Source organism: Anastrepha ludens, chromosome 3, assembly GCF_028408465.1.
Source record: "Anastrepha ludens isolate Willacy chromosome 3, idAnaLude1.1, whole genome shotgun sequence".
NCBI lineage: Eukaryota > Metazoa > Arthropoda > Insecta > Diptera > Tephritidae > Anastrepha > Anastrepha ludens.
Window position 1 is genome coordinate 72,250,616 of NC_071499.1, and position 72,089 is coordinate 72,322,704.

At 37.4% G+C, this 72,089-nt stretch overlaps 1 protein-coding gene across 1 annotated transcript; it reads right to left on the bottom strand.

Moving 5' to 3' along the window:
- Positions 1-25,547: 25,547 nt before the first annotated feature.
- Positions 25,548-56,464, bottom strand: LOC128858197 (transcription factor btd). The gene is made up of 4 exons (XM_054094254.1): positions 56,360-56,464; positions 47,615-47,869; positions 28,045-30,525; positions 25,548-27,879 (listed from the first exon to the last, which is right to left on the bottom strand). The coding sequence occupies exons 3-4, from the start codon at positions 28,701-28,703 to the stop codon at positions 26,265-26,267; spliced, it is 2,274 nt and encodes a 757-aa protein (XP_053950229.1). The 5' UTR covers positions 28,704-30,525; positions 47,615-47,869; positions 56,360-56,464; the 3' UTR covers positions 25,548-26,264.
- Between the last annotated feature and the right edge of the window lie 15,625 nt (positions 56,465-72,089).

The window sequence follows — 72,089 nt, forward strand, 5'->3', positions numbered from 1 at the left end:
CAGGCTTTGGCAAACTTAGTCATGGAGCGATACTCAGTTTAAGAACGCATAAAATAGACTATATAAAAATGATCGCCCAGCATGAAGTGTATCGGCAAATGTTTACCTAAACGGTTTTGTTAACAAGCAAAACACATTTGTGGTACTGAAACTTCGAATATCATTCAGAAAGGAACTATGCACCCACAACGAGTGTGACGTGTGATGTGAATTTTGGCTGGCACGGTCATCGGAGCGTAATACTTTGAAAATGACCGGTGAACGGGGATGGTATTAAATGGCATGAGCTGGGACTTTATATACTTTCAATAGGAAGTTGGCACTTGCAACACAGCGCTTTGAGAGATGTTGCGATTCGACCCCATTGGACTTCTTCCTCTGGGGCTACGAGACGATCTCAGAACTGAAGAAGGAATATAAACATAATAAATGAACTATGCCAAAAAGTCATAGAAAATTTTAACATGCGCATCCTATGTTGCCAGAGGAGTCACGATGAGCATTCAACGGATATTGTGTTCCATACATAAATGACTTAGACTACGAAGTGATAGGGTTAAAAAAAATCATTTCGACAAATGTTTTTGTGTTTTATTTATGAAAGAGAATCTGCGATCTTATTGAATCACTTTTTACTTGCAACACAACAAAACTCTTATCACTTTTCTCCCTAAGTAAATTACATATCTCTTCGTAATTAAATGAAAATTATCTATAGCCGTCGGATTGCGTATACCGACTAGTTATCCCTCATAATAATTTCTACTCCACCTGCTATAGCAACCGCGCTGTTAAATCTGCCTTTTCCAAACTGAATAAAAAAGCAAAGCGAATGTGTCGGGTGATAAACGAGAACAAATCGAAGTACCTCCTATCATTGTTGACAGTTGCAATATTGAAGTAGTAAAAGACTTCGTTGATTAAGGAACCGGCATTAGTGACTATAATAATCAGAAAACCTTGAAACCCAAGGAAAATCTCTTATGGAGAATCTTTCTTGCCAACAAGTGCTACTTTGAACTAATCAGGCAAATGAGTAGTAAGCTCCGCTTTCGGTGAACAAAACTAACACTTTATAATGTTCTCATCATGTCCGTCCTATTATTTGGTGCAGAAGTTTGGACGATGGCAATAACCGATGAGGCGTCCTTTGGAGTGTTTGAGAGAAAGATTCTGCGGAAGGTTTTCGGACAGTTGCACCTTGGCGATGGCGAGAATCGCAGGAGCTGGAACAATAAACTGTATGACGTTAACGGCGACATAGATATGTATATATTATATGTATGTACATATATACTCGTATTGGCGCTTACAACCTTTTTGGCTGTTTGGCCGAGCTCCTCCTCCTATTTGTGGCATGCGTCTTGATACTTTTCACAAATGGAGGGACCTACAGTTTCCAGCCGACTCCGAACAGCACATATTTTTTTTATGAGAAGCTTTTTCTGGCAGAAATACGCCGCTATTTTAAACAACTTTTTCTTCATTTTGGTGTTTCACGAAGATTCGAACCTACGTTCTCCGAATTCCGAATGGTAGTCAAGCACCAGCCCATTCGGTTACGGCGGTCACCTAGACATAGACATAGTGCAACGAACAAAGATCCAGCGGCTCCACTGGTCATGGCGACTGAATGGATAAAAAACGCTCCGGTTCTATTCGATGCGGTACCAGCGAAGTGGAAAGCGTTCTCTGTGTTGGACCTGGTGGAAAAAGACTTGGCCTCACTTGGGGACTTGTCCAATTGGCGGAATTTGTTGAGCCCGGCCAAATCGCTCAAGCGCTTATCGCACCAATCACAAAGAAGAAGTATGCAATGCGAAAAGTTAGTGCATTCAAAGGTAATATAAGAATCAAGTTTATCCCATCTGTCTGGAGTTTATTGAAAATATTGTACTTAAATATTTAAAGATCTTATCAATTATTCTAATTACATTGCAACATTTTTAACATGACCAACATTTAATCCCCCTTAACGCTATCAATACACGCTTTGTAACAAAGAAAATTTTGTGTACAATCATTTTACTCACTCATTCAATTTACTCATTAAATGGCGCTACTGACGAGTCAAAACTACCAGAGCATACTGACCGCAAAACTAATTCTATTCAAACACAATTACGTTCAGAATCGAGCATAAAGCCCAGATTTCTCAACTCATACACCCCCATCGTTCAAGTGCTTGTTTCCTTTTTCTAGTTTTTTTTTTTGTTTTTTTTTTTTTTTGTGGACTCTTTCTTCACATAAATGTGCGAAACAAATCGATTTTTAACCAAAAATCATAATCAATTTGTTACGCTTTTTTTGTGGTCAAACTGTTGGTATTATTTCGAAACAATACTTTACATACCTATGTATGTACATATAAGCATTTAAATACATTTTAATTTTCGATAGTCAAACAGTCGCTTGAAAAAAGGACATTTGCACCCTCAGCAGTGAACGAGCGTAACAGAGGATATGCACGCATGTGTAGATAAATATGTAAGTGTGTGCACTGCGGGGGCGAACACATTCCCAACCATGCATAAATACATATACATATATGCATACTTATATCAAACGTGAATAAGCATTAATCCTGCCTTATTTATACATATAAGAATGTGTGTGTATGTGTGTGCTAGCTACTCAATGCCGTAAACAAATGTCGGGGAAATTTCGGCTTTGACTCACTTCTACACGCATATGTGAGTATGTAGGTATGTACTTGTATAGTACATGAAACCCGAAAAAAATCGAATGAATAATAAAATTTGTGTCCACCACCGCCACCACTACCACTACCGCCACGAACAGCTTAACCGCCATCGAGAAAGTGTCGACAATAAATAACATAGTAAAAATGAAGGTGAAAGAATAAACATTTTTTGTGCGCGGTCATTGTGGAGCCATTAGCAGTGGCACCAGCCGGAGCACGTGTCGCAATGTGGCTACAACTTTTCAATACAACATATGAATAAATACTTATGCGCTGATGGCGTCAGTGGTAATAAGCGACATGCGGTGCCGTGAAAATGAAAATTTCAAGCCTTACATATGTCGCAGTCCTTTCTTCGCATCAACGGCATTACAACAAACAATACATACATTACGAATGGTATCAGCCTCGTGCCTTCCCCCTTTAACTTCCCCTTTTCCATTCATCTATGAAACACTGATTGCTGTTACTGTGATGCATATTTGTGAGTATTTGTTTATTGGTGGAAAATCGAAAATTAGAATCGTTCTACAACATTCGAATATCCTTAGGGCGTTGTAAACTGATAAGCTTATCGTTGGGAATGTCACGCCAACGAGTGATGTTTTTATTAGGAAAATTTATGATGCATATGTAGAAATGTGGTACGCTATGCATATATAAGTATAGTACACATCTGCATACATGTATGTACATATATTTTGAATTCAAGTTTGTCAAGGATGGAGGGATAACTACTGAGTCAGTAATATCAGAAGTGTTTTTTTGCAAACAGATTAGTATCATTGATTGATTTATTTTCCAGTCTTTTTCTATTTAATAAGCAGGCATGAATATTTGAGCTCAAATTTCACATACGAGTGGTGTCGAGCCTATCCATGAGCCATACAGAGCCAAAGCATGTATCTCGCCAATTGTCCACGCACGATAACCACTGGTTTTATTTTAGGAAAGCCATAGCAGTTCTGTTCTAATCGGTCAATCGATTTTTGCATTTAATTTCATAAATCGATTTTTTATTTATCAATTTGTCAACATTACACATATTATCATATGTTTATAAAATAAAGCTTTCAATTTTGTTCATATTTTAGAACAGCCTGGGCAAATAAGTATAGGGTACTTGAACAAGTGTTCGGAGCTCATTACGAGAAAATGTTCGAGCATGAGCTCGGGTATATCGAGCTTTTTCGAGTAACTCGAATAATACTTTTGATTATTTTGACATTTTTACCAGCACTCTCTTTTTAGTTTTGAAAATTATTTAGACAAAATGCTTACCTCGTTGGTAAGCTAAATGGAAACGCTGATAAATAAAGTTGATAATTTTTTTTAGCCGCACTGGTTTTTCAAAAGCTCGAGAATTTCGAACAAACATTTGAGCAGCTGAGCAATAATACTCGCCCTGCTCGATACCTCAGTATTTAGAGCTATAGTATAAAAGTATATTTTTACCATTCCGATTTTTTACGAAAATACTCTTAACCCTTTCGGTACGGCTGGTACCTATGTGTACCACCAAAGTTTAAACGTCGGTAAAATGTTTAATTTACATTCAATCAAGTTTGGAAATGTACCGTGCCGTCTGTTGAGATTTTCGCAATCCGCACGTGCCTTTAGAGTACAGTTTTACATTCCCATTATGCTCAGATTCATGTTTTTTCTATTGAGAGTAGTTGAAAAGTGCAGCGCGTGGACTTTTGTGAAAGATATCTGTGCATACATAGAGATTTATTGGCAGATAATAACATATTTTAGAGAACTAAGGTTTATACCACATAGTTGAAGTAAATCTGGTAAGAAAATGTAAATAAAAGTATATTTGTGCAAATTCTACAGGTGGTATGTATATGTACCAGTAGTCTTCTTAAGTAGAACATATTAGTACCAGTAGTCCAGTGAATAAAACTTATTTTTCAATATATTCCACACAGGATTTAGTCAGTAATATGAACCAGGACGATATACGTAAGTTGTTGGAGGGGGAAGATGAAAGTTGCAGCGATATGGAAGACTTTTCATCCGGAAGCTCTGATAACTTTGTTCCAAGCGAAAACTATAAGTCAAGCTCTTCCAGTGCGGAAGACTTAGATAATGACAACATAAACGAGGATATAGGGGATATAAATGAATTTGATACAAACACATGAGACTGTGACCAACCACACGATGAAAATTTTGACTGGAAGTCTCCGGAAGATTTTGTTCCTAAGCGAACTGCAAGCACTTCCCGTAATTGCAAAATTTCATCAGATATACCTCGCATAGCTAGTATTGGTGACATTTTTCAAAAACTTATACCGAAATCCGTTTATATGTACTATACATAGCTCAGTGCACGAATGAGCGTATACAGATACTAGAAAGTGAGCAATCAGCAAGAAAAAAACAAAAACTGACTAGAACTAATGCTGGGGAAATAAAAGTAATTGTTGGATGTATGTTCATTATGTGCTATAATCGACTTCCTTGCGTGAAAGATTATTGGTCCCTTCATAAATCTCTGGGTAATAAATCTATTCAAGAAGCAATTGCTAGGGATTGATTCCTATTTATCACATCTAAGATGTATTTCGCATGCCCGGAAAAACTATTACACTGTAGTAAGACTTATTACCTAGGCGATTTAGTAGAATGTCTAAAAAAACCTTCCAAAAGTGTAGACAAGACAGCAGCTTCCAAAGTATAGACGAGTCGGTGACAAAATTCAAGAGCCGCAGCTCACTGAAGCAATACATGCCCCTAAAACCGGTCAAAATAGGTATAAAAATGTGGCTTAGGTGTGACACTGTTACAGGTTACACGATCGATTTCAATATTTATTGTGGAAAAGACTTTGAAGAACCCTTGGAGAAAGAGTAGTAACTAAACTCATCAGCTCAGTCGCAGAAAATGATGTTACTTTGTGTTTCGATCGCTTTTTCACATCAGTTAATCTGTTAAATACTTTACCTTATCCAGCCGTTGGTACTACAATGCGTAACAGAAAAAACGTTCCCGAGTTTACAAGTAAGAAACTTGAGCGAGGAGAAGCAGAATTCAAAAGAACACGATCGGGTCTTTTATGCGTAAAATGGCCGGACACGAAGGAGGTTTTGGTAAGAAGTAATTGCCACGAACCAGGCATGACGTTTGTTACAAAAACTTTAAAAACAGGGGAAAAAATCCAAGTGCCATATCCAAACGCAATTCAATTTTATCGTTAAATTATGGGAGGCATCGATTTAGCCGATCAAATGAGTGGACTTTACGAATATGATCGGAAGTCGGATAAATGGTGGAAGAAGGTTTTTTACCGCTTTCTTATGATAGCAGCCATAAACGCTTGGATCATTTATAATGAACTTAGAAGGGAAAAAATGCCTCGCAAATCGTTTTTGGTGACCTTGGCAGAGACACTCATAGATGAGGACTCCAAAGTCACAGCTGTTCCTTGGTCGGTAGGGCCAGGACCAGTCCGTCGGGTTACAGGACAGAAACATCTACCTATTGAAGGCGATACACGACGGTGTTGTATTAGTTGCAGCAACCAAAAAAAATAGACACCTACAAAAACAATATGTCAGGAGTGCCAAGTTCCCTTGTGCAAGTTTTGCTTTGCATCATTTCATACATAATTTTATTTAAAATTATTACATTGCTTTGAATTACTATCTATGTATGTATTTGATTACTAATTGTTTGATTCTTTATAAAATTACTAATTTTGTGTATTATTTACATGCAAAATAAATTAATTATTTCGTTTTATTATTGTAAGAAAAAATATGGTATAGTATGTTTTGTAGGACGGTTGGTACACATATGTATGTACCACATAACATCCCGGATGGTACAATGGTTTACCACCGACACAATTTCGATAGGTAGTATTCTACTTTAGAAAATTGTAAAAAATAGAAATTCGATTAAAAAACAAAATGGCTTTATTTGCTTAATGTTTTCTTCGTTTAAAGAAATCTTAACTATTCTCCTTCAGTTAAAGCCAAATATCTCCGTAAGTTTTGCTCCGGTTTGTTTGAAATTTTTTCACAACATACAGCAAGTATTCTACTTTAAAACAATCAGTCACACGTATTTAATTAATATTTTTCTAGTACAAAGTTTCCTCAACTATACTCCAACGACCAACTACATATTTTGAGACGGGTGACATTGCAAATGCCTGATGTCGATTTGGAGGTATATTCTTTGTGTAAAATTTGCTTTTAAGGAACTCTTTTTTTTTTTACGCGTACACCCTTTTTGGGTGTTTGAACGGCAGATATTTTTTTATGAGGAGCTTTTTCATGGAAGAAATACACTCGGAAGTTTGCCATTGAATGCCGAGGGGCGACCGCTATTAGAAAAAAACTTTTTCTTCATTTTGGTGCTTCACCGAGATTCGAACCAACGTTATCTCTGGGAATTCCGAATGGTGGTCACGCACCAACCAATCTGGCTACGGCGGCAACCACTCTTGCATAGTTAAAAAATACATTATGAAAACGCCAGCTGCAACATAAGACTACTCCTTTAGATTTTACTGTGCGACACCCTTTTTGGGGGGGGGGTGAGAAATTCCTTCGCAGAATGGTGTATATCAACACTGCCAAAAGGGTTTAACCCATAGAGGTGATTATTTTGTTTTTGGTGTCAAATTAAGTTTTAATATTTTTTTATCAAGGTTGCTTTGAAAAATTAAAAATAATTTCAATATTTCAAATTTATCAATCTAACCTAAATGAAAATTAAAATTTCAAGTGCAATTTTTTCGTTATACATTTTAAGCATTATTTAAAAAGGTTCTAAAATGTCCTATTAAGGAAAGAGTTAGAGGATTAAAAGATTCTACACATATGTATACATATGTATATGTTGAAAAATTTCGGGTGGATCTTCTGTCAAAACAACTTCTTACGATTAATAAAAACCACCAAAAAGTTCAAATTCCTGCTGGGTCAAGCCTTTTGGGTGTTTTGATACACTCATCCGACGCCGTCATTCTGTACAGAAAGTTCTTACCCCTGTTATCAATTTATTGCTGAAATTTTAATTCTTTATATTGTTAATTTATTATCAATAATGTTTTTTCATTTAAACAAAAGTTGAAAACGAAACGATGGTAGAAAAATGTGGTGGGCTAACGTCTAAGAACTCCTATTGAATTTTGTGCCGGCCTCCCAGTTCGTTGCGTGCCGTATAGAAAACCTTATACGCATTTTTCCCAAATATACAGAATCTAATATATACATTTTAATTTAGTGTATTTACAATTACATTCTGCATAGAACTCTAGATAGATTTTTTTCGATATATTAAATTAATTTTTTTCATAAACAAATTTTCTACGTTTTGTTCGGGGAAATTTCAATTTAAAGATTATGAAAATCCATAGCTTCCATAGCTATTCTCTTCTGCCTTATTGACGAGATAACCGCTTACGGTTTCGGCCGAGTTTAACAAAGCGCGCCAGTCGTTTCTTTCTCGTGCTAACCGGCGCCAGTTGGAAACACCAAGTGGAGCCAAGTCTTTCTCCGCCTGATCTTTCCAACGTAGAGGAGATCTTCCTCTTCCTCTGCTTCCACCAGCTGGTACCGCATCGAATACTTTCAGAGCCGGCGCATTTGTATCCATTCGCACGATATGACTCAGCCAACGCAGCCGCTGGAACTTTAAAGCTCATACAGCTCATCGATCCATCGTCTGCGAGAACAACTTTTCTTGACGACCAAATGTTTATAAAGGGCGGATTTCAAGGGCCGATGTTGAATATGAACCACACCTAAACATCAATTTTTTTTCTGCATTTCATTTGACATTTTTCTATTTCAGACTAACTCAATTTGAACCATGGAAAGACACACAATCGAGCAACGCGTTAAAGTTATTCAGGCTTATTATGAAAACGGGCGTTCAAATCAAATTGCATATCGCGCACTTCGTGATTTTTTCGGTCAATTTAATCGTCCAATTGTGCGTACAATCGGAAAAGTTGTGCAAAAGTTTGAGCAAACCGGGTCTGTAGGAGATGTGGAAACACCAGTGCATATGCTCGTACAGCTCGTACTGCAGAAAATATTGCTGCTGTTCGCGATAGTGTGGTTGAAGAGCCGTCCACCTCAACTCGTCGTCGTGCCCAACAATTGCACCTCTCACGCTCGTCGTTGATGAACATTGCAATTCACTCAAGAACTAAAGCCTCTTGACCATTTCAAGCGTCGTCAATGGTCAGAATGGTGGCAGGAAATGGCAACAGTGAATGACCAATTTTCGAAGAAAGTCATCTTCAGTGATGAGGCACATTTTCACCTCAATGAATTCGTCAATAAGCAGAATTGCCGCATTTGGGCGGATGATAATCCAAGAGTGATTGCCGAAAATCCAGTGCCCCACAAAGAGTGACTGTTTGGTGCGGTTTATGAAGCCGGTCAGGCAGTTACTGCGAATAGTGTTCGGTATCGAGAGATGATAACGAACTTTTTATGGCCCGAATTGGAAGATATGGATGTGCACGATATGCCGTTTCAACAGGACGGTGCCACTTGTCACACAGCTAACGAAACAATGGCTCTTTTGGGCGAAAATTTTGATGGCCGAATAATCTCACGTCGCGGCGATGTCAATTGGCCGCCAATATCATGTGATTTGACACCGTTGGACTTCTTTCTTTGGAGTTATTTGAAAGAAAAGGTGTACATCGATAAGCCAGCAACAATTGAAGAGCTAAAGAATGAGATAATTCGGCACATTAACAGCATAGAACCTCAATTATGCCTCAGCGTAATCGAAAATTTGGACCCTCGGATGGAGGTATGCCGCCGAGGCCGCGGCGGCCATGTGGCCAATATTTTGTTCCATACGTAATTGAATTATACCAATATTATCATAATAAAGAGAAATGACAATAACATCCTAAAAAAATTGTGTTTTACTTAAAATCAACACCGGCCTTTGAAACTTAACAACTTATTGAATATATGCTGATCCCACTATTGTCCAGGGATGCTTCTGTAACGGGATATGCTACAAGATGGTCTTGCGTTATTTAACGCAATTAACGCACAATTTTTTGACGCCCTGCACGAAATTCAGCCTGCAAGGGTCGATGGCTGTGTTGGAACTCGTTGTACTAGCGTTACACAGTGACTACGTGTGGAGCTTCAATGGCAAAAGCGCAAGTAAGTTGATCAATGCACTGTTGTCTCGATAATCCACGTTAAAATTCGGTAATAAATCATAGGACGAAAATTCTCACAAATTAATTCGTTTTTTTTTTGCGCGAGATGAATTTTTCAATTTACTGGAAAAAGAACTAACAAAAGCTCGTAAGTGAAAGTGAATGCAAGTTTATGCTAAAAAGTACTAAACTTTTCGATAAAAGTATTAAATTAACGACGACCCTGTTAAAAGTTAACCCTCATATTTCATGGCCGTAAATTAAAATTGCAGATGCAGTTGGTGTCCTTCAGGAAAAGAGGCTTCGTTGAAGAAAGGTTGTGCAGCAGGCAGTTTTTTTTTTACATAACTTAAAAAAAAATAATAATTCATACAGCTTACGACATATGCGAGAACAAATCTGTTCGAAATTTTATTTTATATTTCCTGCGGAAAAAACTGTCCAAAATATGCGTATTTTTTCCACTGAACCCTTTAACGGGAGGTTGAGAAAAGCTCTGAAGTGTTATTTTCAAGCAAAATCGAGGAAATCGGTTCCAAATACTAGCTGTCCGTATTGGTGCAAAGTGGCGCAAAAATAATCACTCTATCGAAAGATTTATAATTTTTGCTACTGGTGTCATACGTCAATCATAACACTTGTGAACTGGCAGCTTCAGCATACAAGTAACCAATGGAGTACGTAAAAGTCAAAATAAAAATTTCCATCACTCAAAATCATGCTTTCTATTTATCAACTAAGTTATTCAAAACCAAACTTGGATGGTTAATTTTTGCGGCACTTTGTATAGATTTTATTCTAGCAAAAAAATATAATTTCATTTATGTATATTTTATATATTGGCTGTTCTTCATGCTCTAACGCAAATCAAATTCGAAGCGCCACTTTGGTGTCCATCGAAATTCTTATTAACTTTATCAGGATTAGTGAAACGTATAGAAGAATAAGTAAAAAACTGCTACCTTATAAAAACAAAGCAACGAAGACAGAAGGTCTGACTTGCCATTTAAAGTCACAATTTTTTTGGTGCTACAAAGAAACAATAGCTCGGCCATATGTTGCAATACTTTCTAATAACCACTGCCTTCGAAAGAGCCTCTAAACGACACAAAATGCGTTCAACCAAAAAAGTACAAAAAAAAACAAAAAAAAAAAATATGTTTGGTTAAAAAAGAAGAAAAATACATAAATCTATAATCATCGTTGGCCATGTCGTTAACGCCCACTACACCGCAAAAAAACCGCACCGCTGCGAGGCACACTACGCCAAAACAACTCTGTCGTCCTCTCAAACTGCAAGTAAAATGCAAGACGATCCTACGTAAATCCAAATGAACCTAACAGGCTTGTCAAATTTTCTAGTTAAGTCATATGGTCACATAACCAGCTAGCCACATATGTATGTACGAGTATGTATACTTGTATCTGTATATGTATACAAACTCATATCTCTGACCCCAGTGATAATCTCTCACATGTCCTGTGACTCATTTGTGTTGCACATTCGTACGATCACTTTTTGATCTGTCATTTGTTGTTGGTCAATAAGCGTGTAAAACCAGCCAAAATGCCAGAACGACAAAAAAAATGAAATTCTGCAGAAAAAAGGCGGCTAGTAAAACGAAATACAAAGTGCCATATATAATATTTACAACTACAATGATTTGTATGTTCGCCTTCCATACATCATTACCCACACGATCCTTCGTCACATTGTTGCTTAGCACAATACTAGCACTATTTAATTGTATGTCCTTTATTGGCTTCAGGACTTCGCCAGTGCCCTTCGTCGATGCGTTCAGTGAGCTACTTCTATGCCATTTTATTGCATTGCGGCTTCTTTTAGTGTTTTATTCTCCTCGAATTCTGTTGTTTTTTTTTTACTTACCTCATGTGATTAGGACACATGGACATGTTCAAGTGGCGGCAACCTGTTGTGCAACATCTTTATTATTTACAGTTTAACTGCAAGTAGCTGAAGAAAGTGGTTTACCAAACCTGCAGGCGTGCGTCGTCTTGAATAATACCGAAGTATTCCTACAAGTATGTGGCGATTTGACACTAGTTTTGCGGCTATAAATTTGAATTTACATGTTTTCTTAAGTGGCTCGTGGGTACTATGTTCGATATTGCGTATATGAAGTTACTCAAGAACTTTGTAATAAGTGCATGGGTGCAAGTATTGGTTGGTATAAAGACAAAAGTGTCAAATCACTCATTTTCCGGGAAGAATGGGTGAAATTTCATCACAGCGTGACGCGGCGTAAAAATGTGTAAGTACATTTGAGGATCAAAATGAGCATCCTGAACATTTGTGAACTTTTGTAAACACTGCATATAATACTTATTTGACCTTAACAGCATTTACTTTTAGGTAAAAAAATCTAATCTTACCTAAAAACATTCGTAACTTAATTCAACTTTTATTAAGGAGTTAGGCTACTCTGGAAATCGAAGAAATAGCTTTTTTGTTTTCCTTAAAAGGTGCTCTAATACCTTAAAGCTAACATACAGTGGCTCAATAAAGTACTCGGACACCCACGTGATATGGTTTTAAATAAAAAAATATATATTAAAATGCAAATCTAATGAGTTTTATAAAAAATTGTGCCTGCGCGATTAAGTTCTGCGTCTTAAAGAATTCAGCCGACAGCGAGTCACCCTATCTGAAACCTCGTTTAGTATCAAACGGCTCGGAGAAATCCTTCACAGTTTTGACGGTGCTGCTGGTATTGAGCGGCATATAGGCAACACCTTTTCGAGCTGTCGAATGCATCTTTAAAATCGGCAAAAAGATTGTGTGTGTCGATTCTCTTGCCATGGTAATGTGGCTTTAAAAAACGAATTTCATCAATGCTCAGTAGGTTGCAATCGATAACAGATGATGCAGGTAGTCACACCAAAAATTAACATATAAAGTCATTATCCGTATTTGCTTTTATTCGACGCTCTAGTTCGGACTTTGTTGATCCTTATACTCTAAATTGATTATATACTTTCGAAACTAAAGGGATTCCCAATAACAGGTGTTATTTTGAATAGTCCGCTATTTCGGTAGATAACTTTTGATATTTAACAAGTAGAAACTACGCTATTAATAAAAATGGAACGATACACAATAAAAAATGGGGAAAGTTTGGCAGAGACGGTTCATAAAACTCTACCATTTTTGGGTCATCGTGAAGCACCTTGTCGGACCGCAATACAGAAGTTGGTGAAAAAATTCGAGCTGTTGGGACGAGTTAGTGATGTGAAGAATAAAACGTCGCTCAAGAACAGCCGAAAATATTGCCGTTGTAGCCGAAAGTGCTGAAGAAAGCCCAGGTTTGTCCATTCCTCGTCGTTCCTTGGAATTGGGCATTCCACAAACGGCATTAGACCGTATTTTGCATAAAGATTTGGGTCCTAAGGCTTATAAAGTCCAGTTAACACAAGAACTCAAGCCGGCCGATCATCAACAACGTCGTGTTTTTGCTGATTGGGTCGTTGAAATGCATGAAAATGATCCGGGATTCCATCGAAAAACCATCTTGAGTGATGAGGCCCATTTCCACCTTGGCGGCTTCGTCAACAAGAAAAATTGTCGGATCTGGGGCTTAGAAAATCCAAGAGTTATTGTTGCCTCTCTATCCTCAACGTGTATCTGTTTGGTGCGGTTTATGGTCTTTTCTTTTTCGAAAATGAAGCTGGAGCAACAGGTACGGTGAATGGATTGCGCTATCGAGAGATTATTAACGATTTTTTGTTGCCGGAATTGGGTGGTATTGATCTGTACAACGTTCATTTTCAACAAGACGGCGCTACGTGCCACACAAGCAACGAAACCATTGATCTTTTATCAAAATAACACCTCTTATTGGAAAACCCTTTAGAATACGCCGTCTTTATTTGGAAACCAAATTATGCTTGTCCTATTAGTAGACTTACACGTGGCCAGAAAGCTTTTGTGCGCTATGCTTTGTGTTCTTTGAATTTCAATGATTCAATTTCTTCCTATAAAAGTCGGTGCTCGCTCATTAATCAAAAAACATTAGATATTACAATATAAGGACTATTCTCTCCCTCAATTTCCTTTTCGACTTGATAAGTGGGGCGTTTAAGTCCCCCTTCCCCTACTCGAGCAAATTAGTTTCAATAATCCTAATGCCTCTAAAGTAATGGAATACCTTTTGCTCAAGAGAATGATGCCTATAGTTGAAGACCGAAAAATAATCCCAAATCACCAATTCGATTCCAGGGAAAAAACACAACTATATGAAAGCTCAGCTGGTGTACCCAATGCAGTATTATGGGCCCCATACTATACTTACTATACACATACGTACTACCTACCAGCTTATGAAGAAGCAATAGTCGGAACGTTTGCGGATGACACTGACGTACTCACAATTGACTCCCACCCCCGCATTAAGACAAATGAGAAATAATCTTCCCAAGTCACTTTTACACTTACTCGAAAAACTTATCCACCCGTTAAGCTCAATAATACAATTATCCCTCAAGGTTAGGTTAAGTTTGGCAGCCGCATCGCATATAGAGACAGCGATACCACTTAGACCACGAAATGGGTTCGTTGTGAGCCGCAGGAGCTGGGCTACATTCCCCTTTCCATATTGAATCATCCTGAGCTTTTGACACAGCGTAAATATTGTTGATACCTAAAGTGTATTGATTATCTATATTCATTAAGAAGTAGGATCTTAGATATTAGTTCGTGCTTCTGGCTAGAGCCAGGCATGTGCAAAAAAGGTGTTGTAGCATACTTATATTTTAAATCTTAATTAAATGGTTGCACTACTGACTCTGTTCCACAAATATTTTTTCTCTTAAATAAATTAAATAGATTAAAGTAAAATGATTGGTTAATGTTAAAAAAACAGATCGGAATAAAGAAATGGATTAAAAGAAGCAAATATTCCTCAGCTAAGCTTACGGAATCACGATATTTTCTGATTAGGGATGGTTAGACCTAATTATGCTTCCAATGCTTCGATTTCTAGAACATTGAGATAATTTAATTTGCTTTCATAGCATATTGACCAAAATTTTTATTCAATATAGAACAACAAAGAAATTCTTAGTATTATCTAATAATCTTTCTCTGTAAATTATAAGAAATTTTACATTTTCTTTCATTCAGTACAATGAAACTAATAAATTATAAGTTATTATTTTTAATTGAATTATTTAGCATTAATCTATTTTTCATAGTCTGCAAGAAGTACTGCATTTTCAGACGATCAAATGAACAAATAAATAAATATTGAGTTGGCAACTAAGTAATTGCGGATTTCCCTCATAGATGGCTTTAGTTAAATTTTTAGGTTTGCAGACGTATAGTATTACAAACGTAAAACACATTTTGTTATTTGGTAGTTGGCAATTCAGCTGTCAATCAGTAAAAAAAGTTTTTTGATCGGTTGCGTAGTTTTTGTTTGGCGTTCCTTAAGAAACGGAAAATCAAAAGGAACATTTTCGTCATATTTTGCTTTTTTATTTCCGCAAAGGGAAAACAGCATCGCAAGCTCATAAAAAGTTATGTGTTGTTTATGGTGTCAAGCCTTCAAAGAACGGCAGTGTCAAAATTGGTTTGCCAAATTTCGTTCTGGTGATCTTTCACTCAAAGATGAAAAACGCTCTGGTCGTCCAGTTGAAGTTGATGACACACTAATCAAACCAATAATCGAATGGGATCGTCACAGTACAGCACGGGAGATTGCAGAGAAGCTTCATGTATCACATACATGCATTAAAAACCAGTTAAAGCAACTTGGCTATGTTGAAAGCTCGATACAAGGGGTCCTCATCATCTGAAACAAACGCATTTAAGGCAACGCGTTAACAGCTGCGATTTGCTAAAGAAACGTAATGAAAATGATCCATTTTCCAAATGACTAATAACTGGCGATGGAAAATGGGTTGTTTACAACAATATCAAGCGGAAAAGATCGCGGAGTAGGCCAGCTGAACCAACTCAAACAACATCAGAAGCTGAAATTCATCAAAAAAAGGTTTTGTTATCAGTTTGGTGGGATTGAACTCTTACCACCCAACCGAACGATCAATTCTGATGTCTACATTGAACAACTAACGAAATTAAACAATGCAGTTGAAGAAAAGCGGCTCGAATTTACAAATCGAAAAAGTATTGTGACAATGCATCATGACAATGCAAGGCCACACACATCTTTGGCCACTCGGCAGCAAAAATTACTGAAGCTTGGTTGGAATGTTTTGGCACATCCACCGTATAGTCCTGACCTTGCACCATCTGATTACTTTTTGTCTCGATCTTTACAAACTCATTGAATGGTAAAAGTTTCAATAATGATTATTCAGTTTTTTAATAATAAAAACCAGAAGTTTTATGAACGTGGGATATTGATGATACATAACAGAATAAAATTATTTAGTTCCATGAAAAAATTCTCTTTGTTTTTCTAAAAAAACCCAACCCAATAATTCTCTTTTTTAGCAAATGGCATACAAATAAAATATGTAAGTTGGTGTTTATAAAAATAAATAAATAAATATGTGCATTACTTTCGAAATCCACTTCAAAGATTTTTCCTTGTCAAATATTTCAAAAGATGAAAATATTTATGAGACAAGTTGTACATACATTTTTATTATTACTCGACTAGTTTTCCAGCTATGTGGCATTCCAAGCTAATTTTTACTGTTGCCTAGTAATATTGATTAAACTCAATAAATTTTATATTTTTTTAACGAAAGCTAAACCAAATTGCTTCAAGTTTTGTTCTCACGATCCATCGGAGCGCAGTTACATAGCGGGGCATGGCTATACATGCATGCACATGAATTACACTCAGGCACAAACCTATATGTATGTGCACATATACATATATATGTATGTATGTACGTCGTCCATAAACCGCAGCCTAATCACTACATTTTGTTGGCTCTTGAATCATCTGAAACGCACTACAGTTCGAAAAAAATTACACTTTCAGAATTGAAGATAATCAAAGTATCATACACAATTCACATAAGCCACATTTTTGTAAATATGTTTGCAATACAACGAAACTCCAAAAAATGCTTAAATACGCGTACAATACTTGTCTGCGTAACCCATTACCAAATAAGAACAAAAACAAAAACAAAAAATACATAACATCAAATTGTACAATACAACTATAAAACATAAGAAAAATTAACAAATCATAACATCATCATTTATCATCATTAAATGGAGCCAACAAATGTTCTGCGTGCCAATGGGCCAATGAACAGATGCATTACAGGTACAAGTACATTTGTGTATGTATGTGTATGTATGAATGTGCTTTCCATGAACGCAACATTAAAGCAGAGCGCGCCACACGCATGCGCACACTACTATACACATACATATGTATGTGTGTATGTGTAGTGCCATTTTCATTTGAATACTTGCAGCTTAAAGCCCACAACAAAAGTCGCATCCAAATCAAAAATCAAAAGCAACACAATCACCTACTCAACAATTGTGGCACCAGCGAAAGCACTTCAAATTGGTGTGAACGCGTCCTAAATGCGGGCTTTATGTATGGCATATACATACATACATATGTACATATACGTAGTAAATGAATTGAAAACATAAAACCAGCTACAAACACCCATGCCAGCCATACAATCAACCAGCCAACCAACACGCTTCGGTTATAAATCAATCAAATATTTCGTTATATAGCCACAGGCTTAAATTTGCACCAAAACCAGAAAAAAAGCGAAAAACAAAGTATGGAATCGATAAATAAAACCAAAATATGTGTCGACCAATAGTCGATCACAATTCAATGGCTCATAAGAGATATTTCGCTATATAAAAATATGTACATACATACATACATGCAAATGAAAAGGCTCGCTCTCTCCACCAAAATGCCATCAAACAAAATGATGTTTTACTTTTGTGTGCCCACAAACTATGATATTAAGGCAACGGCCACCAACCAGCCAACTGTCAACACCATACGTCAAACAAAAAAGCTCCACCAACCCTTCTTCCAATTGCTCCTCTACTCACTCTAGGCTCATGCAATGGAATCACGCTTGTTTGTTTACACGCTTGTATGTGTGTATTTTCCTTAATAGAATATTTATGTAAACTAGCGTTAGTGCCACCACCACCATCATCAACATCACCAGCCTCACCATCAGACACAACAATGACGCTTTAGCCACAAGCTAAGCTTAACGCTTTTACCTTAAATTTTAATTGCGGTCTTTGTGCGGCTGTGCACGCCTTTGCTGTCTTAAAAGTGTAATAAAATACTTTGTGGCTATGAGCTGAACCCCAGCTAACCCTATCACAGCTCAACCAAGTGCAACGCAACTCAGCTCAGCTCAGCTTAACTCAGGATTGGCGTGATTTGGAGCGCGAGTTGATGTAGGTACATACGTACATAGTTACAGTCGGTGATCGCTTGAATTGCTCATGTGTGTGTGTGTGGAAGAGGTGCGAGATCGATTGCATCGCTCATTCAACTCGAAAATTGATTGATGCAGTTTAATATAGCCGCCCTGCACATAAATCAATATCGTTGCGCCTGGCTGAATAGATATGTAGATAATATGCGTATTCTACATACATACCTATAAAAGCATATACACATATACAAATATACAACATGCATGTACGAGTACATACATGTTTATGGGCACCATTAGGCCCCGAGTCTCTCCTGCCAACGTTTATGTCATGTGAAATATAATCAAAATACATACAGACTTGTGTAATCTTGACTTGGCAGGCGCTCACTCGAAATATCTTTCATCTGTGTTTAATTAAAATTTCTTTTGTTTGATTTAAACTTAATGAATTGTGTATGCTTTGTTGTTATTAGTTTTTTAATTTTGTCCCATAGCCAACGGCGATGGCGGCAGTAGGCTGCATCCGAGCGTGTCGAATGTGTGCTTTAAGCAGCCGTATCTCAAATTGACAGGTGTGGCGCCTTTAAATTACAGGTCTCTTAGCTATTTTCATTAAGTTTTGGAGCTTTAGTCATTGTAATATTTTATTTGGGAAAATTAATTTGCTTTAAGCTTAAAAATTTGGAGATTTTTGTGTACCATAGATTTGGGGTATGTCTAACTAATCGATGAACAATGCCATAAATGTACAAACATATCCAGCGTAATAAATTTTCAATTAGTTTCAAGTAAACATATCGTAGGAATATAAATAATAATAATAATAGATTAAGGCTAACATCCTGGATAGGTGTTTAGCCTGAACTTTTTCTCCAATTCAAGATGTACGTCTTGGTGTTGCTCGCCATTGAAAGAGATCTATGACTGTATGCCACCTGCGAGCAGCAAATGATTGTTTATGAGCAGCTTTTTTTCATAGTGGAAACGCTTCCGGGGGTTTGCCATTGCCTGCCGAGGAGCCACTGCTATTGGAAAAATACTTTTCTATCATTTGATGCGTCACATTAACGGCACCATTGCCATTCATGCCGACAGCAAGTTTTAAATTATGATCAAGCCCTTAATTTGTGTTCGAAAATTCGCCTTGGGCCATTGTGCCTTAAACAACAGTCAAGTGCTTAATTAAAAAGTTGTTTGAGCTTTCAATTAATTGAACGTTTTTTAAGCAGTATGAGAACTATCGATATCGAACCAATAGTTGGTTTGGCAGCTGAGAATGGCAAACTGTGTTGACATTTCTACTCAGTAAGGTTTGGCAAGTCATCATGAATCGTTTAACGCCAGAACAGTGCTTCAAAATTGTGGAAATTTACTTAAAAAAAAAAAAAATCTGTTCGCGAAGTTCATAGAACGAAATGTTGATGAAGACTCCGAATTGTCGATTCGGCGACGTTCTCAACTTTTTGGCCTTTGCCGTTTGACTACGTGGAAAATCATCCGTAAGGATCCTTTGGTTTTCAGGCCTATAAAATACAGCCCGTGCAAAAATTAAGGCCAAATGGCCATCTTTTGATTCGCATTTTTACTTATTGGGCTCATTTAAATTTATTTATCAGATTTATTGGAAGAAGTAGTGAAAAATTGGTCTGATTGAATGAACAATGTAACTCGTAGCCGCGGCGGGCCTATGCCGCATATACTAATATTAAAAAAAATAAGAATAAATTCCATGAAATTATCTATCAGATTATAATAAAAAAAGTTCATTCCAACAATTTTTTCTGTTTTATATTATAATTTTAAGTTCTCAAGCTCTTACAAGCCACCTCATAGAACCACAATGCGTTCAAGAGCGGGAGATCGGAGGAGCAAAGTATGAATAGGTCCATGCACTAGCATGGTGCACTAACTTTCAGATCAAGGCGAATCTATTCAAACTGGCAGGCGTACAAACAGGATTTTTTTCGGAAAGCGGGAGTTCTGTAGCAAGTCCTATCAATTCTGTAAAAAAAAAATTATAATAAAATAAAAAAATAAAAATATTTAATGAAAACAAATTAACAAACTACAATGGAATGATAGTACCGTTAATTAGGATTATTCGGAATTATCTCCGCAATTAAGTGCAACTAATCCGGATCAACTATTAGACTTAATTTCCCTAAATTAAGCGGATTAGGGGAGTTTTCAATGGCAGCACTGCCGAAAAGTGACAGTTAATATCCATTGTGAATGAAAAATAGTCAAACTTTTGAAAAGAAGCACAAGAAAGACTGAATGCAATGCTAATTTGGACTAACAAGTTCGAAATGCATTAATTGCTTTGATATTTTGGAGTTGTTTGAGGGGCAAACCATGGACTTTTCAACAGGACTCGGCACCGAGCACCGAGTGAACCAAAAATGGCTAAAAAACAAGGCTCCGATCTTCATAAAGTCCACCCAATAGCTCTCAAATTCACCAGACGCGAATCCGATGGATTATTCTCTTTGGGCCATTTTAGAGAACAAGGTCCAAACTAGAATATTTACCAGTCTCGAGGCACTGAAAAAAACCATTGCCCGTGAGTGGGCCAAAATACCTACAAGTAACTTTCGGGCAGCTTGCGACTCGTTTCTCGACCGTCTCAAGACCAAAGTCAAGGCAAAAGGTGGTAATATCGAGCAAAAGTAAATTGATTCTTAATTTTATTACTTTGAATTGAATGAAAGTAATTTTCCAAACTGAATTTGTTGCCCTTTTAATTGGTTACAATTCGAGTGCCGGACCCTGTATATATACCGGTAAAATATGTAGTTTAGTACATGCATCCATCGTGTTTGCGCCGAGCTTTGTAATGTGCTGATAAAAGTATGCCGGAGCCTTTCAGAGTACGTTAGGCAAGAGCAATCCTTTACTTGAGTGGACGAAATCTCAAGACCAGCACTTTTAAAACCCACAAGAGCATTTTTAAACAAAATTCAAGAGTTCGTACACGTTTTTTATTCGTATATTAAAGCGAGTCGAAGCTTACACGTGGCAAATCCAAGGCGTTTTACATATATTATATAAAAAATACTTGGTTTCCCGTCGTTGTTTATGTTCCTTAGGGTAACGAAAATTTAGGAAATCTACTACTACTTCCTAAAGCGGTTTTAATTTTTGCCCCGATTATCGCGTACTTCCAAATACCAGCAATGAGCTAATAGCACTGTCACAACCTATAACCAACCAAACTTTAGTGTTGAAATGTTTGTATGAAATGTCTGTACGTATTCGTCGTAGTTATCTCGCAAAGCGAATCGAACGCCACCGCTAAATTCGCGATCCTTTATAGTTTGCCAGACTCTTGTGCAGCATATCGCTGTGCTCGGGAAACACGTGGTGCGTGGCGATCGTTACTTCAGCACAAAATGCGTTGAACCATAAAGTGTAAGGCGAAGGTCAAGGCGTAAGCAAAGGACAAGGCGAATTCGTAGAAGGTGACTTCGGTAGAGTGATATTTTGCAATATCTGCCTGTGTTTTTAATTGTAATTCGGTAGTTCGAATGACAAAATTTCAATGAAAATATAAAGAAACAAATACGGCATCAACAAAGAAACAGAGCTCTTTGGCATTGCAATCAGCAAATCCCAAGAAAAAACAAAACAGCTGCTAAGGCGAAGTTATTGTACCTCGAGTGGATATTTTGATAATTTATAAATTATTGGATGTTACTTTATTTTTATCATTATAAAAATGACTGTTCTTCAAAAGAGAAAAAACTAAAAGAAGATGGACACAAAAGGGTTCGAAGGGTTCTTCCGGTATTATTTAGCTCGAAAAGCCAAGAAAGCATGCGGCTGGCATATGCCAATGTGTTGAAGGGCATGGTGCCGTTGAGAGTTACAATAAGCAATCATCTGAATAGCTCCTCCATCATAGAGCTCCTCCTCCTATTTGTGGTGTGCGTCTTGATGTTGTTCCATAAATGGAGGGATTTTTATGAGGAGCTTTTTCATGGCAAAAATACACTCGGAGGTTTGCCATTGTCTGCCGAGGGGCGACCGCTATTAAAAAAAAGTTTTTCTTAATTTTTTGTGTTTCACCGAGATTTGAACCGACGTTCTCTCTGTGAATTCAGAATAGTAGTCACGCACCAACCCATTCGGCTACGGCGACCGCCATTTCTCTTTTTAGGATTCAGGAAGAGCACCTTTGTGTTTGGAGAGCACGATGCGTTCCTTAAGTACTTAAGCAGTGAGTGATAACAAAAAACACACAGCTCCTCACCATGCTTGGCCCCGAGTATGGAGCTGATGGATAAGGCATACGGGCACAACCCATTATAACTTTTTGTTATAATTTATGTTAAAATAATTTTATTTTCATTTTAAACAATTTATATTAATTATATATTATGTATTTAACCAAGTTTTCAGTAGAAATGTACATTTTTTTATTCTCAGCTATTTTGAATTTTGTGTATCGATGATAGTTAATGCCAGTACTGCCATACATGAGTTTGCCGAGTCAGAGTCTGAATTAGTTGGAGTCAAGAACTATATAATACAAGATTGCGCCTTCCCAAGGATCATGACGTCAGTACAGAAAATAAACCGACCAAGAGAAGAGGAAGAGTGAGGGAAAGCAAGTGAAATATTATTAAGATTATTATCTTGAAGATAGTGCAGAGCATTTTGTCGCATGTCGCTGTTCGGTTTTCGCCAAACTTAGATAAAGGGGATCAATCCCCCCCATGAGAAATTGAAACTAAAATTTTTGAAAAATTTCTCGAAATGCCTTCAACCTTTTTGCAGTATGACATCATTTAAACCTCTTTAAAATGAGAAAGAAAAATCTTTTTATAATAGCTTTGAAATTGAACACAATGGAATTCCCGCGCCTAAACGGGCTTACCAATTGAAAGGCATGAAATGGCGCTGTCATCGATAAGGACGTATTGAAGTTCGATAATCGAACATAGAGTCAATATTGCGGATTCATAACCTATTCCATAATCACGTTTGCATTGTTACTTGTTTATCATCTCATGATGAAAAGATTTTTAGTGGCCTGAACACCCTTTGCTAAGAATAGCGAAAATGAAGAAAATGCAGAATTACCTGCTGAAACGAGAAACTTCGTTGTGAAGCGTCAGTCAGTGAAAATACAGTCGAAGAAAATTCTCTCGATGAAAGTGGAGAGAGTGTTGAACATTGCATACCCCTAAAAGAAAAGCCATTTTGGAAAACACGATTGAAGAATCTGATGTAACTCCACGAACGAAATCTTTGAATGAAAAGATTGAATCTGACTCGATGGGTTTCGAAATATGAGGCCGTCAGCGACTTTTTTGAGTTATTCCCGTTTGTTTACGAAACTCTAGATGCAATGAGAACCTCGGAAAAAGACGCCAAAAATCTGATAAACGCCATGGATTTCGAATTTTTAATATGTTTACATATTATCAATGTAATTTTTCAACTTTCGTTGCCTTTGAGTCGTGAATTGCAAAAGGTTAATTTAGATTTGCCATGGATCTCGCCAAAGATTTGCGCGAGGAAGTAAAAAAGATTCGCGCAAAAGAAGAAGCTTTTTCTGCAATTTACGAAGCTTCGAAAAAAAATGCTGAAAATCTAGACATTGAGATCAAACACGTAAGATTATTTTCATGTGACAGCGTTCAATCCTTTTCTAGATTTTTACATCATGGATCTTGGAGAAAGACTTACCAAACATGAAAATATATTAGAAGGATTGTCGGCCCTATTCAAGCATGATTTGAACGAAATCGACAAAGTAGCTGATAAATTCATCAAAACAGTCGAGTTTTACCAGGAATTTCTCACTGCGGGGCCACATGCTGTTCTTGTCGAATTAAAAGTGTGGAAGAGATATTTAATTCGTAAAGGCGATATCAAATCTGGAAACTCATTGGATGCACTTGATCATTGTCCAAAAGAAAATTTTCCGAATATCAATGTGTTGCTAAGGATATTAGCTACTTTACCAGTATCAACATCTACTGCGGAACGCAATTTCTCTAGTTTGAAATGGATAAAGAAGATTTTGAGAAACACGACAAAAGAAGTAAGTTTCTTTAAGATCTTAATCTTTTCTCTAAGATCTATAAATTTTATTACAAAATTAGACATTTATTTTTGTATCTTTTTTTATTGTAGGATAGAACGGATTGACTGCTCTAGCTATTCATCATGATATTCCAATCACAGCTGATGAAGTCATAGATGAGTTATCGAAAAAATCCCGAAAACTTGATTTTCTTCTTTAATTGATGCAAAAATTTTTTGCATATTGAGGGCATCCAAGTGAAAAAATGTATCCGCAATTTTTTGTTTGTTTATATAGAGTATGGTAAGTGATTCCCATGATTACGGAAAAAGAAAACCGACAAAAATATATTGAATGTAAAAAAAAAGATATTGTCAAATTATATCGCCCCCCCCCATCACAAAAAGCTATCTACGCCACTGTCCAGAGGTACTCAACAAAAATAATGAATCGATTTCATTTCGTTAATGAGTAAAAACAACTTAACAAAAGAATTTCGCTTCGTTTCAAAGCAAAATTAACGAAACTAAATCTAATCGTTGACCTTGAAACGACGCATTTTGGCTTCGTATTTAAACACACGAAGATGGTTTAGAGCGGACGCCTTGCCTGCCTTCATATGCATTCATGAACAAACTGATCGCTCGACATTACCATGTAAATGATTGGATTTCGTTTATGTTAAAGACGAATAGATAATTATTTGGATAAATATCTTTACGATAAGAAACTGAATCGCTTGGGCTTATTCGGTAAACGCTGAGCCACCAAAAATCTGTCTCATCTGAGGAAATAATTTTTTGACGACGAAATTCAATTTTTTTATTTACAACTGAGCAGGAATTTCATTTATAATTTTCACACCTTTGTTAATATTTTGACAGCTGGATGTTATTGATATCTTGTCACCCCATGCAAATACAAGGTGGCGCAAAATTAATCATCCAATTTAGGTTTTGATTAACTTTTTTAATAAATGAAAAAAGGCATTATACATAAGTGATGAAAATCTTTATTTTTGACCTTAACGCGCCTTATTGCTCTTATCTGTTTGTACATTGCAGCTGTCTGGTTCACAAGTGTCAAATTCGTAAAAATTATAAATCTTCCGATAGGGTGATTAGTTTTGTGCCACCTTGAGTATGTAATATTTTCCACTTAGGTTCAGCGTATTCCAGAAGAAAAGCAGTGAAAGCATTATTAAAAAAATATTTATTTATGGGGTTTCCAATGCTAGTGTAAAATAAAAAATTTCGTATGCAGGTAAATTTTTATTTTTTGTAATATTGGCTTTATTTAATTATCATCTAGGTAACATGACGAAAGACATAACAAATAGAGATTACTACATAATTTTCTATTTAATATATCATATAAGTATGTGTGTATGTAAATATTTACAGTTTCACTCATCCTTTAAAATTAATTTAGAAATACTTAGCTGTAATACACATGCAACACTCACTGTTGCAAATCAAATTCAAACAACAGCATAAAGCCACTATAACTAATATTTCTATACAATGTCAACTAAATTAAAAAAAAAAACAAATAAAGTAAAGAAATGTTAAATTCGGTGCGAACCGAATTTTACATAGCCGCGCACATTTCGGTTAAATTTAAAATGGACTTGGCTATACATTTTTAAAATCAAACGAACTCATCCACAATGGGAGTTATAGTTTTTAACATCGTCCGAACGGATGGATATTTTGGCTTAACATATAAAAAGAGGTCGTGGTTTTTATCCCATCTAAATGAGGTGCATACCAATTTTGGGCAAGTTCTCAAAATTCAAAATCATTTGTACCAGACGTGAACAAAATTAGAATGCCCTTGTTCCCAAATGTGTGCGGCTATAACTTTATCCATTTATTCATATATAATATATATTTACTTTATTAAGCCGCAACTGCTTAAAAACTCTCAGTTAAACTGGGCCGCTGTTGTGTCCATGTCCCGCCTCAAACAATGGCGTGCGAGTGCTAATACCCGGCTGTGGTCGCCCAAGGATTGGGCGCATGATGATAAAGAGCACCTCCGTTTCCATAGCCCGAATTGACGCTGAAGTCAGGGTAACTGATGTATTCCGATTTCATTTGCAGCAAACCAGGATAGGTTGCGGCGTTTGGAGCGGTTGTCGTGGGGTGTGAATGATGAGTCACTGGTGAAATGGCGTCGTTGGAGTTACCGGGCGAGCTGATGGTTAGCCCATACTCAGCGGCTAACTGAGATTCACTTTGCATGGCGAGCGCGGCATAATGTCGACTATTCACCGCCGAAGCGGATAAGCTCGATTGCAATTGTTGTTGCTGCTGGCGCTGCTGATGTTGCTGTTTTTGTGTCTGCTGCTGCTGCTGCTGCTGCTGGAGGTTAGATGTTGTGGCTGTTGAGGTAGTATTGATATTGTTGCTGGCGGTACTGCCTTGCACTGACTGTTCCTGCTGTAATATGGCACTGCGACTAAGTTGCTGTTCTTGTTGTTGTTGCTGCTGCTGCTGCTGATGATGGCCAGCATTGCTGCTCCACAAATCAAACGGAGCGCTGCCGAACAAGGGGGAAGCTAAGGATAAGGAGGAGGCGGATGCGGCTGCCTGTTGTTGTTGTTGTTGACGTTGTTGAGCCACGACATGCTGCTGCAAACCATTGGGGTAGACGCCAGAGCCAACAAGAGGTTGCGCGTGTTGGAAGAGCGATGAGCTCTGGTGGTACAGATTGGTGTAGGGGTTGTAACCGTTTGGAGGGTCCGTTTGCTCGGTTTTCAATTGCAATTGTGTCGCAGTTGAAGTGGATGCAGCAAGACGAGACGCGGCTGTCGTAGAATGCGTATTCGACCTCGATGTGATGGTCGCATTTTTGTTGTTGGTAGTGGTGGTCGAAGTAGTAGAGGTGGCGTTGGTAGTCGACGTAACATTGGACTGACGCACCACGGACGGTGTTGTACTATTCAAACTACCGGCACTCGACGATGTTGTATTCTCCTTATTTACTTCTTTTACCTCCTCCTGTTTCGAAGTGGATGCCTGCTGTTTGGCTTCTGCCGCGAGCGCCTTCTTGCTTTTCTTATCCTTAAAATGGGTTTTGTTGTGCTTACTTAAATGATCGCTACGTGAAAATTTCTTCGAACAAATTTGGCATGAGTATGGACGATAATTGGTATGTGTGCGTCCGTGGCGCTGCAGCTCATCGGAGCGTGAAAAGCGCTTGCCACACGTCAGACATAAGAACGGACGCTCACCGGTATGCCAACGCATGTGGGTCTTCAAATGCGATGCCTTGCCGTAGACACGCCCACAGCCGCGTATATCGCAGAGATGTTGTTTCCGGCCACGTTCATCAGGACCTACAATAGGAGCCAGACCGGCCATTTCATTTCGGCAATTGGGACACGAGCAACGCACCGATCGCCGATGTAGTTGTGTATGGTAGGCAAGTTCGTCGAAATTAAAGTTCGCGTACGCCTGGCTTGGCCAAGGCTGATAAAGCCGATCCGGATGTGTAAACCAAGCATTGGCCGTTGCAGCCGAAGCAGCCGTAGCTGACATACCCACATTGCCGTAATAATCCGTAGCGTATTGCGCATAAGCAGGAATATGGGTGCTGCAATGATCAAAAAGCAAAGAGAAAAAAACTAAAATTAAAATGGCGGAAATGACGGAAGTGCACAAGTGAAAGCTCAGGCGAGACTGTAATGGTAGAAAACACTACACTACACCCTCCTTCCCCTAATTTAATGAATTTTGCAATAAGCAATTTAAAACTTACCGAGTTGGCAAAGCTGCTGCAGTCGAGTAGGTGTTCCACGAGTAGGCGGCACTTGCAGCAGCTGCTGCGCTTGTATGTGCGGCAATAGCCGCTGTATGAGCGGCGGTAGGTGAGCCGGAAAGTGGCGACACCGACGATGAGGTTGCCGATGCAGGCGGACTCGAGGAAATCGAAGCAAATGACTGGGCGGGCGATGGAAATATGCTAGTTGGTGAAACGGACGCCGATGAGGGCCCCGAATGATTACTCGAGATGGGTGATGGGGTTCCTGTCGAAGATAATTGCGGCGGATTCTGCATTTCCATCTTCATGGGAAATGCGCCACATGCAGCTGGCGTCGTTGCTGCTGTTGAGGTTATCTGACCATAAAGCGAAGCGAAATTGCTTGCGTTGCTTGCGAAGTCACCAAAGCGAGTGTTACTGCTGACATTATTGCTTTGTGGGCCTGCTAATGCGGAAATATGTGTAAGTGGTGGTGTCCCACTAGTGGCAATTGCAGCGACGGCAGTTGATGTAGTGGCTGCTCCAGGCTGTGGCTGTTGATGTTGCTGCTGGGGATTATGATAACTGCTACCGATAGACGGCATACTGGCGGCGGCGGCGGCGGAAAGCGTTGCGCTCGCATAAGGATTCAAATAATTACAGGCATCGTCTATCATTTTCGCATTAATTTTAGATATACAAATGCAATATAAGCTGCTCTAGCAAATTTTTTTGAGTGAAGGTAGATGACAGTTGATGGAGCTTAGACCTTTAAGGATGATTATTTTTTTATCGCATATGTTCCTGATATTTAAGCTTTCATTAAATAGTTTAGAAAATTTGGAAGTTGAAAAGTAATTTGATTTACTTTATTTTACTATTTTTGAGTTCCTTCAGCATTCATTAATTTTTTATTTATTTGTTTTTGTTTCTTTTTTTTTTTGTTGCTTTGTTATTTTATTTTATTTTTTCATGTTCTTCGTACTTGATTATGGCACACTTTACACTTGTTACCATCGCACAATGATTATAGCTCTTCACTCGTTGTCGTCGTGGGTGCACTCTGTAATTACGTCTGTTATTTTTTTTTTTTTTTATTAAAACTGCACTTGCGGGCAAAAGCAATCCACTCCTTTACCGCCTTCTGCTTTGAGTCAATTTCTCTTTACTTCCACAGTTAGTTTACTTCTAAAAAATGTTTTTATTTTTGCACTTTATTCAACACATTCACTTTTCATATTCGTCTATTTGTTTGTGAGTCTCCAAAATACCCCAAACAGTTTTTACTGCTCCAAATTAAATCGTTTATACTACAAAACTAAATTTAACAAGCGCATACGCACTAAACCAAATTTTTGATAATTACAACCTGTGTCCAAATTGTAGCTGTGACTTCGCCTGCGCCACTGGGCACAAAATTGGCCAGTCAAAATCAAATGGCCGCAATATACACAACTTCTTATTTTATCAGCTGTTGTTGCTGCTGCAATTTGCTATAATTCCATTCACACAAACTCACAGTGCAAGATGATGACGACAGTTGCGGACGCGGATGATAACGCGCGTACAAAATAATGATGACGATCACGATGACGGCGTTTCGTAAATTGCGCCGCAAACGCGTTCACTGAAATAATTGCTGGGCTAGTAGTACTCACACCGAGTATGCCTGTTTGTTTGTTGCAGAGGCTGAGCACTGCTATGCATGAAGATACAACCAGCGGTAATTATCTTTGCGGACTGAATTCCAAAACGCAGCGAGAGAGTCCAAACAGTGCCAAGCAACCGAACGAACATAGCACGAAAATTCAAAGACGAGTCAAGGCAATAACAACCTATCCAACGAACACAAGCGGTGTGTGCGCAGGGGAAATACTTACACAAATGCTTATGATTGAATGTGTGCGTGCGTGCATCTGTGTTGCGGATTGGTGGTGGCTCGTAGCTGGCGTCTATATGTAGTTGTAACTTGGTATTTTTGGTGGTTGCTTCTTGCAGTATGAGTGCTTTGCTTATATGTATGTATATTTGTATGTTGGCTACGAGTAACTCTACTCAACGAACTCAGTGTCGTGGAGTCAATAGTTCAAGGTGCGGCGGAGTGTGGTGCGTTGTGTTGTGTTAGACGGTGCGGCAAAGAGTGTTGGAAATTTAAATGCGTTGTGCGCATTTTACCAAACACTTCATATGTATGCGTGTGCATTCGCGAATGAATGAGATAGCAATAGCCAGCCAACATACAGCATAATGGCAGGATTGCTATGTGTACTCACATGCAGTATGTATGTATGTACATATAGTCAGGCGTTAGGTAGCAAGCATAGCACCTAGCAGCATAAACCAAAATTCGTAAAGCAATAAATTATTGTTAGTAGCTGGAGACGTTTCAGTCTTCAAGGATGTCTCTTTCTTGTCTTCAAGGTATAATGTGATAATCTCCGGCAGACCGTCTAACTAACGGTCGACGTCCTGCTACCTGTGCGATTTCTTGTTACATTTCTGGAATAAGCAGTGTATCAAGTTAATATACAATAATTATAAGAACTAAGCCTTACTGCTTACACTGATTTGCAAAAATAAAACTATGATTAAAAATTAATATAATACATCTTTACCTTTGCGTTTTACTTCTCTATTTCCATGTGAAGGGCAATTTTTCTTTATCACCAAAGGTAATTTGGTATTACAGCGAAAAAATTAATATTGATGAAAACGTTTTTTTTTTTGTTTTTAATTTTCCAATGATAACAATACTAAATACCATTTTGAAACAGCATAAAACAATTTATGAGCATCAATTTAAGACTAGTTTTGTAGCCATTTCATAAAAAAGTTTAATAGGGTTTATCATTTCATCTAATTTAAGCTAATATGCCCAATAAATAAGGAATATTTTTTTTTATTTTACTTAATACGCTCAATGGTAGGAAAGTTTTTAGTAACTCAAAGATTTTGTACCGCGCTTGAAATGATTTTTGATTTGTATTTTTTTTTTCAAAGAATACATATTTATAAATATTATATGTATGTACACTTGTCAAATTTTTTCGTGTTCGAGAAGTAAAAATCAAATGACAAATACATATGTATATACATACATACATATATGGTAGGTACCTACGGGAATATAATAAATATTTTATTAAATAAAAATAATAATATGTAAACATTTGTTCATAATTAAAAACCAATTATACATATAATATACATACATATCTCTGTAAACTGAAAACTGGCGAAGATCTCTACTCTCGAACACAGTAGATAGTGAATATTATAAAATAGCCTAAATTTGATTTTTAAATACAATTAAAGACAAAAAGAGGCTAAACTGCAGGTTTTAGTATATACACTTCTGAGAACATTTTTTTCGTTTTTAAAATATAAATTTTCATGTATTTTTTTTATTTTTTTGATTATTTGTTAAGGCATCATTTTGAAAGACATATTCTCTTCAACATATTCGATGCAGAATATTTCTTTCACAAAATACTTGTGATCCGAGAACTAATTCTTACTAACTCACTGCGTGAGCTTTAAGTATGAGTTTCTCCCATAATATTTTGCGTAAATAGCACAGCTTTTTGCGTTACTGAGTTCAATAATACAAATTTTTCCATATCAGAAAGTTTAGTACCCATAAATATTTCTTTTCACTTTTTGACTTGAACATTTTTAGCGTATCCTATTACTCAACCCCGTATACTATGTACAAAATATATCCTTGAGCAACCGAAAAATTTACAAATTATAGATTCACGTATGTAAATATATGAATTGGAAAATGCCTTACACAGAGAAATGCTTAATTGTACTTTTTTCAAGATCCGTACCTACACTCGCTTTTCTAAAAAGGAAAAACTCACATACCCTAATGGGATTAATATCGTTCTCAGTACCAATATAGACAATACTTCCTGTATAACACTTTTATCTTCAAATAAACAAAACAATTATTCCCCTCATGCAACAAAAGAAACATAAAGGAACTGTAACGCAAAAAAAAAACCAACACATTACCTTATCCGAGTGACATATAATTCCACAAGAATCTTTTGTTGATTTAACAACAGAAAAGAAAACGCTACATTAGCAACCCAACTCTTCCTGTGTGCACAACATAAAAATAAGCATAAAAATAAACACAAAAGCAACAAAATCTGGGAAATAAGGCACGAAAATAGAAATAGAAATAAATATTGTGGTCGCGGCCCAATGAAATAACTGTATTTAAAGGGGCGTTACCAAACACCACCACCAGGCGATGTTGTGGCAACAAAAACAATATTGGCATATAACAACAAACACACGTCTCATTCACAGCGACTGCAGCCAGTTCGGGCACCAACTAATAATCACTGCCACAGGCACACAAGTTCCTTTATGTGTGTTTGAGGGAGAGAAAGAGAGAACGCGCTCAAGAAGTTAGGAGAGTCAATTGCTTGAGCATTCATATGGTTGTTCCGCTACTCAACTTTATCTGCCCTCCTTCAACCGCCTCACATTTCCACCTACCTACAACACTTGCGTAAAGCCGCGGTCCACGTGCTAACTACATTTTATCTTCAATTCGTGCTTGATGACTGCTTACTTTAATAAGCCTTATGCGTAAATTCTCTTAGGGTAGTTTGAAATCCAGCATAATTAGTTGGAATTAAAATTAAATTTTATTGCTATAATATTGGGTTTAGCCTAGAAGTTGGTTCTGGTTTTATTAAAAGGAATTTAAGTTAAACATGCAGAAATTACCAAAAGTTTTTCTGTAATGCTGATTAAAAAATTCATAGAAATATTAACAGTAACTCAGTAAATGGCATTATGCATTTACTTTTACTTAGGGAGGCATAGTAAACTGGACATGTGCCACATGACATGTGTAAGAATTTTCAGCGTAAGGCGAATGCTGAATGTTATTATAAGAGTATTTTTCGTTGTTTTTTTTTTACATACGAACTGCAGAATAACAGCGATATCGTTTATATTGTAAATTAGCAGACTTACAGTTGCTTCATTTTTTTTTTGTGTATGCAGTAGTTAGACGTTTCGTTTTATTCAAGGCGAGTATATACAGGGTGGGCCATGTAAAATTTGCTTTTTGAATCGGCTATAAAAAAAATTAATCAATATTTTTTCAAACTTTTTTTTTATTTTGAAGTTTGAACATTGTCATTTATAAATAAAAAATAATATCATTCAAATGACTGCCACGACTGGCTTTACAGTTGGCCATTCGATCAACCCAATTTTAGGCACATTTTCGATTGTTTGGGCTCCAATTTCATGAATGGTAACTTCGATTTCGTGTTTTAAAGCATCAATCGCCTCTGGATGGTTCGCATAGCATTTGTCCTTAACGGCTCCCTACAAAAAATAGTCCAACGGGCTAAAATCACAGCTCCGAGGCGGCCAATTGATATCGGAATTCAAAAACGGTAGCCAAAAGTTCGAGTTTAACTTTGGCAGTGTGACAAGTTGCACCATCCTGTTGAAACCAAATGTCGTCCATGTCATCCTCTTCAATTTTTGGAAACAAAAACTCGTTGAGCATGTCACGGTAACGCTCACCATTTACTGTAACCGCGGCTTCTCGCTCATTTTCGAAAAAAAATGGCCCGATGATGCAGCCAGACCAAAAACCGCACCAAACAGTGACTCGATGTGGATGTATTTGCTTCTCTACAGTAACGTGTGGATTTTCTGAGCCCCAAATCCGACAATTTTGCTTATTGACGTAGCCACCGATGTGAAAATCAGAAAAGAAGAAGAAAACTCACCACTTTGGAAATAGGTTTTCAATATTTCCCAATTTTGTTCAAGCGTATAGCGTCCCATTTCGTAAATGTCAAACCTTTAAGTAAATTATGAACACATTTGGAATGTCATTTGTGTTACCATTCTCATAAAAATAGGTGGTTCAAAAAGCAAACGCTACATGGCCCACCCTGTACAAAGTGATAGCAGTTGCTTAAAGTCAAATTTGCAAATTTTTTGTTGGTTTGAGTGTCAAAATTTCAATGAAGCGAAACAACAACAAAAAGTAGATCACTTTAATGTTTAAATAACCAAATCCCGAGAAAAAAAAATCAGCTTTTTTACTACTATCGCCCAGTATAGGTGCATCTCGGTTTTATGTGTATATTCAGCAGTTTAACGTTTAGCTGGAATTTCCTAAGTATTTTCCATCGGCCCATGCTAAATAGTCACTTCTTTTTGTATCCTTTATTATACTATTAATCAGGTCGCATATAGTTCTGCGCTTTCAACTCAAACCGGTTACACTCATATCCCTCTAGTAGGGGTTTTGTGTTGTTGCTTTCCACATAATTCGCTAAATTTCCCAGATTTCTTTTACAGGTAGAAGGCAAAAAAACAAATGCAGCTCCTGTTATATATTGTCCAACAATGTGTATATATACGTTTGTGTATAACTCGAAATCCAGTCCAAAAAAAGTTATTTTTATTCTCTGAAAAGTACACAAAATACTGTATGGGTATGTAGTCGATTAAGTATAGTGAAATCTCCAATCACAGGCAGTAATTGCCATCCCTAGCTTTAATCGCCCTTCTCTCTGCACGCAGCTGTGCTCATCGTCTCTAACATTTTGGCGACTCTCCAAAGATTCTCACCCATTGCACTCACCCTCGTGCTATTGATTGTGCTCACCTGTAACCAGTGTTGCCGTAAAGAATAATTGCCAAACTTTGAAAAGATGTTTTTAATGGCAAGTTCTCACTTTCACCAACCACTGAATGCAAAATTTGCAATGCTTACATATGTAAAGGGTCTTTCAAAAGTGGCGCCTAGACGCCAGTAGTGAATAATTCCTAGGCTGTATATTTTTTATGTCATCTTTGACATTTTTCAAGTAGACAGATGTGCAATTTTACACGAGCGTTAAAATAATTGGAACTTATTAAAAAAATGGTCGATTTTTAGGAACAGCATATCGCAAATTTCGTGACGAGTGAGTCCACAATTCAAAGGTTGATGAAAAAATTTCAAAAAACTGGTTCTGTCGAGAATAGAAAAAGGACTGGTAGACCAGACTAGGGTTTTTTGAAAAGTGAAGTCTGTGCTATTTCCATAGCCAACTACGATTCTAGAGTTCAAACACAACATTCGGATCGAAATTCGTGAACTCAATGCGATAATGTGTGAGCTAGTGATTGAAAACCTTAATTCTCCTATGACAGCCTGTAAACGTGCTCAGGATGGACATTTCCTGTATGCCATTTTTCACTTTTAATTGTTAAGAGCCATATTTTGAAAAAAAAAAAAAATAGCGAAACCTGAAAGAATATGCATGTTTACATGTTTTATATTAAAACAACATCTAGGCACGTATTTTGAAAGATCCTTTATATACAATACAATTCACAATACAAAAATGTAAATTAAAATGCCCAATTTCATTATATAGTTACACAATTTCAAGTATGCGTTTTTATGAAATTTTTATGAAACGGCAACACTGCCTGTAACTCCAAGTGTGCGCGCCCACCAATTAATGACTGCTCCCAAACATAAAGCAACCACTTATTTCCCCTCGCACATACTCACTTTCGCCCATCCTACCAGCCAGCCGTCCTGGTAATTGTTGATCTAATGGCGTGTGCGTAACATGTAATGAAACGGAAGATACAATTATACCGAAACTGCTTGCACTTATCGTATTTAATGAAATACCTTTGCACCACATACATATGTATGGAAGCAGTGGGAACCTCAGTTAATATGCACACACATGTGGTACAATCCAAACTTGAACGGAACGAACAGTACCAAAGTGGAATTAATAAAGAAAAAAACATTTTCAAGATTTTGTTATTGTTATGCAGTAAGATTTATGATAGCTGGGCCTGATTGAATGTCTCGCTGACTGACCAAATGGGTGCTTGTTTGGTTGGATGCTCGTATGATTGGGTGCTTGACTGGCTGACTGGCCGACCGTCTGCATCTGCTGCTGATTTGGTAGCAAGATGAAATGCTCAGCTCACTTCTACGAACACTCATAGACAGCTATTCGTACATACCGTATCTGCTTCTGTTGTAGCGAATGTGTGGCAAGATTGATAGTAATCAATTATTGTTGTAGTTATTTGTTAAAATACGACAGCGCGTGGAAAGAGGCGGGCAGTGATCTATGGGAAATATGCTGGGTTGGAACTAGGACAGGGATTGGAGAGTGCTTAAGCTTATGAAATGCATGAAAAAGTTAAAACAAAAAACAACACGAAAAACATTTTATTTTTTCACTTGTACTTGCGCACTTCACACATATTCATATAGTTAGTATGTATGTATGTATGTTCATGTGTAGATATGTACGTCAATGTGTAAGAATTTAGTTTTGCTTGTAAATACTTGGTTTATAAGTATGTTCGAACATATAATAATGGTATGCACACATACATACATGCATATGAATGTACGAGTATGTAGATAACTATTTTTGTTGCTAGAGGCTTTCGTTTTGTGGGTCACATTAGCTGCAGATTCCCCATTTCATGCGCATATTTGTTCCACATTTCGCTTTCCATTTACGCTTGAAGATGTGTGTGTGTGTGGCGGTGTTGGAGCTTGGATTTTTTGTTGGCTGCGGTCGTATACAAACGTGTCTGAGACCACCTGCGCCATTAAAAGGGGTGGCAGGTTAGATTTGTTTATCGTTTCCCGGCCTCTTAACATTTCGCTCTCTCACTCTCTCTCGGAATTGCGTTCACCCTTCTTATTATGTTTAGGAGCCTTTTATCTTATCAATATAGAAGCAAAAATTTGCTTACGAACAAAACAATGCTTATGATAATTATTAATATATATCATGTGCACGAATATTCGCATTCATTAGGATTCAAATTTAAATTCAATTTTATTCTCATTTTGTTTTTGTTTGGATGATTAACAGCCGATAGTTGGAATGGTGTATCTATGAAAAGATAGTCCATTGAGCACTTGGTATTGATCTAAGGTTTTATGTGTACTACGCGATGGAGGGAATAATAAGGTGGCACCGATGCTGGGGCCGCTATATTGCTCTCAGCGAATTTGACTGTGTCAGCTCATTTTCGTGACGTCACTGGTGCAATTGGGGACCAGTGCGACCAGATTACCAGATCGTAAGATATTTAACTTTTTTTTCTTTTCTGGAGTTTGAACTCTTTTTTCCTCACATTTTTCTAGCCTCTTTTAATAAAAATGTGATCTTTTTAAAAATTAAATCACTCAGTTCTATATAGCTTTATTTTTTTATCATCTGGGTCAAGGCGAATCTATCCAAGGTGGTGGCATTCGGGTAACAACAACATTTTTAAAATTAGAGCTGTCAAAAGATAGATAACAGAAGAATGGAATGAATGACAACTAGATAAAATTTGTTGTGTTATTATTGTGTGACATTTCTTCATTTCATTCACATTTTTTTTCCAAGTTTGTTCTTCTTTTCCTCCTTCGAGCAGTCAAATCTCTCTTTCGCCACTGCTGTGCTGCCTGGTTTTGGATATGAAAAAGCACAAACACTCCCATTTAAAGACAAGCACATACTAAACTTTTATTGAATTATTAGGTGCGCAACTAAGTACTCGCTGTTTTTTTTTTATGAAAATACAACTTTATTCTGAAAAAATGGTTACAAGTGAATCATTGAAAAATTGCCCATTGCTGGCTATTACTTTTTCCCATCTTTCTGGTAGATCTCGTATACCGTCGCGGTAAAACTGTTCATCTTCTGAGGCTAATAACGGATCAAGCCATTTTTTGACGTCAGCTAGACCATGTGCAATCGATCGGAACAGGTGATAATCGGACGGCGCAATATCTAGAGAATATGGCGCGTGGGGTAGAATTTCCCATTTCAGTGTTTCCAGGTAGGTTTTAACGGGCTTGGCAACGTGAGGTCGAGCGTTGTCATGCTGTAGAATCTGTTTTTCGTGCCTCTCCGCGTGTTGCGGCGGCTTCTCGCGCAGCGCTCAGCTCAATCGCATCAATTGAAGTCGATGCCAATCCCCAGTGATGGCTTCGCTTCATTCATAATAAATAACACCAACTTGGTCCCACCAAATACATAGCATAACCTTCGCAGCGTGAGTATTCGGCCGAGGCGACGACGTAGAAGCATGTCCGGGCAGTCCCCATGACTTTCTTTTCTTTGGATTGCTGTAATGAATCCATTCTTCATCACCCGTTAAAAACGATGAAATGGCGAAAAAACGACGTTCAACATCCCTTGGTTTTAACTCATAAGGAACCCAGGTCCCCTGTTTATGAATCATTCCCAAAGCTCTTCTTGCGTTTGACACGGATCTTCATTGAGCAATGCCTCCAATTCAGCGTCTGCGAAGGTTTTTGGACTTCCTTCACGCGGACTATAGTCAACATTAAAATCACCGTCTTTGAAGCGACGGAACCAATATCGGTTCACTTAAAGCAGCATCTCCATAAACTTTTTGTAGCTCTCGATGAGAAAGAGGAAAATCACCACTTCCCGCAAATGACGATTATTCGGCACAAAATCAGACATTTTCACAAAACCCAAATGATATGATACCAAAACAAAATCACTAATGTGTCGAAGCAGTTTGTTTACCATATGTCTAAGCTTGGTTTATGACGTTTAGGTTATGCTAGAATCGACTAGCACACATCTATTGACAAACAGCGGGAACTTAGTTACTTAAAGAACTTTGTATGTGTGACAAATTGTCTTTACTGTGTGGGTTTTTTTTAATAAATATATTAGGGCTATGTACAATAGACTGTATTGGCAAAATAGAGTTTCAAAAATGCATCCTTGTATTTAAGTCTTACGTTATGTTAAGAGAACTTCTTTAAAAAAAAAGGCCGAAAAGCATTTTTTGCAGTATTTGAGGTTAAGTAACACGATAAGGGACTCCTTTTTCAAAAAGGTCGTTATGGCTTCTTATCTGGTATTATCTGGTATTTTTAGTTTGTTTTACTTTTTTTTACTATGAATATAACCCCGTGGATTTACTTCGTTTATAATAAATTTTAAAAATTTATAGAAAGTTTTTAAATGTTAACAAGAGTTGAGAGAAGCTGATCCAATATTCTTGCATAACCTCAAAAGGAGCAAAAAATGAAATTTGCACTTTCAAAAGGCGAAATTTTATAAGAATCAACAAATTTCCAATAATATAAAAATCTCTTACATGCAAGAGTAGCCTTTTTATCCTTTTTTAAATTACACAAACTTTTTTTAACTTACTGTTTTGGTAGCTTTAAATAAAAATATAAAAAACACCAAGCTCAAAAAGTTTCGCATTTTTGGTACAAAAAACCACTAAATTTATTGAGAAGACCAAAGGGTTGGTAACACTGCACAACTACACGAATGTGACGTCACGCAGTCTCTGATGGGCACAATCTTGTTTCTATCATTCATGTCTGGTTTATACTACTCGTATTAGTATTTGACTGAGCTATATATTTAGCTCTGAAAAAAAATTATATCAGAATATTTATTTTCCCGGGATCAATTTTTCGATACATTTAATTAATGTTATTACGTCGTTAAATCTAATTCAACAAATTTTAAACTGAACGCCTGTACATAAAATAGGCATAAATATTTGAAGCTGGCGACGAACATTATTACAAACATAAAATTCTGTATGAGTTCGGCCACTAACAAACTAATTTTCCCAAAAATCGCTAGTCTCTAATACCTAAGTGATAAGCATGCATTCATACACACCTACATACATACATACAGTGGAAAGCAAAACTGTCCGGATTTTTTGCATTAAGAAAGAAAGGTAATGAAAACAATACAAATATAGGTATATTATTAAATATATGTATTTTTTTCATTTAATTGAATATTATTTTAACTTATAAAGCACAAAAACTCATATATTTTCTTCAAGAAAAATAGAAAAAATTAAAAAAACAACAATTCCATTACTCGGACACTTTTGCACCGATTTGTGTTATACACATTATCACGATATTGCTTTGTTAAAATGTAACGGTATTTGTCCGGTTATTTTTTTTGCTTGCTACTAGCTCGTTGTCAATCTTTTACTCCTGTATTTTTGCATTGTTGTTTGACCTGTGAAGTGATTAACTTGATTTTAAATTCAATAAAGCAAAAAATCCTTAAAAATGAGGAAAACGCCAAAAGACATTGAAAACAATGTGATAAATTTGTTGAAAAATAATAATTCATGCCGTAAAATTGCTGAAAAGTTAAATTTAAGTAAATCTACGGTAAATGACATAAAAAAACGATGTAATGTAGCTTGCAATAATAACCAAGGTGGTCGACCAAGACTGCTTTCCTATGGTGATGCCCGGCAGATTGAGCGTTTGCTACATGATAAGGCCATCAAGACACCAAAAAATGCTGCAAAAAGTATTGGCAAGGATGTCAGTTCCTGGACGGCCAGACACGCATTAAAGAGAATTGGTTTAGTAGCCAGTGTGAAAAAGAAGAAGCCAGCACTTTCCGATAGAAATGTAAAAAGACGCCTTCATTTCTGCAAGGCCCACAAAAATTGGACGGTAGATGACTGGAACGGGTTATTTGAAGCGACGAAACGAAAGTTAACAGATACCAGTCTGATGGAAAAGAATACTATTGGCATAGGCCGCATGACCGCATCCAAAAGCACCATGTGAAGGAAACGATGAAACATGGTGGTGGCAGTATTATGGTGTGCGGATGTTTTACCTAGTGGAACATTGGACCTTTGGTGAGAATCCAAGGTATAATGAAGAAGGAGGATTATTTGAATATTCTCCACACAAATTTACCGGATTTTGTTGATGAGAGTTCTTATCCGGCCGAAGAAGTTTTTTTTCAACAAGACGGGAATCCGAAGCACACGGCTAAAATAGTTTCCACCTGGCTACAAAACCAATATTTTAAGACAGTAGAATAGCCTGCACAAAGTCCAGACCTGAATCCCATAGAAAACTCCCTCCGAAAAATGTTGACGAGCTTTGGGAGAGAATACAGCATGAATGACGAGCTCTTGACCATGATATCATCCAAAAGTTGGTAGAGAGTATGCCAAAACGTATTGAAAGCGTAATTAAAAATAAAGGCCTTTGGACGAAATATTGAATTGGCAATATTAATTGATTTTAAGCAAATCCCGCAATCAGTGCAAAAGTGTCCGAATAATGGAATTGTTGTTTTTTTAATTTTTTCTATTTTTCTTGAAGAAAATATATGAGTTTTTGTGCTTTATAATTTAAAATAATATTCAATTAAATGAAAAAAATACATATATTTAATAATATACCTATATTTGTATTGTTTTCATTACCTTTCTTTCTTAATGCAAAACATCCGGACAGTTTTGCTTTCCACTGTATGTATGTGTATAGGTAGGCAGCAAAGTAAAATTCCAGCATTCAATATACATGAAGATGGGGAAATTTTTCATTTTAAATGACTTTAACCTTCATTACCATACTCACACCTACAGAAATACATCAAGTGACCAGGTAGGTTGGTAGTCTCGAATTTTCCCTAAGTTAATCCGGTTAAGTCGCCCTTTTGTTAGTCAAATATTTACCAATGCCAAGCGAAAATACCAAACAAAGTCTCCTTTGTTTGCAACACTCTACTTGTTTTTGTATTGACTCTCGTGCACGTATGTTTAGTATTTCCTTTCACAAAAACAAAAACAAAAGAGCGCCCTATAATTCCTTCACCATGTTTCACTGCATGGTAGAATAGGTTCTTAACCACACTTCATAACGGTACCTAGTGATTCGTAGAACGGAGCGCGGTTCATACAAATACCGCGAAAAGTTTCAAATATGTACAGAAATATGTCGCCAAGCAGAACTAGATTGTCCATGTCGGGGTACTTAGGTAGTACAATTCTCGAGTAAAACAAGTTATTCAAACTAAAACTGGATGTTAATTTTCTGCCACCAAAATTACCATTTTTTGGATTAGGAAAAAAAGCCCGACTTTAGTTATTTCATTATAAAAAAAAATATATGATTAATGATAATAATTATTATTTGCAGGTTACTCATCACCACTATTATTTCATAATTATCCTCTTCATTATCAGAGAGGAGATTAACTCAACCACGTTGCCAAGTAAAATAATAATTTGTAAACTAACATTTGCATTTAATGTTCGTTCTGAGTATTTAAAAAAAAAAGTCCGAATTCAGAAAATTTGCTCATATGCAGATATTTTTTGTTAAGCTTAGAAATTAATTTAAAAAATATTGCCGAAGTCAGCCAGTGGTTTACATCCACAAGTGGAATAATTATTTATCAAAAGTGCACTTTTTTTTAAATAAATAAAATTTAGCCTTCTTTGATTCGTAATACCATAAACATTCTCGATAAATGTTTGGTAGATGCTGCTGGGGTAGGCAATGCTGATCATCGATCCGATAACGTATTGTAAAATTTACTGTTCTCGACAAGTTGCCATCATCTCCGAGTCATTCATCGATAACAACGTCAACATCACTATAATTCTACGTAACTATCGGATGTAATGCTTCTTGCGGCAAATCCTAATATATATATATTTTTTTTGGTGGATAGTTTTCTTATACTTGATATGACAGCATCGGGAGTGATAAAAAGTCTATTGAATATATCTTCGATGGTCTTTCTTCTCTTGGACTTGCGAAAAAAAATGTTTTCATAGCACTAAATTTTTTGTATTTAACGCTTCCAGAGCTTCTTCTGATAATTGAGCGATAAATTTCAAATTTCCTCCAAAGAGGAAGCTAGCGACCTTTCTTCTAAAACTGAGTAGGAAGGATCTAAGAGTAGTGGTGTGTACAACAAGGGCACAACGCCTGGGGTCAGCATATGGCTACCATGGGAATCATTGACGACCCAATATGCCTATCCTGCCGGGAAAACGAGAGCACTGCAGAGCATTTTCTCTGTAACTGTCGATCGTTTTCTAGAATCTGACTTAGGCTGTTGGGCTGCGATGTACTAAGTATGGATGCGAAGTTCTAAGTTAATACTCTTTGGATCTCCTAAAATTCGTCAATGAATCCAAAAGATTCGCGGAAGAGTGACCTCAAACCAAATTTTTCAGTCTTACCATCCTAAATCTAATCGAATCTATCTCTGTCCCATGAATGAATTATTGGTGTAGTTGTAGCAAGGTTAACATTTAGCAAAATATTTCGGTATATTTGAAGTGTAATCGCTAAACTTTTCCACCTCGATTTGACAAGAAACTGCTGTTATAATTGTATGAAGCATTTTAATTGAATTGATGCCAATTTTGGTTATTATTGCTGACATCTCAGCTGTTCGAAAGCAGCGCCTTACTGTATTGCCTTCAATCGAGTTACCGAAGCCAGACTTTTGCGTTGAACAACAATTAGAACAATTTTTTCTCCGAAATCCTTTTGAATGTGCGCTTTGTATTTTTATATTTTTTATATTATTATATTATTATTTTTTATATTCATAATATTATTTTTTATTTCATATTACTTTTATATTATTTTATTATATTTTTTATATTACTTTTATAAATTAATAATTTTTCATTTTCCGTTCGTACATACCACTGGTGGTTCAAGATGGCGCAAAATCAATCATCCAACTTTCTCTTTAAATTATTTTTTTACTAAATAAAACAAAATATTTTGAGTGATGGAAACTTGCTTTGTATTTCGAAATATTCGCACGTGATTAATTTTGCGCCACCTTACACGATTTCAAAATGTTGACATTGCATTTTTTAACTAGTTTCTAAGTATTCTCTAATATTTTTTTATGAAATCTGTAAGAAATGTTAAATTTGTTATATTAAAGCGAAATAAGTAAAGTATAAGTTTAAATTATTTTTAATTGAATTGTTCAAATGAAACACAATTGTTAGCATTAATTTAAATTATAATTAAAATAAAAATAAAAAATTTAAAAAAATATTTAGCAGGCTTTCAAAAACTAACCAGGTTATATTACGGAATGCAACTATATTTCCCATAATATATCAATGGTTTTCGAGAAAAGTGACACAACTCAAAAATACAAAATACTGACTGGACCGCTAATAACGCCAGTGCTCTATGAACCTCACAAATATTTTTTTTTTTAAGTAAATTTCCACAATTTGGAAGCGTTTTTGTCGCGTTAAATGGATCATGATGATTTGCCAAGCCATATTGTCAACACAGGTTGTCATTCTGAACTATCGAACCATTATTATCGGTATCGATAGTTCTCATGCAGCTAAAATAACATCCGATATATGTACATATATAATTACCGCTTACACACTTTATTGGGTATTGGCCGAGCTTCTCCTCCTATTTGTGGTGTGCGTCTTGATGTTTTTCAATAAATGAGGGGGCCTACAGTTTTAAGTCGGAGATTCAAAGCGTCATGCGAATAGTCACGCACTAACCCATTTAGATACGGCGGCCGCCTCTAACCCTTTATTTGTACGCTTAAGGCTAGCACTAAGTTCAGAGCCGTGAAATTTCGCCTGCAACATGCATTTTGTTTGCCGTGAAATGTTGCTAGCAACATTGATTGTCAAATGAGAAGAAACGTCAAAAAGAAAATTGTACAAATGCAAGCAAACGAATTTATGAGCATCGCTCCAAAAGCAATTGGAAAATGTTAGTAAGAAAAGTTATTTTTAACAAAATAATATAACTAAATGCATTCCTTTTAATAGGTTTCATTACATTTATCAGCATTTTGATATGTTTGCGAGCTTCTGTCACAACCGCCAGCGGTTTGTGTGGCAGGTGCCCAAATGTTTCTTTCTTTGTGGAACACTTCAACGACACGTTGCGTCTGCTTACCGTATAAGGGGGCGTCCATAAATTAGGTGAGGTGTTTTTTTCAATTTTCTGACCCTCCCTCACCCCCTGGTGAGATGTCGTGAGATTTTATTCAACCCCCTCCCCCATCCCCCAATCTCACGTGAGATTTTTCAAAATGTGAGTTTCTTATGTAAACGCGTTGGATTGTTATTGTAAAAAGGAAAAAAATTTGCTTCGTGCTTTTATTTACGACTAGTTAAGACTAGTAATCAATATTGCTGAGAGTTATAAGTGTAATAAAAATTTAACAATAGAAGACTTAAATCGTAACTACTGCGATTAAAAAAAGAATATCTACTCTAATTCAGTCCATGGAGAATCATGCGCGGTTTCAAGAGAGACTATTGGGACCAACATGTCCATATGATTTTCAGTAAAATCATGTGCTCCTTCAACTTCGTTCTAATCCAGCCACTCTAAGCCGTTGACGCTTGCGCACAGTAACTCATTAGCTCGTCTTGTGACAATCCGTGAGGGTCGCACTTTGCGGAACATACGCGCTTGCTTAGCTGGTGCAATGTGAGCTGCTCGCCTGTGCTCTGCAGCTCTTGTGATAGATGCGAAGTAAATACCGCATGTACTGCAGCATATTTTCTCTAAATCATCACGTATACTTGGGCAATAGAGATCAATAGGCGTGCTGATAAAGGCATTCAGCGGTTGAATCGGTACGCGTATTAGAAATGGAGCAAATGATTTTCCGTCATGTTCTTTAAAGTCCGGAATTGTCAAACGTCAACCTGAGTGATAGGGCGTTCGGCTCATAGTGGCGCGAAAACAACCGACGGGCTACACTGTACCGCAAATTCAGATTAAATTGAGCTATTTGGTATAAAACAAATATGGTGGTTTGACAGTAGTAATGTATAACGTCGAAGTATGAATGAAATTATTTTCTTTCGAACGAATTAGTCAATGATCTTAATCATACTACGATTACGCTTGAGATTAAATCTTAAGCATGTACAATTTTTTTGTTTCAATCAGAAAAAAAATTGCGTGATATTTGCCGAGACCCCCCCTCTCTCCAACGTAAGATTAGATGAGATTTGACTCGACCCCCTCCCCCCCTTAAACATCTCACGTAATTTATGGACGCCCCCTAAGCAAACAGCACTTGGGAATCATTTTAATTGAACTTTGCGACGCCATTATTTCTGCGTTAGCCAAGAAAATTCCATCGCTACACTTGCAGAAATCACATGCATTGGATGCACATTCAACAAGTGGAATTTTTCGAGGTGCCCTCGATGACAAACATGTTGCCATTATATAGCAACCAAAATATAAAACCATTATCGAAATAAATTTCAATTCATTCATTTTTTCTTTTATATCGCGTATGTTTAATATTATACGAGGTGGGTTAAAAAAATTAGGTGGATTTTCAAATTTCACGGGCTACGTACATTCGATTTTCGATTATTATTTTTGTTATATAGTACATATATCTATATACTATATTATATATGTTGGGGCACTCGTCTCGAAGATATGTTCACGGTTTTAGCAAAATACATAGCAGGTTTAGTTTGTTTGTGAGAGGCATAAATAAGACCAGTGTTTTGCGTGTTCGACGATTTTCTGCAATCGAAACAAATGGATCAAAGAAGTTGCATCAAGTTTCGTGTAAAAAATGGGATTAAGTGCTCAAAAATACTTGAAATGTTGACAAGGGCATACAGTGAGTGTAATCTGAGTCAAAGAAATTTTATTATTACAATCTTTTCACAGAAGGTCGAGAAGATGTGAATGACGACGCCTGCTCTGTACGCACCTTCACATGAACAGCCGATGAAAATGTTGAGAAAGTGAAGAAAATTATTATGGAGAATCGTCGAATCACAATTAAAAAAGTTGCTGAGGATGTCGAAATATCGGTTGGCTCATGCCATGCAATATTTTCGGAAATTATGGGCATGAAGCGTGTGGCAGCAAAGTTCGTTCCAAAATTGCTAAATTTTGTCCAAAAACAACGTCGCATGAGCATTGCTCATGAATTGTTGAATAACGTAAACGATGATCCAGATTTGCTTAAAAGGTCATAACTGGTGACGAATCATGGGCATACTCGTATGGTTATGACATAGAAACCAAAGCCCAATCGTCCCAATGGAAGAGTCCAAGAGAGCCCAGACCAAAAAAAGCACGCCAAATTTGATCAAAAGTCAAGATTGGCGTAGGGCATCAGGAGCTCTTACCACAAGGTCGTACGGTAAATAAGGAGTAATACCTTGAAGTTATGCGCCGTTTGCGTGAAGCCATACGAAAAAAACGCCCGAAATTGTGAAAAAAGTGCATGGCTTTTGCATCATGATAATGCACTTGCTCACTTATAGTTTCTTGTGGGAGATTATTTGGCCCAAATAAACACCGTTACCATATCTCAGTCACCGTATTCACCAGATTTTATCCCCTGCGACTTTTTCTTATTCCCAAGATTGAAGAGACCCATGAAAGGACGGCGTTTTGCGACGATTGAGGAGATAAAAACCGAATCGCTGAGAGAGCTCAAGGACATACCAAAAAGTGTATATCAGAACTGATTCGAGGATTAGAAAAAACGCTGGCACAACAAGTGTATTATATCTGAAGGGTACTACTTTCAAGCAGATAAAATAGAAATGGATGAATAAATAAATATTTTTGAGAAAAATGAAAATTCACCTTATTTTTGGAGTACACCTCGTATACAAAATGCACCACAGGGAGAAAATAAATAAAAAGTAAATTAAAATGAATTAAAATTAAATACAACTAAATAAAATTAAATTTCCTTACTACTTCTTTAGTGCTTTTCAGCCTCCTCGTATGCCATTTGCGTGAATTTGCACCCAACATAACTATTCCCAGTGCTTTCGGCAATTGCTTCAGAAATGACTCCAAGTGTTGCACAAGGGGCTTAAATGTGGAACTACGAGCCATCTCTGCTTTGTTATTTCCACAATGCTGTTGTTCCACAATTTCCTCTGCTGAAGATTGTAGAGCCGCATTCGAATTTTTGGAGTGTTTTGCGGGCGTACTAGATGTCGACGTCTGAAAATAGAAACATAGAATAGGAAAAACATGCCTTAAGTAATGTTAAAAAATGTCGAAGCTTATACGAAATCTTACATAATTATAGCCGGGGTGATCTCGAAACTGGCGACAGCTTCTGGACTATATATATATATATAATTGGCGCGTACACCCTTTTTGTGTGTTTGACCTAAGCTCCTCCTCCTATTTGTGGTGTGCGTTTTGATGTTGTTCCACAAATGGAGCAGCCGATTCCGAACGGCAGATATTTATATGAGGAGCTTTTTCATGGCAGAAATACACTCGGAGGCTTGCCATTGCCTGCCGAGGGGCGACCGCTACTAGAAAAAAAATTCCTGCATTTTGATGTTTCATCGAGATTCGAACCAACGTTCTCTCTCTGAAATCCGAATGGTAGTCACGCACCAACCCATTCAGCTACGGCGGCCGCCTACCGCTTCTGAACTACCCATGCTTAAGAAATGTTCTAATATTCACTTTAACTTTAGCAGAAACAAAATATAAAAAGATTTGCTAAAACTCTTTGCGAAGACGATTCGCTTAAAAATGCCATGTCTTCGAAGTATTCGAACTCTGGCCCTTCACTCTCAAAGTTAAGATCCTCCAAATCACATGCATTTCCCGATTTTTTTCTTGCTGGCATAGTACCGCTTGCTGTCTCAGAGGTTCTTCCCCGCTGCTTTGCACGCTATCTCCTGGTGGCCAATCGATGACTCAAATTCTTGTATGAACGGTCGGTCAAATAAACCCTATCGTTTTGGGAGTTTACGAACTGCTCAATTTGGAAAAAAACACAATGTTCGGAAATATACCGCTTTCGGCTTCGGCCTTCGCTCTCTCAAGTCTGGTTTGTTGTTACGTTGGTGTGAGATCATGCGCCTTTTGGATTTTGTAAGGCTTAACTTTGAGATCATTTTTCAGTATGCCGCGGATGCTATGGTCAGATATTTTCCATTACTGGTTTTCTTTTTTCGCGTTTACTCTCGGCAAGATGCTTCCGCACGCTTGTAAACATTACTCTGGACTGTCATTTAGTCAACTAACGAACAGTTTCTGCCCGTGCACTGTATTGCTTAAGTGCCTGAACAGAAAGGTTCCATTATAGTTTTATTATTGCTTTATCATTAAAGAAAACTTAGAAATAGTTTGGAATGTTAAACTTTTGAGTAAACATTGGTTTGATGTAGACTTTCATCTGCTTAATTCCGTACTAAAAACTTGTTTGTACTTTAAAGTAATTTGTTTGAATTAATCTCCAATACTGATAGTTAGCGTTTAAATCGCCCCGAAAAAATTCGAATGTCACTCTAATTTGAAAAATGGCATTGTATCTACATACATATTCCATCAAGGGAGGAGTGGACCGGGGGCAACACTTGGGGACAGGGCCTGGTTAACCTGTTCACGAATGGCTCGAAGTTGGACGGTAGGGTTGGAGGAGGAGTATTCTGTAAAGAGCTTTCCATCAAACTCAAATTCAGGTTACCGGATCACTTCAATGTGTTCCAAGCAGAGGTGGCCGCAATTAAAGAAGCAGCTGACTGGCTAATTACTTGCGCAATAACTGTTAAGAAGGTAAATATTTACTCCGATAGCCAAGCGGCAACTAGGGCCCTAGGCTCTATTATGGTGCATGCGAAACTGGTCAGGGAATGCCTGGTCTCTCTCTCGATTGCATCAGAATTCTTCGATATAAAGATAATATGGGTAACTGGTCACAGTGGCATTGCTGGAAACTGCGAAGCCGACGAGCTGGCCAGACAGGGTGTGCCCTTAAAAGGAGCGGATCAGGATTCTCTTGACAACCTGCGCTCTACTCCTGGAAGGCTTTGCACCAACTCAGCGAGCGCGAAGTCCTTCTGGCCTCGTTTGGATAGGAGGCGTTCGAGGGATATTCTGAGGATGAAAAAATCTCATCTCTCAAATTTCGTGGGCATCCTCACGGGGCACTACCCGCGGGATGTACATGCCGTGAGACTCGGAATTACTTCAAGTCCTTTTTGCGTCAGCTGTATCAAGGATAAGGCTTAGCTGCCCAGCTCTCGCGGGACTAAGATTCAAGCAACTTGGTTCTCACTTCTTTTCTACGCCTGCTGATATAGCAGGTCTTGATAACAAAAATCTGATGAACTTCATCAGCAGCATAAAGAGGCTAAAACAACCGCAGACTAGTCACCGTTCATAGTCCACAAACACTCAACCCCCCCCACACCTTTCCCTTTCGTCCTATCGTCCTTTTTCCTTCACGTCTTTTTCCCCTCTTGCAATGGTATCACAAGGGCTGAACCAAACTCCTTTCGTCCAAGTGGGCCCATTCTCTGGGCAACCATTACTACCTAACCTAACCTAGCATGAAATATAAAAACAGCGATTCAGGATACAAATCTTCAAATTAGATTTTAACTCGATGAAACATTTCTCCGATGCGGCGCCCTTAGGCAGTTGCCTAAACCGCATCACTGATAATCCGGCCCTGTCGCAATGCAAATTTCATTGCTCATCCAACCCATATTTTAGGTTAACGGGAAAAGTAAAAAATGTGTCCTCTTGCTGCACTCTATGCAAACAACGCGTTCCGCAAATCTAGAAAGCTGCTAGTCGCGATAAGACCGATGCGCAAACATCTTTGGACACGGCACGCACGCACACAAGATCGTCAAAGATGATCACATAAATGGAAAATATTTTCTGGTGTGCAGATTTGCGTTGTTTGGTCTACTGTTCGTTGGTTATTTGGAAGTCTGTAACATAATGACTTTGCAAAAAGTCGCTTCATTAATGAAGCTTCACCGCATTGTTGTTATTGTAGTAACGTTTGCAGTGTAATCCTTTCCTTGTGTCTGCCAAGCCAAAATTTCACGCTACACCACCCATGGTCACACTAAGCAGAGGTTAACACCAACTCGAAAAATCGACTATGACTCGGATCTGACAAAAGGGTTTTTGTGTCGTTATGCAGATTTACTCTTAATTGGATTTCTGAGATTTTTGCATGTAATCCATATTCTGGCAGCAAATATTTTGCCACTTTGTCGCTCAAATTGAGAGCACCGAAAGGATTATTTCTTGAGAAAAATCTCAAAATAATGTAGGGGTTTTCGTCAATTGACTTGCAAAAGCCATACACCGTTTCTTACACTAACGTTTTTCTTTGGCAGAACATGCCTTCTACATAGTAGTTGGATTTGTGCACTATAATTCGTGGAATTTGTGTTTCAAATGAATGCTAGTTTTAGATTAACGTTTTAAACTCAAACAGAAGAGAACAAAACAATAAGGGAAGTCAACACGTAAAATACAAATCTGAGGATGGAATATATTAATAGAGTAGACAAATCAAACAAACAAAAAATTTAGGTAAGAGTTCCACGCCAGCATGCGCATTGTAAGTAGGTACTTCCAAATAAGGTATGAATTTTATTTTCGCTGACAGCTTGTAAAAGGCTGTGTTACCTTAAATAGATAATGATAATCTAGTTGTATAGCTATAAGCTGATGTCATCTTCATTTGAAAAATGAGATTAATACAATATAATAGTTTTGGAACTTTTACAAAACTATATTACTGAAACACTTTTACACAGAGTGGACGACCTAACGTTTACAGCTTGAACTGGCGTTTTATGTTTTTTTTTTTGTACTTTCACAACTAAACGAACATCAACATTTACAAAATGGATCGTTTTCTGCTTCAACAAAGTCGGGAAATATGCAAATTATCGTAATTGGCCGAGCTCCTCCTCCTATTTGTGGTGTGCGTCTTGATGTTGTTCCACAAATGGAGGGACCTACAGTTTCAAGCCGACTCCGAACGGCAGATATTTTGATGAGGAGCTTTTTCATGGCAGAAATGCACTCGGAGGCTTGCCATTGCCTGCCGAGGGGCGACCGCTATTAGAAAATTTTTTTTTTTAATTTTGGTGTTTTCACCGAAATTCGAACCGACGTTCTCTCTGTGAATTCCGACTGGTAGTCACGCACCAACCCATTCGGGTACGGCGGCCGTATATTAGTTAGACTCAAAAACAACGCTTTTAAAGCGTTTTTCAGTAAGAGCGCTTCAACTTTTGAACTTTTTTGAATAAAACACAAACGGTTTGACTTTTTTAACTAATTTTTTTTTTATTATCGAGTTTGAACATATACATTTAAGTATGAAATTCGATTTCTTTTGCATGACCACCGCGTGCACGTTTTACGAAGTCCAATCGTTGAACCCAATTTTCGACCACTCTTTTGCATAAATCGGCCGAAATTCCAGCAATTTCGCGTTCAATATTGGCTCTGAGCTCACAAATCGTCGCCGGCTTGTTACTGTAGACCAATGACTTCACATAACCCCAAAGAAAATAGTCTAGAGGCGTCAAATCATACGAGCGCGGTGGCCATTCGACCGGTCCATTTCTGGAAATAATGCGCTCATCGAACTTACTCTTCAACAAATCAATTGTAGTGTGTGCTGTGTGGCTTGTGGCCCCGTCCTGTTGAAACCACATGTCGTCTAAGTCCATATCATTCAATTGCGGCCAAAAATAATCGTTTATCGTGTCGCGGTATCGATTTCCATTCACAGTAACGTGGCGATCGTTCTCGTCAACGAAAAAATATGGGCCAATTACGCCGCCGGCATGTAAACCGCACCAAACAGTGATTTTTTCGGGATGCAACGGTGCCTCATGCATCACGTGTGGATTGCTTTCTGCCCAGTAACGCATATTTTGCTTGTTGACAAAGCCATTGAGCCAAAAGTGAGCTTCATCACTGAAGATGATTTTTCGACTTTAAACTTTCTTAACAGAACACGGATTTTTATAATATAATAAAATTCAATGATTTGCAAGCGTTGCTCAAGTGTGTAGCGTTCCATGATGAAATGTATACTAATGAAGTTTACAAATGACAAGCGAAAAATAAAAAATATTGCGTCGTTCGCCCTCCCTATCGGAAAAAAGTTGAAGCGCACCTATTGAAAAACGCCTTACTTACGAGCGCGGAATAATGTGGCATGTTTTAAAAAGTGGAGATTTTCTAGCAGCGGTCGCTGCCTTCCTAAAGACGAACCACTTCCTTAGAAAAACGCCTCCTCAAATTATTTTTCTTTTGAGGGTTTTTAAAGGCTTTATTCACTCTGTTGTGTATGCAAGCCACAGAGATACTCCTCAGGGAAGGGTCCTTCCCCCTCTCCTCTGGATTTTGTCAGTGAACTCCTTGCTACTGGCCCTAGAGAGAGGGGTTTGCCACGTCACAGCTAACGCTGACGATTTGGCAATTGCTATTAAAAGCAAGTATCCAAACACGCTCATGGATATTCTGCGCTCTAACATGACCACGCTTAGTACCTGGATATAAAGTAGGGGACTCGAAATATACCCCAATAAAACTGAACTAATTCTCTGTACAAGGAAACATAGATAGCCCTCAGTCTCCCCGCTAATTTTCAAGGGTGTGGAAAATCCTTTGAAAGAGAATGTTAAATACTTAGGGCATATATTAGACAGGAAACTTACGTGGAAATCTATTGTAATATTGAGAATAGGGTTCAAAAGGCCAACATTGTATTGCACACATGCAAAAAAGCGGTAGGAATCAAATGCGGATTAACACCTCGTATCACATACTGGCTTTACTCTTCGGTAGTTCAGCCACTTCGGATGGATCCAAGTAATGTAGGTTATGGGGTTTTTTTTTTAAAATAGGATTAGAACTATCTGTCCCACTTCCGGACTACTGTATCGTCTACCAGGCAGAAGTCTTAGCCATAAAGGAGGTAACTGTGTACCTTAATACATACGCCGTAACAAAAACTACGACAAATATCTTCTCGGACAACTAGGCGGCCATCAAATCAATGGAGACATTTATGTATACTAAGATCAAAGGTTGCTCAGAAATGCCTGGCAGCTCTAATTGATATTAGCACCGTCTTCAAGGTCAGCCTTACATGCGTTCCAGGACATAGAGATATTGAAGAAATTGTAGGCCGATGAGCTAACCAGAAAGGCTACTAGTCTTGCTGCTTGAAAACAGAGGCAATATTGGAATGTCTATGGCACCTTGCAAATTAATGATAAAAAATAATATTCTCCAGGAGGATAGATAAGAAAAGATCAGAATTGCTTAACCTCTCAAGAGTGAACATCTCGAAGGTCGTGGCTTGTGTCACCGGTCATTGGCTGTTAGGTAGGCACTCTTCTTAGTTAGGAGTATTTTCGCGTGAATGCTGCAGAAGTTGTAGAGACGAGGAAGAAGAAGGAGCAGGAGAACATTTTCTCTGTAGTTGTCCAGTCCAGCCTTAGCTAGGAGTAGAAGAAGATTGTTAGAAAAATACCATTTTGACTCTCTTATGGAATCATCCGGTGTTGGGATAAAACCTATCCACGACAAATAAAAGCAGCAAAAATGGAATAAATGCTTAAACGATATACAGCAAACACCAAATAAACTCAAATTGAAATTAAAACTATAACTAAAAACACCAGAACAAAAGTGAAGCGTCCACGAAGAGAAAAATGTTAAATACATATGCAAACCAACTTCTCATCAATCATCTGATCATGGTTATGGCGAAAAACCAAAACTCAATTGGTCTCTACGGTTATGGGGAGTTACTTGTTTGTGAATAAGAAGAGTAGGCGAAAGCAATAGAAACAACCAAACTCAAGAAATTATACGCACACACATAGATTCTTTCTATCCACGGTGTCTTCAGCATAAAAACGCAAAAAACTGCATTTACACTCGCAGTGTAACCAATTAAAAAGGCCATACATTTAGTCTGGAAAATTACTTTTATGCAATTCAAAGTAAAAAATATGTGAAAATAGTAAGAATCAATCAATTGACTCTCTTGAGACGGTCCAGAAACGAATCGCAAGCTGACCGATGTGGCTTGTAGGTATTTTAGCCCACACGTGGGCAAGAGATTTTTTTCATTTTCGAGACTGATGAGTCTTTTAGTTCGGACCTTGCTCTCCAAAATGGCTCAAAGATAATAATCCATCGGATTTTCGTCTGGTGAACTTTAGAGCCATTGTGTGGACGTTATGAAGTTCGGAACGTTGTTTTTCAGTCATTCTTGACTCACTCGAGCTTTGTGAGACGGAGTCGATGAAAACGATTGGAGAGCGCCCATCTGTGGTTACAGCGGCTACAGCGGTCCAAACCATTACCTGTGGCGGGTGTTGCCGCCTGGTGGTCAATCAATGACTCAAATTCTCGTATGAACGGTCGGTCAAATAAACCCTATCGTTTTGGGAGTTTACGAATTGCTCAATTTGAAAATTTGCCTCGTCAGAAAACACAATGTTCTGAAATTGACCGCTTTGGAAGCAACTCCTTTGTCTGACTTATTGCTGCATTGGTGTGCGATCATGCGCCTTTTGGATCTTGTAAGACTTGACTTTAAGATCATTTTCAGTATGCGGCGGATGCTACGGTAAGATATTTTCAGTTCATTCGCCATTTGATTGGCACTTCGTCGGGTATTTCACTCAAGTCGCTTCTTCACTTTTTGAACCATTTCACGTGACGTTGAAGTCTTTTTGATGACCACCTCCATGACACTTCGCGATGCTACCAGTATCATTGTAACGAGTAATGGTGCTATACACAAAAACTTTATTTACTTTAAGTTGCTCGAGCTCACGAACAATCGCTGGTTGTGATTTTCCAGCCAAATATAATGCAATCACATTATTACGTTTTAAATCCATTACTAATCTTCTTTTTTCGCTTTTACTCTCGACAAAATACTTCCGCGCGCTTGTAAACAATACTCTGAACTGTCATTTAGCCAACTAACAGACAGCTGATGCCCGTGCATCAGCTGCGCGAGCGGTCTGAAGTTGGTTACACTTCAAGTGCCGGACCCGGTATATTCATTTATGATTTGACAATTTCACACGCGGCACTTCGTTTGCATTAGTTTGTTTAGTTTTAATCTCACAAGTCCCAATATTACCAAGCCATTCACTGAATTTTCCCAAATATTTATATTTTCTCCTAGATTTGTTTGTTTTGTTCGTTTGTTTTATACTCCGAAGCGAGCTGACATCAGAGTAAAGTAATTGTTTTTTAATGGCGCCACCTTCAGTACTCAATTCGCCTTGGTAACGACCCATGGTTTGGTTGGATCAGCTGTTTTATGTATATGATCATGGTTATGTCACTACTTTAAGGTCTAGTTACTCTAAAATCTTAACAACTAATTCTTAAGGTCCTCTGCTATACACACAATCCGTAAAAAATCTTTACTTTTAAATTATGGAACAATAATTTTAGTGTAACATGGATTTTCGAGGTTTAAGCACAAAATTGTCAATAGTCTGTAAGTCAACTATTATTACATAAGACGAAAATAAATACTTAAAATATAAAAAATGTAATAAATGTCCTACACTCAAGTATATACAAACATATATTACATATGTATGTATAACTACAAACATATGCGAAAAAGTCGAATTATTTTATAATTTATGACATCACCTGTTATTGTGATTCCAACTGCTGCTTCTGCTGAAATATTATGTACTCTGTTGCTAAAGTCACACATGTTGCAATTGAGTGAACTATTATGGAATTTCTTTAACTCCCGACACACCTCCTTTACTACCAGCGCTACACTTAGAAGCAATCGCCCATACCTGGTACATACAAATATTATTATTTCCAAGAAATTTTCTAATCTAGGCGCATTGGCAGAAATCAAACTAAGAATTGAAGAAGAACTACAAGAAAATGAAAGTAACTAAAGCAAAAATAAAAACAATAGACAATAGCGAAGAGACAACAACACGTTAAATGGGCGCAGAACACACAAAAACACTCGCGTGAGTGCGAGTACAGTGTCTCAAACGCTTAATCGTACATACTCAGCGTTCAACTTGAAAATAGATTTTCTAAACGAAAAAATAGTTTTACGGAATATACTTATGAAGTGAGACTTTCAGCTATTAGTCCATAGATGTCGCCAGGAGTATTTTTAAACCTTCCCAAATGTCTTGTTTTCGTCTGACATCTGTCAACAATATTCAGTTCATTGTTTGTTACGTTTCATACAACAATGCATTTTTGTCGCTCTTAAAAATGTCGATTTTCGTGCCTTCAAACTACGATTTGCGGACATCGTGAAACCACTTGTGAAATGCTGCTCTCCCGGTTCAAAAGGAAGTCTTTTTTGCATCGAATCGTCACGGGTAATGAAATATGGGTGTATTTCTCCAATCCCAAGCGTAAACGATCGTATGGTCCGCCCGGCCACAAGCCAAAAACAACGGCCAAACCAAATCGCTTCGGCCGCAAGGCAATGCTGCGTGTTTTCTGGGATCAGCGTGGTATGATTTGGTACGAGCTATTGAAACCAGGTGAAACAGTTAACAGTGCACGCTACCAACGACAATTGGCCGGTTTGAACAGCGCTATACTCCGAAAACGCCCAGAGTATGCCGATCGGCGTCACAAAGTAATTTTTCTTGATGACAATGCACCGCCATATCGAACAAGAGCGACCCGGGATTTGGTGGAGACGTACGATTGGGAACCGCTGCTGCATGCGGCTTACTCACCAGACTTGGCGCTTCCGATTATCATTTGTTTGTATCGATGGGCCACGCACTTTCCGAGCAGCGCTTCAATTCTCACGAAGAAGCCAAAAAATGGCGCGATGATTAGGCTAGAGACGGCAAATTTTTTTGGCGCGGCATCCACAAATTGCGAGGGGAAAAATGTGTCGCTATCGATGGCTATTATTTTGAAGATTGAATTCGTAACCATTTTTTGTTAATAAAAGTTTGAAATTGAAAAAAGTCTCATTTCATAGGTATACACCACAAAATTATATTTTAATCCAACATTTTTATACTGGGAAATAAAAATAAACAAATTCGGAGAATTTTCGGTATATTTCAATGCGCATTAAATTTTATAAAAAGCGTTACAGTTTTTAGTTTACTACAAATTTTAAAGTGATAAACATAGTTCTTGCTCCGTCAGGAAAATATCATAGATAGCTAAAGAGAAAAGTCGGCTGATTGTTAAATTGCATGAAGAGGGAAAAACTTTTAGAGAAATCGGCCTTTTAATGAACAGGACATGGTTCTAGAGTGCAATAGATAATTAAAAGATACAGAAGTGGCCTGCAATTGCAAATAAAAGCCGCCTCAGCCAAGAGAAGAAACTTAATGATCGGGAATAACGCATGATTTGGTGTCGGAATATTTATTTTATCGAAGGCAATATGGATAGATTTCAAAATCTGATCATTCTGAAAGGCAATGCTTGTCAAAGTGCCGAACGGTGGAGTATATCATATATATATATAATTGGAGCCTACACCCTTTTTGGGTATTTGGCTGAGCTCTTCCTCCTATTTGTGATGTGCGTCTTGATGTTGTTGTTTGATGTTGATGTGGAGTATCTTGCATAATTTACATATCTATCAGTATAATGACCCGAAGTACACTTCCATGGTTGCTAAGATGTAGCTCATCTACAAGTGCTCTAAACTACTCCAAATATTCGTTCGATCATCTGATCTCAATATAAACGAGCATGTTTTGAAGACATTGCCCAGAAAACCAAAACTAAAGTATTTAGGAACACAAACGCACTAAAGGAAGTTCTGAAAACCGAATTGTTCTAATAGGACTATGAATAAGTTCGTGCGGTTTTTTTTCGAAATTTGAAACTTTATTGACGTAAAATGGTTACAAATTTAATATTCAAAATATTGTCCATCGCTTACTACTACTTTTCCCCATCTTTCTGGCAATTCACGGATTCCCTTTGTGAAAAATTCGGTCGGTTTTGCCGCAATCCACGAATCGATCCATTTTTTGACTTCATCGTAATTACGGAAGTGCTGGTCAGCCAGGCCATGTTGCATCGATCGGAAGAGATAGTAATCGGATGGCGCAAGGTCTGGACTATACGGCGGGTGGGGTAGGACATCCCATTTGAGCGTTTCTAAGTATGTTTTGACCACTTGTGCAACATGTGGCCGAGCATTGTCATGTTGCAAAATAACTTTGTCGTGTCTATCGGCGTATTGCGGCCGTTTTTCTCGCAGTGCTCGGCTCAAACGCATCAATTGTCGTCGGTAGACATCCCCCGTAATCGTTTCATTCGGTTTCAGTAGCTCATAATACACAACACCCAGCTGGTCCCACCAGATACACAGCATAACCTTCAGGCCATGAATATTCTGCGCCGACGTCGATGTTGAAGCATGGCCAGGGTATCCATACGTTGCCCGACGTTTTGGATTGTCGTAATGGACCCACTTTTCATCGCCAGTCACAATTCGATGCAAAAAACCCTTTCTTTTGTGCCGTTGAAGCAGTTGTTCGCATGCCATAAAACGGCGTTCAACGTCTCTTGGCTTCAATTCATACGGCACCCAATGGCCTACCTTTCGGATCATTCCCATGGCTTTTAAACGTTTGGAAATGGTTGATTGATCAACTCCCAAAGTTTTTGCAACCTCTTCTTGCGTTTGAGCCGGATCTTGATCGAGCAATTCCTCCAATTCGGTATCCATGAACTTTGGCGGCGCACCCTCGCGTTCTTCGTCTTCCAAGCCAAAATCACCACTTTTAAAGCGTGCAAACCACTTCTGGCACGTTCGCTCAGATAGAGCATGCTCACCATAAACTTCCACCAAGATACGATGACTTTCGGCTGCTTTTTTCTTCATATTAAAATAATGAAGAAAAATTCCCCGCAAAAACACATTATTTGGCACGAAATTCGACATTTTCAAGTGTGGTAAAAATATTGTTGTTTACGCTTCAAATAAAAAACTTATACTGACGTTTGTGCCTTACGACAGTAGCTCTCCAATGAATGTTTGGAAATGTGGATCGATGGAATAATAATCAAGTTACGCCATCTGTTGTAAAACCGCACGAACTTATAAATAGACCTATTATATTACGCCAGACATATGTATGTAAAAACTTCGGAAAATCTATGCTAATAGCGTAGACAGCCGGCGGCGTTAATCGGAATTACAGGCGTAGTTAATTCTAATTATAGTTCTAGTGGCAGACGGTTGTTACGCGGTTTTGAGAACGAATATTACTCATTCTCATGACATCGGAACCCAATACTCGTAGCCTTGCTCTAGCAAAGGCAGGACACTCACAGAGAAAGTGCTCAGTGCTATCCGCCTCCTCCAAGCATGACAGGCATACCGGGTCCTCGATGATTCCAATGGTGGTCATATGCTGACCCCATGGGTTGTGTCCTGTAATGATGCCGACCATCAACCGAATATCTTTCCTTCTAAGTTTTAATAGAAAGTTTGACAGTTTTCTGTTCGGACTTGTCACAAAACACTTTGCAGTTCTGCAGCGTTCCAGACCGGACCATCGCTCTTTATGTAGATTGCCTACATAATCGCTGATCCGATTCTTGATTCAATTCAATTCAATTCAGTTCAATTTATTTGATTTGTTTTGTACATAGTAAGACAGAGTCTTGTGGTAGTACATCTTCTTATAATTCTAGAATACGAGGATGGTATACATAGAAATTCCACTTAGATTTAAAAATATTTTAACTATTAAACTTATAGACTAAAACTTAGAGTAGTAAGTGAGAAGAAGAGAAAGATGGTGGGAATGGGAGAAGGAAAGGGGTATTAAAGGTTAGAAGTAATTAGAAACTGCTGTTTTAAAACACCTTGCTTGTTTTATAAGCTTTATTGTAGTTGGTATAGAATTCCATAGTTTAATGGCACTGACAAAGAACATGCGTTCTGATTCCAAGTAAGTGTAAGTCGGAACAATTAGATTCAATGTTCGGGTGCACTGGCATTGTTTAATGTTTTTATACAGGTACAATGGTTTTTGTGTGTATATTAGTTTATGCAGGAACAAAACAGAGCGTATTTTGAGATACGAGTCGAGGTTATGATCGAGAATCTGTTTTGAGTAGACAGATATATGGTCATATTTCCTTTTTTCAAACACGAAACGCGCTGCATTATTTAAAGCGATTTGCAATTTTTGTTTCGAATTATTATCAAGCCTGCAATATACTAATTCAGCGTATGATACATGAGGAACAATGAGTGATCTAACAAGTTTTAATTTAGTTTGCCGTGGCAGTAAGTAGGCAGTACAATATAGCTTTCTAAGAATATTATATACCTTGTTTACAACAAAGTTTACATGGTCAACGCATGATAGTCTTGAATTTATTCTGAAACCCAGGTTAGTTACTATGTCATCAAAGTTAATATTTACTTCATTAAGTAATATTCGCGGCAAAGAGCTAAGGTCATACTTTGAATGAGAAATAGCAATCGTCTTCGTCTTTGACTCATTTAATTTTAAGTTGTTAGATTTGGACCAGTTAGAAATACGTGTGAGGTCTTCATTAAGCCTTGCTATCAAATCTTCAATAAGACCTATTGGCCTTGACAGGTAGATCTGGGTGTCATCAGCATAGAGGTGAATCGACGAATTTTGGCAACACTCAACAATATCATCAATGAAAATGCAAAATAAAATTGGACCTAAAATAGAGCCCTGCGGCACACCTGACGTAATTGGTTTTAGACTTGAGTAGTTATCGCCACACTTAACTTGTTGTAGCCGATTCGAGAGGTAACTTTTTATTAGTTGCAGAGAAAATGCTCCAAACTTATAGTGATAGCACAATTTTTTCAGTAAAATGTTGTGATCAATAGTATCAAATGCTTTTGAAAAATCGAGTAATACTAGCACTGTTAGGTAGTTTTTATCATAAGCAGAGCGAACATCTTCAAAAATTTTAAGCATAGCTGTGGAGCAACTATGCAGACTTCTGAAACCCGACTGGAAATTACTCAGCAGATTATTCTTGTCCAAGTAGCAGGTAATTTGTCGCGCCAAAAATTTTTCAAATACTTTCGATAGGGCAGGTAAAATGCTTATTGGTCTGAAGTGCTGAGGAGCGGTAGAGCATTTTGTTTTTGGCACAGGTATTATATTTGCTGTCTTCCAAAGATATGGAAATGTAGATGAGGTGATTGAAAAGTTAATTATGTGCGTAAGTGATGGTATTACAAATGGTAGAATAATTTTAAGAAATTTAAGGCAAATGCCGTCGGTCCCTATAGCATTAGATTTGACAGTATGTATACACTGTATCAAATCCATCTCTGTTGCAGACACAAATTCAAACTCACCGTCATCAACATGCTCTCGTAGAGGAACTTTTACAGGTATGTCGAGTGGAGCCCTGTTAGATGCTAGAAAGTGAGTATTTAACATTTCTGGGTCCAAACTGCACACGGGCTTATTCTCTCCTGAGACCTTAGGTGTCTTTTAAGGTTTTTCCATAGGACTTTCGGAGGTAAACTATCATTGAGCTTCCATTGTAGATATGCCCTTTTGGCATCTCTAGTGATTGCAGTTACTTTATTTCTTGCTACACGATATTTTTGCCACAAGTGAGTGTTTCTATCATTTTTCCATTTCTTATATGCTTTACTACGCTCTCTAATTAAAGACAATATCTCACGCGTAAACCATGGTTTCCTATTTCCGTGGATTTTAACTTTACGCAACGGGACAAACCTATCAAATAGATGGCTGACTAAAGCATTGAAATGTTGCAGTTTTTCATCCACTGTTGTGAATAACCGACACATATTCCAATTAAGCTCGGCAGCCTCCTTATTTAAGAGATCATGCTGAATAAGCTTAAAGTCTCTAAAAAATATCTCCTTTACTTGATTGTGTCTGTTGAACTTGATGTTGTAAGATAAGAATATCAACTCGTGGTCGGAAACTCCAGCCATAGGAAGCTGATCAATATGACTGACGTAATCTCTGTCACTGACGCAAAATACATCCAAAAGACTTGGTTTGCAGTGGGGTGCAAAGCGAGTAGCATATTCATTGATTAAGGAAATTCCTAATGATTGGAAACTATCTATCAAACTCCTGGAAGAAAAATTATCACAATGTGATAATATATATGTTCATAGGAGATGTGGAATTCCGCTAATTTATCAAATATCACTGAGAGGTCATTTCTATTGCTAGGGTTGTAAATGCATGCAACAAGACATTTGGTATTGTTATCATAAAATTCAACAAAAATGTATTCGACTTCTTGAAAATGATCTGATCTACAGATCTCTTTCCATTTAAAATTATTTTTAAAATATAAAGCAATGCCACCTCCTCGAGTCTTCGTAGTCCTATCACATCTAATAATAGTGTAGTCGCACAGGGAATATACATTATTATCAATATAGTCTTTAAACCATGTCTCTGTAATACATATTAAGTCAATGCTCAAATTATCAAAAACAAAATTTAGATAGTCAATTTTTTCAGCATTCAAACTTCGCGCATTCAACTGACAGACATTAAACCCATTGTAGCGATTAGAAATGAGTTTAAGCAATTCTCTTGCATGTTCTTTGTCTACTTGTTTTGCTATTTCATTACACATTGACAGTTTATGGTTGGGAGTATACGCAAGGTGGAGGAATTTAAATAAAGCAAGGGGATAATGAGATAGATAGGAATGGGATCAAAATAAAAAAGATTACATTGTAAAGCCAAGAATATGAAAAGTACGAATGAGATGAACGAAATAGAAATGATACTAAAATAACAATGATTACAATGCAAAGCAAAGAGTTTGGAAAACATAAATGATAAATAAGAGACTGATTCCGATTATTGGCTCTGGCCCCTGTGGGGGCACCGCTGATCCACGGTTGGCCAATTCGTCGGCAATTTCGTTTCCTTGAACACCGGAGTGTCCCAGAACCCATATAAGTACAAGCCTGTTTTATCTTGCGACAGAATTAAGCTTCTTCTTACATTCTTGAACAATCTTTGTGGTTTGCTTCGCGTCTCCAGGGCCCCCTTTTATTTCTCGGTAAAAAAATGTTGCATGGAAATGTATTAATTATATTTATATGAATAAATGCAGTATACTCTAAATAAATAAATAATTAATTTACAGTCTGAAATTCTAGTTTAATTGAACAGAGCGTATGTACGATTATGCCTTTGAGCTACTGTATGTACAATACATTAAGGAGGAGCGATGGTATATGGAAAAAATGAAAGTTGCCCTTATAAGAGTTAATAAAAATTAAAAAATATCACCTTCTCAGGATAATGATTTGTGGTGCCTCCAGCCTAATCAAATTTAAAAAAAAGCGAAACTTTGCACTAAACTTCGTGTATCAAAGATTCTAAGGCTTGGTTTACAGCTTGTTTTTAACTGCAGTACTAAAGTAATACTAAATTAATAATTAATAAAAACCATTACAAATTATTATCCAAAATACAAGCTCGTCACTGAAAGTCATTTGATGTCACCAAATGCACTAAGTAGCGTTATAAGCTTTATCATAAATACAAAATGGCGCAAAATTAATCTTCTAATTTTGTTTTCCAATAACTTTTTACTGAAACTAATTAAATAAAAATTAAATCTAAATAAAAACAGATACTTTTGAGTGGTAGAAGTCTTTATTTTGACCTTTTTCCCGCTCCGTCGCTTGTCTACTTATATACTGCAGCAGTCTAGTTCACAAGTGTCAGATATGATTAACGTACGACGCCATTAGCCAAAATTATAAATCTTCCCATAGGGTGATTAATTTTGCGCCACCTTGTTTGACGTTTCTTTTTACCTTTTAACATAGGACGAGTCAAATATTATTTTGCATCTTTATTTCTGGAATAGAAAGCAAACTTTCTGCCGGTTTGCCAAAAGCGATTTAAATCAACATAATTTCCATTCCACTCTAATGTACATTTGTTCAACTAATTAACAATATTAGGGACCTCAAGTATCACATACATACATACATTAATCTAAGGGCTCCATTACCTGAAAGTGCCTATTAATTTAGTCACAAATTCCCGTTACGGAGATTAGGAAAATTTGCTATTTATTGCACCAGCAACCCGCAGTTTGGTTATTGTTTTATATGAAATACCGCAATTTCTTTGTAAAATTGTACTCGTACTATGGATTATAGCAACATAATAATTTGAGACATAAAACGTGCATTTCAAAAGAAATTGCAAAAGCCATAAAAAATAAACTTAATAATAATGGTAAGCCATGCGTCTCAAGGCTGCAAAGTATTTATTAAAATAAAATTAATTGATTTTTGGAAGGTGAAAGAATAGTATGCGAATCACAAAAATTCCCTTAAAACAAAAATGAAAAGCAGACCAGATTTTGGAGAAAACAAAGAATGTGTGAAAAAATACGGCTGGGAAGGTAGAAAAGTTATTAGTTCGCGGTGTCACTGATCTATAAAAAGACAGAAAAGGATACCTTTTTTAGAAGAAATTAAAATACGCAGGCTTTTCTCGTCATTAATCTATGGACAACAACAAATCTTAAGGTCGAAGTGGTAACCTCTATCTGATTTAGCTAGGTACATATGTATGTATGTATCTAGTCTGGAAAGCATGTACAGTGGCTCACAGAAGTATTTTACAGAGACTATGTATGCACAAATTTCAATTTTTTTTTTTAATACGCACTCTAATTGTTAGGCATTTCTGAAGAAATTCTATAGTCCGCAAACAAAAATATTGTAACGTTAAGTAATTATAAAAAAAGCGTGCGTGGGAAGGAGATTCCGTGCTCACAAAAGTATTTTGCTTATCGTTTTGAAACCGTTATTTGATCAAGTTTCGTTTGTTTATTTATTTTTGGTTGAACTGGGGGCTACTAGTGTGTATAATAATAACATACAATGACGGACAAAAGTTTACATACACTCTCTATTTTAGTTGGTTTCACAGTCCAAAAAGTTTGTTGAAAAATGTGTTGATCCAGTTGTCCATACAGTTCAAAAATAACTTACTTTAGTGTGAAAACTTTACTTAATCCTAGGTATTGCTCCCTTTTAGTAGTTAACACAGGGGCTGAAAAGTCCCGGGCCTAACAAACTAACAAAGAAAACGCTTTTTATTTGTTCAAAATTAGCTTTATTCATCAAAGTAATTTTCATCAAGAAGAACGCGCTAATTCCAGCCCCGCTCCAACATTTCAGTACCACTTTTGTAGACCGATTTATCTTTTTCCTCAAAATAAGCCTCAGTTTCAGTGACAACCCCTTCATTCGAGCGAATTTCTTACCGGCGAGCATTTTTGTTTTTTGGTGTACGAGCAGCCACTAGTCGCTAGGAGCCAAACCTGGCGAATAGGGTGGATGTGGGAGCAATTCGAAGTTCACTTCATGTAGTTTTGCCACCGTTTTGATTAACCTGAGACACGGTGCATTATCTTCAACAGTGAGCAAACGCGGCACCCACTTTGTACAAAGCTTTCTCATAGCCAAATGCTCACACAATATAAAGCTAACTCGTTCTTTTGTTATCTTTACGATGTCAGCTAACTCACGCAAGTTCACTTTTCGATCATTCAAACGGTTTTGTGGATTTTTTTTTATGTTTTCTGGTATTACCACCTCATTTAGACGTCCATTGTGCATCATCGGTGTCTCTACGACCAAGTTTGAAGTCAGCAAACCATCGTTTCATTGTTGTTTCTGATGGAGCGGAATCCCCGTAACACTTTTCAAACCATTGCTTCGCTTGAACGGTATTTTTCCCCATCAAGAAGCAGTGTAAAATTAAAACACGAAATTCTTTTTGATCCATTGTTTTGAAAATAACAAAAGTAGCGTCCCTTTTACCACAATAACTTACAAGCTAATGAAGAGAATATTATGAAAATTTAACAGCTGTATTTTTAGTACTAACCGAAAAAGAGGTGAATGCAATAAAACTAGTGCCATGTAGGTGTTAGGCCTGGGACTTTTCAGCCCATGTATTGTTTGTCCACCATTAGCATCAGTAACTGATGGGAGCAGTTGTGGCATCGAGACAAATACATTTTTCGACTTTTTAGACATTAAAAAAATCCTATCTGGGTGTATGCTCGCTTTACGCCGAACTCCATTAAGCAGGAATAAGCAGGCAACGCAAAGAGGAAAATACCAAAACCAATTGATTTTTAGGTGGGGAATTTCCTAGCCAAGCCTTGTCTTATCTCTATGTGCTCTTTGCTTTAAGCACAGTTAGTGTGGAATTAACTGAATTTAAGCAATTATCAACGATTACGAAACGCGTCAAGATTTTGTTTTGGTATCTTCTATTACATCTGCTTAATAGTTCGTTTCGCGTCATAAAAATCAACTAAATTATTTTTAAAAATAATTTCTACATACAATATTTTTAGGAATAATAAAATCAAAGATATGGCAAGTTAGATGCTCTCACCATTCTCAATTTAAATCCGAAACTAAGACTCTGAAATCTACAGTTACTTAAGAGCTCTGTTATACAAGGCTTAGACATAATTTTGCATAACTTAGGTCAACCTACCAATACAGCAACACGTGTTTCTGTTTCTTCCAAAATTGATTTTTCGTACAAATGTAAAAAATATGGCAAGGTGGCCAAGCGAAAAAAAAGGCAAGGCAAACAAATAAGCAAAATTATGGCATGAATGATGGAAAATATGAAACCTATGAAAACAAAGTTTAATTTTAACATTTAACAGGTTGAGCAAAATATTAAGTTAAACTAACTGAGCTCTTTGCCTCAGCAGAGAAGCAGCCTAACCGGTACTGCATGTACATACAAGTATGCATCATGCATACCACACACTTCTCATAAACTGGGTCGAAAACAATCGAAAAGGCGTACAATAAATTTCAATAATATACATTACTTTGTCTATTGGTCTAAGGCCACTGGGTAATTTTAATTTATTGCTCGCCAACATGAACCACTCACTGCTAAATGCTGCGTAATCTCTCCAATACCCCCTATAGATATTTATGTATATACATATGTACTTGTATATAATTGCCGCGTATATCGCTTGCTAGTTGTTTGGCCGAACTTCTCCTCCAAATTGTCGCATGCGCTTCAATGCTTTGTTCTTCCGGCGCCAGGTAGTTTTTATAAGGTGTTCTATAATGGAAGAGATCGATTGTTTGCCTTTGCTTGGCAAGTGACGACCCCTAAAAGCAAACAATTGTGCCATCATTTGATATTTCATGGAAACAGTGGACATGGAACGCGGGACCAACCGAATGGTAATCATCTACATGGCTGTTCGGTTTCGGTATCCACCAAAACAAATAAAAAAATAAAAGAAAAAATATAACAACAAACAACTGAAGTTCACAGAAATGGTAGATATTGTAGTACTTACTTGCAGATGTATGTATGAGTATGCATGTATAAATGTATGGTATACATATCGATCATTTACTACTACTACTACTCCCCACAAATCGACCCGGCCTCCTGTTGAAACCAAATGTCGTCCATGTCATCCTCTTCAATTTTTGGAAACAACTCGTTGAGCATGTCACGGTAACGCTCGCCATTTACTGTAACCGCGGAAGAAGAAGAAGACTCACCACTTTGGAAATAGGTTTTCAATATTCCCTAATTTTGTTCAAGCGTATAGCTTCCCATTTCGTAAATCTCAAACTTTTAAGTAAATTATGAACACATTTGACATGTCATTTGAGTTACCATTCTCAAAAAAATAGGTGATTCAAAAAGCAAACGCTATGTGGCCCACCCTGTATAAGGGGGTTTCCATAGTTTTGGAAATTTGTCATTTTTTCAGACGAAAGTAAATTTTGTATTTTTATTTGGCGCAAATCAGGAATTGCTCTTGAAAAACAAAATCTTGTTGGTACAGTCAAACACGGCGGTGGTGAAGTTATGGTGCGGGGATGCATGCCGGCAAGTGATGTGGGTCAGTTAAAATTTATTGAACCGCCGATGGATAAATAGTCAGCTGGAAAGGTTATGGCGTCGGTATTTTCATTAATTATTTGGAAAAAAGCGAAACAATTAATTCTGATTATTACTGTGAATTATTGCAACAATTAAAGGAGAAAATCGCAGAAAAACGGCCCCATATGAAGAAGAAAAAAATCCTCTTTTCACCAAGACAATGCACCGTGTCACAAATCGATGAAACTGATGGTCAAATTGAACGAATTACGTTTCGAATTGCTTCCCCACTCACTGTATAGTCTAGATCTGGCCCCCAGCGACTATTGGCTGTTTTCAGACCTCAAAAAATACTCCATGGAATGAAATTTGAATCAAATAAGGAAGTTATCGCTAAAACTGAAGCGTATTTTGAGGCCAAAGATAAATGTTTCACAAAACAGGCATAGAAAAGCTACAAACTCGTTGGAATGATTGTACCACCGCCAAAGGGGACTACATTGATGAATAAAGAAGAATTTTTGAAAAAAAAGTTATTTTCTTATCCAGGCCCGGGACTTATTGTCCGATGGGTTATATTACGAGAAAAACGCGAATAAAGTTTTCGTTCGTACTCATCTTTCGATCGACGCTCAGGACTTCACTGACTTTATAGGGGCTTTTTAGACTTTCTATAGGGTTTTTCAGTAAGAGCGCTTCAACTTTTGAACTTTTTTGAATAAAACACAAACGGTTTAACTTTTTTAACAAATTCTTTTTTATTATCGAGTTTGAACATACACATTTAAGTATGAAATTCGATTTCTTTTGCATGACCACCGCGTGCACGTTTTACGAAGTCCAATCGTTGAACCCAATTTTCGACCACTCTTTTGCATAAATCGGCCGAAATTCCAGCAATTTCGCGTTCAATATTGGCTCTGAGCTCACAAATCGTCGCCGGCTTGTTACTGTAGACCAATGACTTCACATAACCCCAAAACGGGATGGCTTGTTAAATGGACCGTAAAATGGCCGTAAAGCTCTTAAAGTAGCAGCAACAGAACGATTATTTTCATAAAAAATTTGCACGATTTGCAATCGTTGCTCAAGTGTGTAGCGTTCCATGATGAAATGTATACTAATGAAGTTTACAAATGACAAGCGAAAAATAAAAAATATTGCGTCGTTCGCCCTCCCTATCGGAAAAAAGTTGAAGCGCACCTATTGAACAACCCTATATTAAGCTTAAAACATTGAAAAGATATTCTTTGGATTGTAAATGAATTTTTAAAGAGGAAAAAATTTTAAATTTGAAAGTGGTGGAGGAGCTGGAGGAATTGGCCACCTTATAGATAACTTCTTTTCAAATTTGAATGGCTTGAAATTATTTTTAGAGTTATGCTCTAGTGGATTTTTTTCCAAGAATTTTATGTACAATCCGAATTTCCTGGGAACGATATCGAAACAAGAGTGATCTGCCCTAATGCATATACATACATACAGACATACGTACGTATGGATTTATAAGAAATTAAGGTTTTTATTGCGCTTTTAGACTAAAATGCCCAATTTGTGTACGATTTGTTGTTATTACGCCACAAGTGTCAAGGTGGCAGTGTCACTTCGTTTTGTTTTATCGTTGCCCATACAAACCCCACATAGTCATAAAGAAATCACAATTTACTCAGAATTGTTAGAAGACAATACTAAATAGTCGTAACGATATAAAAATGGCAACAAAGCAGAATGCAAGTGTTCAATAAGAATCTACTGACGCACTTGTGACTGCATGACATACGAGTACTTACTCATACAACAAGTGGAACAATGTAACAAATGTACAACTACTGAGCCTTTTATTTTACGCTCTGCCATCAGATTGGGAATGACATAATTTCTGCTTTGTTGCCGCACCATTGTCTATGGCTACAACACGCCTTTGATTGTGCCGCACCCCTCTGTGTGCCGGTGCCGGTGGCAGAAGTTACGTACATACATATCTCTCTAAAATTTGTTAAAAAGGACACAAGCATAATCGAAAAGGCCGATTGTTTCCATACAGTCTATATAGCATTGTTTTGTGTCAAATTTAACTGCGCGAAAAATGCATTCGTTGCATCGACGTATGTGAGTTTTTTCGATATGATATTGCAGAATGGGTGCACAGGCTCTAAAAATTTGGGAGATTTGACATTTTTATTACCCAGACGCACAGACGCTAGTTTGTGAATTGCGATGAAACTTTTAATAAAACCTGCCGCAGCCAAGTGGATTTTGGCGTGATTTCAATAATGGAAATAGTTTTTTTCTAATAGCGCTCGCCACTCGCCAGGTAACAACCAATTTCGTAGGAATTAGAAGAGCTTTGCATGATAACCATGCGATACGGAGGTAGTATTTGTGGTAAAACATCAACGATGACAGGAGAAGGATAACGGCGGTCAGCTTGCTCTGTTTTAGCTTGACTCAATTTCTTGCTAAAAATACTTTACAATTTTCAAATAAATCACAAAATTTACAACAAAATTTCCAGCAAATTAATGAGATCTCAGACATCGAGATAAAGAATTTGCTGATATACTTGGACCTCACTAAATGGATCTGACTTAGAACAAAAAAAAAACAAACCTTAATCATACGAGGACGGTGGTAGTAAAACGGTGCTGGTCACTAATTAGGATTATTTCAGTGGAAATACTCAACCACTTCAAAAACAACAACAATAACACATAATCTAATGATATATATTACTTACATTCGCTTGCGTTCGCAGGGTCATGCGACCTTCTCCGTCAGCAGTGAAGGTGAAAAGAAATTTCATAGAATATGCAAAAGCGCACTTAACCGCAAAGGTCAATGACGTTTAGCCAAGAAATGGGGTCCATAACCCTGCGTGCATACATGAGAGTTATCTCAAATATAAATTACTAATTGGGAACCGTTTGTGGAATATAAAGCAACTATTTACATTTTTGATATATTGTGCATTTAACAAGTGATTTTAATCGCGGATAGAAGCACGTGTTATTAAAAAATAAAATGGATTCTTCGAACGCGTAAAAGAGGCATATTTTGAATTTTTTTTATAAAAGTGGTAAAAATTCAGCAACTACTGCTGCAGAAATAAACACTGTTCGCGGAGAGGATACCGTGAGTGTAAGGCCTGCGCAAAAGTGGTTTTCAAAATTCCGAAGTGGTAACTGCGACGTGGAGGATGCCCCGTGCGCTGGTCGTCCTGAAGTCTTTAACTCCGACGCCTTGCTCGAACTCGTGGAAGCTGAGCCAAATTTGACAGTCGATATGATAGCTCAGAGGTTAAATTCATCGCATGCAACAGTTCACAGGCACCCCTAGAAATGACCTTCACACCTTCTCCTGTCTATTTGTTGAGATACGGCCGGTATAGTTTATTATGAACTTCTGGAACTAAACCAGACGATAACTGCTGATTACGAGTATTATTCCCATCAGCTATCAAACCTGAA

Bases quoted from the DNA above. Each gene is read 5' to 3' on its own strand.
- LOC128858197 (XM_054094254.1), bottom strand. From the start codon at position 28,703: ATGATAGACGATGCCTGTAATTATTTGAATCCTTATGCGAGCGCAACG. The intron at 27,880-28,044 runs GTAAGTTTTAAA...TGATCATTGCAG, and splicing joins GCAGCAGCTTTGCCAACTCG to CACCCATATTCCTGCTTATG.